The following is a 72,089-nucleotide window of genomic DNA, read 5'->3' on the forward strand; positions in this document are numbered from 1 at the left end:
ATGCTAAAACTATGTCAAGGCATGCTGGGACGTTTAGTACAGTATAAGGGGTTACTATTGTGTTGCAGGATTTGTATAAGGGGTATATGGTGTAGTAAACTTAGGTTACCACATAAAAGGTGCTGACATACTGTCTACCAAGTTTCGGTTTTCAGTATTTTTTTATGACTGGAGTGCCGTCTCACCCCACAAGTATCTTAGGACATCGGCGTCCTGCGGGTGCACCTTTGGAGTGCACCCGCCAATATATCTCCCTGCATTTTTCTTATGCCAGCCCCCTGCATTTTCCAGGTATATATAATTAGTTGAAAGTATTTACACAAATAGAGACACACCCATGAGCAGACCACCCAAACAGAACACTGGTCACGTCCCCCACATTATTAGATGCTGGCCGCAACCCCTATTATTGCGCATAATAGGCCCTTGATAATTTTCAGCTCCAGGCCCATTTAGACCTTAATCTGGCTCTGGTCATCCCGGGTTCAGTATGAAAGGTGCCGACTCGGGATGTCCCTGATTCAAAAGCATGTGTAAACAGGGCCCAACCCAGGAATGTCAATGCATGTCCCTGGAATTTAATTCCCGGATTGGTCTCTGCATTTCATCTATGAAAGGGGTATTACTGTACAATTCAACTAATATCCATAAAGTTAATCTACATATAATAATACATGATTAATATCAAATGTATAATATTGCATGCCATGTTGTTTAATATAATAGCCCTGTCCTTAAAAAGTATTAGGATATTAGTCTTTGTTAAAAGATTATATTTTAAGGCACATATGATCCTGCTGTATAAAGGTCCATAAACACTGGGCGACTATGCCCAGTGTGTATGGACAGTGATGACCGCTATCATCGCTGGGGGGAAAGCCGCTCAATGCATACACTGAGTGGCTTTCCCCCTGTCCATGGAGGGGGGAGGACGGCTTTGCATAGCGCAGTGCTATGCAAAGCCGCTCATCTGCTGGTATAACCTGCAGATGAGCGGTTTCCCTGGCAATGATGCAGCAGCGCTCACCACTCATCGCCGAGGCATACACACTAGGCGGCTTTGAGCTGAAAGCTGCTCAAATCAGATGTTTTGAGCGACTTTCAGCTCAAAGTTGCCCAGTATGTATGGGCCTTAAGTTATATACTCACAGGTCTTTATTAGAGACAAAGGACTTTATTCCTCCACTGCTGCTAAATTTGCTATGACTGCATCTCTCTAAGCATAAGTGCCTCTTGAATAGATCTTTTATTACATAGTAACATAGTTAAGGTTCAAAGAAGACTTGCTTCCATTAAGTTCAACCTTTTACAGGACCTGTTGGAGGGTGTTCACTGTTTGAATTGTTTACTTCTAATTCCACTTTGGGCAAATTATGTTTATCGGTTGTACCCCTGGATGTTTTTATCAAATAAATGTTTGTCCAACCTTAATATAGATGTATTTATTGTGTCTGCTGACACAACTTCTTCTGGAAGAGAGTTCCATACTTTTACTGCCCATGTGTCCTAGTCTCTGACCTCAAAGTAAATAGGTGTCTGTCAGTTTGTTATATTGTTCCCTCATAGACTTGTACATGTTAGGCATGTCTCCCCTTAATCTTTTCGATCATAAAATCTTTCCTAATACCGTGTTTGGTACTTGTTATTTTGGCGGCGCCCGATTTCAGCATCGTTCGATGAACGTATCGCATCGCATGCCATGTACCCGATGGCACGCGATGCGACGCGATTTTGACCCCCTATACGATGAAAAATCATATAAGCACCCTAAAGGGTGCTTTTGAGCACCCTAATGGGTGCTTACAATGTTAAATGCACCCCCACGCCACCCCCCCACTATAAACGTGAACCCGAAGCGTGGCGAGCGCAGCGAGCCTGCGAGGGGCGGCGGTACGCGTCCTACGACCTTTTCATACCCCCACTATCCACGTCGGCGTGGAGTTGAGAATAGATTAGTGTAGCGAGCGCAGCGAGCCACCGAGCCCGAAGCGTGGCGAGGGGACGCGGATACCTTCACAGGTAAACGCGTCCCTTCGCGGGCTTCACAGGTATCCGCGTGCGCTCGCCAAGCTTCGGGCTCGGTGGCTCGCTGCGCTCGCCACACTAATCTATTCTCAACTCCACGCCGACGTGGATAGTGGGGGTATGAAAAGGTCGTAGGACGCGTACCGGGTTCACGTTTATAGTGGGGGGGTGGCGTGGGGGTGTATTTAACATTGTAACATTGTAAGCACCCACTAGGGTGCTTAACATTGTATAAGCACCCATTAGGGTGCTTATACAATGTTTAATCGCATTGCATCACATCGTATGGCATTGTATGCCATGTACAAAGGCATACAATTTGAAAATTGTATGCCATCGTACACTAACCAACGAAATCGCATCGCATACCATCGCATGCGTAATGGTATGCGATGCGATGGGCGCCGTCAAAATACACAAGTACCCCGTGTTTCCCCGATAATTAGACCTCCCCCGAAAATAAGACCTACCCCAGATTTTGGACATTTGTCCAAAATAAGACCTCCCCCGAAAATAAGGCCGATTAAATTTTCAAAGCAATGGATTCCAAATAAATACTAGCCCCCGCTAACCTCCAGGTGATCTTCGGTCACCTCTGAGGTATTTAGAGACCACCGGCTCCTACAGATGCCGCTTTGCTCCCGGTCCCAGGGATGCATTGCGGGAGGCGGCGTGACGCTGCCGCGCACATCACGCGGCTGCAGCAGAGCACAGAGCGCTGGCGTTGCTGAGACAGAGAGGAGAGGTGTGTAAAGGAGGCTGTTACGGTACGTTCCCTCTCTTTAACGGAGGACTGGGGGCATGTTTACAAGGAGCACTGGGGCATGTTTTAAAGGAGGATTGCTGTCAATGTGAACCGTATTAAAATAAGACCTCCCCTGAAAATAAGGCCTATGGTGTTTTTTGTTGGTTGAAAAAAATAAAATAAGACAGTGTCTTATTATCGGGGAAACACGGTATGTGTAATCTGTCCTCATAGTTTAATGACTCCAACCATTTTATTACCTTGGTTGCACTTCTATGGATTTTTTCAGTTCTATAATGTTCTTTTTGTAGTGAGGAGCCCAGAATTGTACTCCATATTCTAGATGAGGTCTAACCCATGCCTTGTACAGTGGCATAATTATTCTGGCGTCCCTAGTTTCCATGCAGGCTAGTGTCTTGTTGGCCTTATTGACTACCCAGTTTATTGTTAATTTGGACTACTAGGTCCAGGATTTAGCCAATTCCACACCATTTAGATTGTAAGTAGCACACTGGTTATGTCTCCCAAATTGTATAACATTACATTTATCAACATGAAACCAATAAAAAAAAATTCAATTGTTCTGATAACCCTGTACAGTTTAGTGTATTCCCCCAAAGATGGTTACTTTGCCAAGTATGCCCTCCTCTATATCATAAATGAATATGTTAGCTTTTCACATACTGGTATACAAAAGTCTTCTTTCTCCACTGCTGCTAGTGCTCCCAATGTATACAACTTAATGGGATACAACTGATCAACCAGAAGATAAATCGCTTACAAGAATATGTCCTGTGGTCTCCACAATACAATATTGCCTTTCTCCAATCTCCAAGGGCTTATAATGTGTTTCTCTGCATAATTGGATTGTCAGCAGCTTCCTTAGTTTAAATCCTTTATTTACTGTTACTTATGTACATATAGTCAAAATCTCATCGGGATCACATGCAGATCGCATGGGTTTTTAACCCTTGTGATCCCAATGCGCGTTTACGTATCGCAAGCATAAAAGTCTTGGCTGCATAGACCATATAGTGCAGATCTGCACTATATAGTCAAAGTTTTATGCAGGTCGCATGCATGCTGTGCGATCCCGATGCAATCTGATCGCGTCGGGATCGCATCGCACGGTACTCGCACCATGTGTATACACCATAACATTTGTTAGCTGAACTTACTATTTGAAATAACCCAATCTAAATCTCAGACTCTTATTACATACCACCCAACTGTCACGGATTCTGTGGGACATTCAGTTTCTTTAGTGACTGCTTCCTGCGGTCCCAGCTGAGGTCTGCATGTCCTGTGTGTGTGTGTTTGTGTGTTGGGGGGGGCAGTTAGGAGTTGCTCTGTTACAAGCTGAGCAGCGGCAAATAGATGCTGTGGGAGACAGAGGGGGCTGTGAGCATTGCCAGCAGCTCACAGAGCACTGGGCATGCTGCCATAGGCTCAGAAGAGTGTCACTCCCAAACATTCACACTCCCATTTGATAAGACTACATCCCGTTTTCAGTGCCAACAAGGCTTTGCAGGAAAGGATTGCAACTAATTCTTCAAATATGTTTGGAGCAGGGCCGGCGCTACCCACTCAGCAGCTCCTGCAAAGCAGGGAGGCGCCATGCTGAAAAGGCGCTGTCTCCCTCCCTGCTCTGCTAAAGCTGCCTCAGCCCTCACTGTCACTGCCTCCTGCACGCCGCCTGCAGCGCCTGTCTGACAGCGGGCGGCAGTATAAAGAGCTGCTCCCATCACCACGCACACACTGTTCTCCTCCTGCGACCTACCCCCTCTTCCTCACGGACACTTGCGCTGAGGCATGTAGCGCTGTCTGTGAATGCCTGGATGACATGTCATGTCCGCATCTGCCCCCTATCCATTGCTCCCGGCACCTGTCAGCTGTCAATCAAATGAGGAACAGGCAGCAGCGCCTCCTCCCCTTCCTTCCCTAGGATCGCATGTTGCATACGCTCCCACAATCGGGCTGCAGCTTGTTGCAATGGCAATGTGAAAGGGCGCAAAATTTATGGTTTGCAGGAGGGCGCCGGACACCCTAGCACCGGCCCTGGTTTGGAGATATGTTATTAGATATGTTTTTATTGCGTATATTTTTTTTGTCCTGCTGAACCTTTCCCGGTATTTGAGAGTGCTTCAGTTGTGTTGTAAAAAGTTTTCTAGGAAAGAGAAGATCGTTATTAGTTCTTAGGGCAGTATTCAATGACAATATTCTCCGTGCATGGCGAGCGGTTTTTTTCGCTCGCCATGCACTCGCCGTGTTTTTGCGGAGATTCTCCATGTTTGGAGACTCTCCGTCACGGCACTTTAGATAGTATTCAATGTGACTGAGACTCACCACCCCTCGCGACAAGTCTCAGCCAATCCAGCGTATGAGGTGATGCTGCAGAGTGCCTGAGGACGGCGGCAGGCAGGGAGATGGAAGTCTCCCTGCCTGCCCCAGAACATATGTGGGGGGGAGGTGGGCTCCCCGGGAGCCAGGCAGCACAGGCTGCCCCCCCGGGGGGTGCCAGCAGGGGACCATGTATTCACTGCTCCGATCATGCATATGTAATGATCGGGTGCAGTGGATATATGAATATCTAATGAGCGGCTCGGCACCTGGCCCGCTGCTGGCTGCTCTGTGTAATAAAAAAATTTAAATTTTTTTTTAATTAAATATATATTCATGTGCTATAAGCACATGAATAAAAATAGCATGCCCTTTCATAGAATAAAATTCCTGATTTTTTTACACCAAAATTAAAACAAAAAAACTTTTATTTTAAAAGTTCAACTTCCACTTGAAAAGATGGAGAATTGCTACACGGAGAGACACGGCGAAAATCACTTAGAAAGACGGCGAGAAGGGCACATTGAATAGGGTTGCTCGCTTTTTGAGAGCAAAAGTCTCCATCCAACGTGAGAAAAGCACAAACTCGCCATAAAACACGGAGAATTTTTCTCATTGAATACTGCCCTTAGAATTGTCCCAAAGTGGTAAGCATGCTTTTGCATTCCATTCATTAAATCGGATACTGAACATTAATTATATCAACAGCACATGATTTAAGGCAGTGCTCAATAGCTTCATTAAAAACTTGCTTAAATATCAGTTTCACTATGATTATACCATATTGTATTCTATTAAAACATTGTAACCTCTGCAGCAATAATTGATTGTATATCTGGTAACATCATTAGGGCTTGACTGTAGACCTTATTCTTATTCACTTGCAAAGGCAAATTCCTTCTCAAATGGACAAAACCATGTGCACTGCAGGTGGGGCAGATGAAACAGGTGCAGAGAGAATATGATTTGGGTGAGTTATTTTGTTTCTGTACAGGGAAAATACTGACTGGGTACTTGTGTATTATAGTGGCGCCCATCGCATCGCATACAATAAGGCATGCGATATCGCGCGATATTGTACAATGTCATACAATTTTAAAATTGTATGACATTGTGTATGGCATACAATGCCATACAATGCGATGCGATGAGATTAAAAATTGTATAAGCACCCTAATGGGTGCTTACAATGTGAAATGCACCCCTACGCCACCCCCCCCCCCCCCCCCCACTATAAACGTGAACCCGAAGCGTGGCGAGCGCAGCGGCGGCACGCGTCCTCCGACCTTTTGTCATACCCCCACTATCCACGTCGGCGTGGAGTTGAAAATAGAAAGTGTGGCGAGCGCAGCGTGCCACCGAGCCCAAAGCGTGGCGAGCGCAGTGAGGGGACGCGGATACCTTCACAGGTATCTGCATCCCCTCGCGGGCTTCACAGGTATCCGCGTCCGCTCGCCACGCTTCGGGCTCCCCACACTTTCTATTCTCAACTCCACGCCGACGTGGATAGTGGGGGTATGTAAAGGTCGGAGGACGCGTACCGCCGCCGAACGCCATGCTTCGGGTTCACGTTTATAGTGTGGGGGGGTGCATTTAACATTGTAAGCACCCATTTGGGTGCTTAAAAGCACCCTTTAGGGTGCTTATACAATGTTTCATCGCATAGGGGGCAAAAATCGCGTCGCATCGCATGCCATCGGGTGCATGGCATGCGATGCGATAAAAACATTGCATCGGGGGCGCCGCTATAATACACAAGTACCCGGACTGCTTTATTTTTACACTGCAATATAGATCTCACTTTGCAGTAAAACCCCAACCCAAATCTAATTCTCTTTGCAGATGTTACAACTGTCCCACCTGCAGTGCACATGGTTTTGTCCATTTGAGAAGGAATTTGCGAGTGAACCAGAATAAGGGCCTATATGTAGAAATGTTGGATGTTTCACTATTTTTTTATTGCTAGCCCTTCAATTTAGCATTAGTCACAAGCTCAAAACACCTATATTTCACTCCCACAAGTGTCATAGGATCGCAGTAACCCCACATAGGGCCTTATTCTGGTTGCTGCGGCCGGGCCGTACGCGTACGTCCCGGGGTTTTTTATGATCTGCGCATGCGTACATTCGCTAATGCGCAGGCGCGAACACTCCACAACGCTTACGGACGGGTCTCTACGTGCGAAAAAACCTGTACGCGAGTGTACGGGCATTGGGGGCGGCATAGGGGCGTGTTGAGGGGAGCGGCCGAAATAATGAGGGAAAATGGGCGTAAACATGGGCGTACACGGGGGTGTGCACCAAAAATGAGCGGTGCTACTACCGCACGATCGACTAAAGCACCGTTCATTTCGGACACAAAACAGGCGGCCGCCAACCGCCATCTCAGACCACCCCTACAGATACCGCATGCCAGCGTGCGCCTGGGTTTGCTAATTTACGCTGATTACTACTCAAACACATACACCTGAATGTAACAACCAATGCTGCAGTCTATTAAGTCAAAACCATGATTTCACTACCTGCAAGCCACACACAGCACTCAAACACATTGGAAGCTTATCTTTCTATACTTCTCTACATTTAAAGGTTTGTTTAATTTAAGGTAAGAATCTTTTTAAGACCTGCTTATATATGCTAAGGTAGGTATTTGCTAAACAGTTATACACATTCACTACGTGCTTTCATAGACTTTACACAGTAGCACACTCAATCTACGCAAGTCGACATGTGTCAACGTGTTCACTCTAATACAAACATAGGTTTTGTATTTATGATACAATAACATAAACCACATCTAACACCTACAAAGGATGTTTCAGCAATGTTTTAAGCCCATGGCCACTATTTTGCACATTAATTAATTCAATCAATTAATTAATTTTCATAATTATAGTTCAAAGGCAAGATTTGCAGGTCCATATATGTGAAGGGTATGCCAGCGTACACGGACGTACGCTCACTCTCACGAGCGGTGACATAAGCTGAGTTTTCTATTGAAAACAATAGGGACCCGTCCGTGCAAGCTGGCGTACGCTCAGATAGCCGCAAGAAGTCGGTGGGAAGACGGACGAGAGACGTCCGTAAACGGTGGCGTACGCGCAATTGTACGCCAGTTGTCGGAGTGTAAGGGCTGGCCCGTCCGTGTACGTTGGCGTACGCTCAATTGTACGCCACTCCCCTTTGACGTTGTTTCTGGCCGTACGTATGCGGCTGAGTTGTGGGTGGACTTAACCCCAACGGCCGCGTGCGGATAGCGTACGTTAATAGCGAACGTACGCACGTTTGGCCGCTACGATCAGAATAACCTCCATAGTTCCCACCCAAAATCCATAATTTCACATAAATACAGATCCAACCAACTTCCATCTGAGCCAAAGTATGATAGATAAACGCAAAAATGTGTAAATCCATATCTGTACATGAGCTTTATGCAAAAACTCACCATGTGTACCTGGTTGCAGAGATTTGTTTGTCTTGTCCATGATGTATTGATTTACATTCTAACTCCTTCCACAGATTCTTGACTAAGTTGAGATCTGGTGACTGAGGAGATTATTTCATTAAGTTGAGTTCACTATCATATTCCTGAAACTATTCTAAAACTTTTCCATAATGCTGACATTTATCAATGCATTCAGGGCAAAAGATAGGAATGTCTTAATCATAATCAGTAGTGTGACTAGAAATTTCTCCCCCTCCCCTCCATCCATCCATCTATTATATATTTTTTAATCTAAATGCTTATTGCCAGGGGTTGGCAACTTGAATAAACCGTAAATCACACAGGCAGGTATTGTTGAGACAAGAACTGCATATTCAGGTATGTAAAGATAACGGTGCAGTGTAAACACTCATGTAGTTCTTGAATTCGGCAATGGCCGCTAAGTGTAATAGACAGGAGAGTGCATTATTTTATTTATTTACAATTTCTTATATATAGCGCAGCGGATTCCGTTGCACCGAAAGAACAAACTGGGTAAAACAGACAGACAGAGGTTGGAGGGCCCTGCTGCAAGCTTACAATCTATAGGGAAATAGGACGGAAACACAAGGACAAGCACCAGTAATAGCATGGCAGTCCCACCATGTTGCAAGTCCAGAAGGGATGCTATATAATAAATGAGTGCCTCTGAGGGTTATGTGGGTGGTACCTAAATTTGATAGGCTTACCTGAAGAGGTGATTTTTAGGGAAACGCTTGAAAGTTTGGAGGCTTGATGAGAATCTAATTGTGCGTGGGAGCTAATTTCATAGGGTGGGTGCAGCCCTATGAAAGTCCTGTTACAGTGTATGGGAGCTAGTAATCCATGCAGAAGAGAGACACAGATCTTGTGCAGAGCGGAGAGAGAGTTGGGAGATATTTTGAGATAAGTGAGGAGATATAGGTTGGTGTGGGTTGGTTAATAGCTTTATATGTGAGTAGAAGAAGTATTTTGTATTGAATACGGTAGAATATGGGCAACCAATGGAGGGACTGGCAGAGTGGATCAGCAGATGATTAACATCTGGCTAGGAAGCATAGGTGCCAATTTTTTTTGCGGGTGGGTGCTCAAGCCAAAAATATAGGGGAGTGCCTTCATGGGAAAGGGACGTGGCCACAAAATAATACTGATTTATATTACGCAGCACAGTTATCTCCAATATTCAAATTATGGCAACCATGCCAAATACATAAATGCCCCCACAGTGCCAAATACATAAATGCCCCCACAGTGCCAAATACATAAATGCTCCCACAGTACCTGTTACAGCGACGAGGGAGGGGGAGTGCAGTTGGACATGGGCGGGTGGGCAGCTGCTGAGTGGGTGGGTGCTCGGGCCCACAAGCACCTATGTTAGGAAGATCAGCCTCGCTGCAGTGTTCAAAATAGATTGCAGTGGCGAGAGTCTGTTCATGGGAAGACCAACGGAGGAGACTATTGCAATAATCAATGCGAGAGATAATGAGTGCATGGATTAGCGTTTTAGCAGTGTCATGTGTAACATAGGGTCATATCTTGGATATGTTTTTTAGATGCATGTAACATGATTTTGAGACAGATTGAATGTGGGTTGCACATCCAGAAATCCAGGAATGAAGACAAAACATCAATGAATTGAGAGTGATAGTAGAACATTGATAACTCCTGAATGATGGCTAGAGCATCAATGAATTCACAGCGATGGTTAGAACATCGATAACTCAGGAACAATGGTAAGAATATTGGTAATTTGAGAGTGATAGTTAGAACATTGATAATTTGAAAATGATTAATAGAACATCGATAACTCGGGAACGATGGTTAGATTAGTAGTTTAGGAACGATGAGATTATTCAGGAATGATGGTGGAACATTGATAGCTCAGGAACAATAGCGGAACCTCGATAGCTAGGCAGGACTGTGCTAAGATGAGTTTCATTCTCTAGGCAGAGGATCACAGGAGCTGGAATACCTGGAAGCAAACACACTGCAGCAGAGACACAACGGTACCAGCAGGAGACAACTGAAGCACTAGCAATTTGGACTGAGTTTCCCAACCTACTTATACACACTGGGAAGCGGGGATAGACTAAGACAGTATTACAGGAAACCCTTTCTCACAGGATTGGCTCAAAGGAGACAGGTGACTGGAGAAAACATGGCAGACTCCATGTTTGGCTCTGGCGGGAAAGTTGATTTGGGAACACCATGCTTGTGGCCAGGAGCAATGGCGGCAGACTGGGAGGCCCATGGGGAACTGAGAACCGCTGTGAGAGGGGAGACATGTTGCACAGACTCAGCGGCACCAGATGGACACAGGGGAGAAAAAAAACAAACACAGCAGCACTCACAAGCTTGGTGAAAACAAAGGTTTATTGGTCACAAAGAAATTCACCAATTTGAGACTTCCGGTTCCGGGTTACATGGAGATGGCAGCGCGGCTCTGAGCTCTGCTACCGCCCCAGCCTGACAGACCTGCTGTAACCCCAACCCTGGCAAAGATACCAACACCGTTACCACAGCCGATGCCACAAGTGTGCCGGAAACCCCCCACTTCACATGTACACAACCTGAGCTTTTCACACAGCCCACCCAGCATACCCCACAGCCCTTGGCCACTCCCCTGACCTATGCTGACATGGTCAGAGCCATACAAGATACAATTAACCCTATACTGGATGCCCATGCTGCAAAGTTACAGCAATCAGTGCAGGACTTTCTGACACAATCCTTCTTAAGGCCCCCATAAACTATGCGATTTGGGCACGAATTCACCCGATTCGGATGAATCAGGCCGTGAAATCGGCCCAAATCGCACTTGCAGACACCCCGTCCAATCCGATGCGTGGTCCCGTGCGCATCGGATCGGGGTCGGGAGGTCGGACGGGCTGCACATAAGATTTGCTAAATCTTATGTGCAGCCCAGCCCCGGAGCCGTGCGGGGGATGACAGCGGGCGGGGGATGCCGGCTATAGAGAGCCGAGCAGGGGGAGGCTGCATAGGGAGCCGGACAGGAGGAGGGTGACAGCGGGAGCAGCGCGCTGGGCAGGGAGGATGACGCTTGCTGCCAGGCAGCGGCGGGAGCCGGGAGGAACACACTAACTTGAAAAAAATAAAAAATGCCCATACAGATTACTAGCAAGCCATTGATTGGCTGAGACCTCTCTCAGCCAATCAGCGATTGGCTGAGAGAGGTCTCAGCCAATCAATGGGTTGCTAGTCATTCTGTATGGGCTTTTTTTTTTTTCAAGTTATCTGTGTTCCTCCTGGCTCCCGCCGCTGCCCGGCAGCCAGCGTCATCCTCCCTGCCCAGCGCGCTGCTCCCGCTGTCACCCTCCTCCTGCCCGGCTCCCTATGCAGCCTCCCCCTGCTCGGCTCTCTATTAGCCGGCATCCCCCGCCCGCTGATGACTACCCGCACGGCTCCCTCCTCCTGCAGCTCCCCAGGGACCGCATATGATAAATCCATGCGATTTATCATATGCACATCAAGTTCCTAATCGTGTGTCCCCCTCCCGGGGAGCTGCAGGGTGAAATCAGGTCCGACTTGTCCTTAGGACAAGTCGGACTAATGTATGGGGGCCATTAGATGGACAAAACCATGTGCACTGCAGGGGGGCAGATGTAAAATTAGATTTGGGTGAGTTATTTTGTTTCTGTGCAGGGTAAATTCTGGCTGCTTTATTTTTACACTGCAATATAGATCTCACTTTGACGTAAAACCCCACCCAAATCTAATTCTCTCTGTACACGTAACATCTGCCCCACCTGCAGAGCACATGGTTTTGTCATCTAAGAAGGATTTTGTCAGAAAGAGTGATCTAGAATAAGACCCTAAGTCACAATTGAAGCAAATGCAATGCTAATGAAGCACACCTGGGTGAAGCATCTCAAGATATTAATTCCCTTAAAGCCACCAATGAAGCATTACAGAAAACCACATTTGCTATGCAGAATAAACTCGCAGATTTTTAAAAATCGCTCGAGAAGGAGCAACCTACGTATTCTGGTACACAACCTGTACACTTTTCTTGTCACCACCATGCCTGAGCTACTTCACATAGATGACGCCTGCACAGGAATTGTGATTGAAAGAGCCCATAGACTAGGCCAGCCTAGGGACAACGCTATAAACTGATCTAGGGCAATTATATTTAAATGCCTCAATTTCCAACATAAAGAGGCAATCTGGGTGGCATTCCGCCAAAATAGATCCCTGCAATGGAACAGTAATAAACTGCTGATCTTCCAAGACTTTTCAGCTGAAGTCACGAGGGCCAGAAAGGAGTTTTCTCCCTGTAGTTCCTTTGTACGGCGCTGCGAAACACTTGTGGCGCCTTATAAATAAAATAATAATAATGTGCACCTGGTTGGTGAAGAACCATACTAAATTTTCCCTACTCTATCTCGCGAAGCTTCATGGGAACCTTTTTTAAAGATTTCAGTAATGTGCAGTGCGCAGAAAGTTACCTGGTCGAATTGGCCCAGGCCACCTTTTCCACTGCGAGTCCAGACTCTACATGAAGTTACTGACCCAACACCCGTAACTACTATTCCTGCAATCCCAACTTTCAGCAGAATAGGAGCTACCACCTACGACCTGTATTACACCACCTCACGGAATGGAGGTTTATCTCTTCCTTTCAATACGGGATATTGACTTTGAGACTGCCACATTGACCCGAGGAGTGACACGCAAAATTGCCCTCCACCACACCAGGTCGCAATATTTGACCTCACCCCTCATAAGTGACTTGCCTACATCCCAATACACCTTGAGATAATTTGAACTACCTTCCCCCAACTCAGTCTACAAGGGGATTCTCTGGTGACTTCTTGCTAAATCCCGCATACCTCGGATGTCTTCCGCCATTATGACCGCAAGGATTCTACAATAACATTCCATCACCACCACCCCCTCCCTTGGAAAATAACCGCTTACAAATCTCCAGGTTCAGATTATCTGATTGTTCATGATTGCATTCTTTCTGACCCCATTTAAGGGCTTCTCCATTTTATTTTATAGGTTAACTACTGAATATTTTATAAGTATGTTATTGGTTGCCATGATATGTGCATTATCTACCCGCCTCAGTGGCGGCAGGCTGACTCAGGGGCAACTGTGGCAAACTAAATTGCACCTCAATGCTATTAATGTATTGCGAATGTCCTCTACGCCATTTAACTACGATATTTGCGTAGATCTAGGTGAAATCAAAAGAATCTTTAAATCGATCAAGGACGGACGTAATGCATTAATGTCTATATCATAGTGGTACTCACAATATATATGTATTCCCCAAAAGTATTGGAATATGGTCGTCCATACTTTATTGTCTAATATTGTATAGACTACCATCACAGACGTAAGCTCAGTGAACCAACAGCAATGCGATTAATTACATAACCCCAAACAAAGGACAAAGAACTGAAAGGTTAACTGGCTTAAACCAGTTCTACCTCATGGCCAGGAAGACACCCTGCGTGGATAGGAAGACACTCCAGGTGGAATGAAGAACCAATGAGAAGACACCTGGTCTCTTACCCAATGACCATCAAGACTGACCCTTCAGAACCTTTGCTTTAAAAGGAGCAACACTGGGATCCAGGACACACAAGTGATCTTACAGAGCACATTCCTGGGATCCTGGGTGGAAGCGTGTGCGATCGTATCTCTCCGTCTGTGACGGTAATTGATATATTTATATGTGTGTTTGTTGCACTGGGTCAGCTGCCACAGTTCCATAGTCACTGCGTTTGTTTAAATCAGGGGTGAGGAAACTTTTTTGTGCAAAGGGCAGTTTGTATGGGGAAAAAATCCTTCGGGAGCCATATGTAAAAATTTCTCTTACAAATTGTCCTGCTGCAGCCATCCCATGCTCCAGCGGCTGCTGCTGAATAGGACTGACAGTGTCCAGCTGCTGTTAAGTGGAATCTCGTGAGAACTACTAACCTTTTGCGAGAATTCCCCTGTACTTGACTCCCAGCAAAGCCGCCGGTGGGCGGGCCACTCAGACTGGCAACGGGGGGCAGAAAATGGCCCCAAGGCCTGAGGTTCCCCACCCCTGGATTAAATCATGTATGTAATAACTATTCATTGTATTGTAGAATTGTTCCTGTTTATTGATTGTTACCCTCTTATCACCTTTGGCCATTAAGGACGCCAATATATTAAGATACATTGTTAGATCCATGATCCCACCATAACTGATTGTTTGTGCGTATCAATTCCTTTATAATCAAGATATAGCGTATGAGACGCTTTAAAAGGTTTTGTTATTCTCAGTGAGGATAAAGTGCAGTACGTATGGTTTAATGGTTAGCATTACTGCCTCACAGCACTGAGGTCATGGGTTCGATTCCCACCATGGCTCTAACTGTGCGGAATTTGTATATTCTCCCCGTACTTGCTTGGTTTTCCTCCGGGTAACCCGGTTTCCTCCCACAATCCAAAAATATACTGGTAGGCAAATTGGCTCCCAACAAAATTAACCCTAGAATATCTGCGTGTACATGTGGTAGGGAATATAGATTGTAAGCTTCACTGGGGCAGGGACTGATGTGAATGTTCAACTATACTCTGTAAAGCGCTGCAGAATATGAATGCGCTATACAAGAAACTGTTAATAAATAAAGTGTAAATGTATATTATTTAAAGGTGGATTGAAAAGGGTAAAACTGAGACAACACAGAGACTGGTTTGTGGTTGCACCTATTCATATGCAAATGTGTTTTTTGTCAACCTTTCACAGTGCCTGTGAAAAGATGCCTTAGACACAGCGCCACTGCTGTAAATTAAATGATGGCATGGTGGTTGCTAGGAGTAACATGAAAAGGTAACAAATGAGGAAGGTTAAGGCAGGCATGTCCAAACTGTGGTCCTCCAGCTGTTGTGAAACCACACATCATAGCATGCATTGCCATAGATTTAGCATCCCCAATAGCAAAAATGTGGCAAGGCATGATGGGAATTGTAGTTTCACAATAGCTGGAGGGCCATAGTTTGGATATGCCTGGGTTAAGGGAACAGCATAATATTATATGGTCCACTGGTTTATTAAGTATTGATCATTAATACAACTTCAGCCCCCAGGTCGATCTGTATGCCCTGACGATATGATCTAAGGCTGGGGCGAGCCTTATGTCTCTGTGCCACTGGTACCCAGCAGCCTGTTATGCTGTTGGGCCACTGGAGGTCTTTTTGTTTGTTGTCGTAAAGGTCTAAGGTTTGGGGCAATAGGGAGCACGGGAATACAGCTCATCACGATTTTACATATCATGATTATTGTACTCACAATTGCCTTGACACCAGAGCACCCACTACTGCTAGACGATCGGCTATACTTCCTCACCCTTTCTCTTCCTCCAAGATGCCTTATCTCCCTTAAATCCAACCACTAGGTCGAAGACGTGGAGGAAAGGCTGTCCCTACCCAATAATCCCACTGATGCTTGCGCTTCTTACTAGACCTAGGTCTCCTGAGAGTGGCACTGTCCATTAGCACCACTAGTAGAACAACTACTACAACTATAGGCCAACTCTGTTGACCCTGAACTAGGCATCCAGTCACTGTCAGAAGACTCACCAGACACTAATGTTCCCTGGTAACTTCTTTTGCCTACGGACCTGCTTCATACGACCTCCTGATTCTTTCGAGACCTCCTTGTCTGCTGAGGCGAGGCAAAGGCATCAGCGCAGACACATCTGGAGCACAAATGGAGGATCTAGATACACAAATTTGAAGTACAGACATTAACCCAGCATCAACTGGTTCCGCTGACCCACAGAGTGACCCCAGAATGCCCTTCCAGTGACAAACCCCTTACAGCGCCTGCGGGCCGCACATCATACCGCGTGACTAAAAGGTGCCAAGGAAACGGCTTCACCTGCCTCCTACTAAATCCAGTCTAAGCACAGAGCCTGAATCATCCTCCTCAGACGCCTAACAACTGTTGATAGTGAATCAGAATGGCACCTCTCTTCTATGTTTTACATTATAGGAGGCATTCTGAGGGGACCCAATGTTTGCTTCTCCATTATCGGGGGCCCTCCACTCCCCGTTCCCTTCCCCAGTGGTTCCAGCCATTGCCACTATACGCCGTGCCTGCCTCTTCTCATGCTTGTGGGTTTTTGGAGTATCCAGCAATATGCTGGTACGCCTAGGTGGCGCTGCTTAGCCAAAAATAATTAACCAGTCAGATGTCTGGATTAAATGGTACACATTTATAAAAAAAAAACATAATTTCATCAATTAAAAAAATGTCATATACAAACATGACATACTACATACAACATATAACAATTGCTATCTTGTGCAAAAGCTGGGTATGGTTTTAAAAAGTCTGTGTAGACAGAGGCTTAAATTGAGAAATGAGGGTTCATTATAGTATAGAGGCTTTTTTCATCATTATAGAGGCTTTTATAGTTACCAGTCCATATGGCCGTGTGCTTTGGATATAATTTTTGCAGGGTTAGCTGTAGGTCACAACTGGACTTCCTCCCTTTATCTGAGCCGAGTTGAATTATTTGTAATCCTTATGGATGGTCTACCTCTTTGCAGAGGGACCGGCTCCAGGTGGTGTCCGTCCAGTTGGTGAATCTGCTTGTATATTGAATTTTAGGGCTGAATAAAGCCCTAAAATTAGGGCTGAATAAAGCCCTAAAATTCAATATACAAGCAGATTCACCAACTGGACGGACACCACCTGGAGCCGGTCCCTCTGCAAAGAGGTAGACCATCCATAAGGATTACAAATAATTCAACTCGGCTCAGATAAAGGGAGGAAGTCCAGTTGTGACCTACAGCTAACCCTGCAAAAATTATATCCAAAGCACACGGCCATATGGACTGGTAACTATAAAAGCCTCTATAATGATGAAAAAAGCCTCTATACTATAATGAACCCTCATTTCTCAATTTAACCCTCTGTCTACACAGACTTTTTAAAACCATACCCAGCTTTTGCACAAGATAGCAATTGTTATATGTTGTATGTAGTATGTCATGTTTGTATATGAATTTTTTTTAATTGATGAAATTATGTTTTTTTTAATAAATGTGTACCATTTAATCCAGACATCTGACTGGTTAATTATTTTTGGCTAAGCAGCGCCACCTAGGCGTACCAGCATATTGCTGGATACTCCAAAAACCCACATTTCTTGATCTTTAAGAGGTACACAATTCCTCTGATTAGGAGGCTGCAGCTTGGCTAAAAATGTTATCATCCTCATATATCTGTAGGAAAATCAGCGCTCTTGTAGTGACCCTAGTGGCCACAAAAGTATTGTCTTCTCATGCTTGTGACAAGCCAGCCAGCACCTCCTGGAGCACACTCACTGGCGCCTTCTGCCATTTCCAAATGTGGCCCAGCCAATCTGTACAAGCCTCTAACAGAAGCATGATTGCACAGCCCCCCTCTAGAGTGACTCGCTCCGCTAGTACTCGAGGGCATCGCCCTGTTATACTCTTATACCCACTGCTTCAAGATACTGGGTGGCAATACCAACACTGCTCGGGGGCCTTTCTATCACCACACTCCCTCCCAGGTAAATAAGGAGGGGGGATAAATGAGAAGGGAATAAAAGAACAGAGGAGAAAGGAAGAATATAACTAGAAAGAAGAAAAGAAATAAAGCAATCAAAATAACAATGATCAATAAGAGCAAATCTACTGCTCACCCAACAACCCACAAGGAAAGCGAGCTCAAATAAACCTAGAAACAATCCTGTAATCCTATTGGCTATCTCCCTAAACTTCAAAAATTATTAACCGTAAAACAAATCAAAGTTCATGGCCAAGAGCAGGCCTGGACAACCTTTGAACCTGTGGCTCTACAGCTTATCCCAGCATGCCTGTCAACAGTTTCAGAACTCCATAATAGCAAAACCATTACAAGGCATGCTGGGACTTGTAGCTTCACAACAGCGTGAGATTGCAAAATATATCATCTCGGACTAGTTAAAAGTTCGTCAAAATGAAGGCTTCTGCAATGTACTTTGTGAGCTGTGACAGTTTTTAGCCTACAAACTACCCACCCCACCACCAGTCCCTATCTGTTCCTAGCTCCAATCTCTCTCTTTACAGCTCCCTCTCCATATCCAGCAGTCACTTTGATATGACCTCTTTTAGCACACAAATGAGTAATTTGGTCTGTTGAGTGGTCTCTAGTGGTCAGTGGCAGTACTTCAACTCAGAGGTGCAGAGTAGTTAGCCCTGTAATAGCAGGTTTCTATGCGGGCTGGCCTGTCAGCAGTGACCCTATCCTGTTCTCGGCCGGCTCCACTGGCAATCCGCAGGCAAGATTCAATGTCCCGCCTGCCGAACACCAAAAAGGAGGCGTGGGCGCGAGATACGGCCATGGATCATCGAACTGCGGCCTTGAGCTCCGCAATCCATTGTCGTTCTCAGCAGAATGGACCAGAGTGCTTCTAAAGTCCGCCCCGTTCTGCCGAGATCCCTGATCAATACTGTCAGGAAAGATAGCCAATAAGAAATTGATACAATATATAAGTAATACAGTCGATAAAGCAGCCATTAAGTACATATCTGTGTAATATTTTATTCACTCATTTTCTGACTTTAACATCACCCACTCTATAAACTATTTCTAACTTACACTATGGGTGAGATTTAATAGAATGAGAGATTCAGAAAGTGAGAGATTTTGTGAGAAATCTCCAGTTTTTTAAAAGCGGCAATCATTTACACAGCAAAATCAAACTGATTTTGCCGTTTAAATGATTGCCGTTTTTAAAAAAAACCTGGAGATTTCTCACAAAATCTCTCATTTTCTGAATCTCTCATCCTATTAAATCTCACCCAACATCTTTGGAGATTACTTTAATCCTCTTTTTTTACAATAATTGGAATAAAACTTATGTTTTAATATTTGTCATTATTTGTGCAAGAACCCTAGTGGAAACTCACATCAGAATCCAGAGTGCACTTATTTAATCGAGACATAAGGAATCCGAGGTGATAGAAAAATAATGTATATAAATTACTACATCAAACACCCCAATACCCCAACAAATCCCCCCTTTTCTTTTTTTGCAAACTATTCTCAAGAAAGATGATTGAAACAAAAATGAAAGAATACACATAAGACAAGTTATTAGAAATGTTTTACTTTTTTTTTTAAAAAACAGCTTATAAAACAGTTTCAAAAGCCCCAGAATTCAAAAAATAACTGGAACTGTGATTTATACATAACACTGCAAATAAAGACATGGTAATAGCTTATATTTGTTGTAAGGGCAATTTACTGTAACATTCTTATACCCCTTTCACACTGCACCACAAACCCGGGCTATTGCTGGGTCAATCTGGGTCAAGGTGCAGTGCGAAAACACCAAACCGTATATCCCAGGTTGACCAACCTGGCAATTCAACCCGGGATATAAAAAGGTTAAGCTCGGGTTACCCAGTGCATAAGTGAGCAACCCGGGTCAAATGTGAGATCACGAGTCCGACCCTGCAATGTGATCTAAAAGTAATCAACTGTTATTATTCAGCAAAGAGCTGAAAACTCTTCTTACACTTTGCAAACCACACTTTAGTGAACACTGAGTTATGTAGCAATATATATATGGCCTTTAAAAGTTTATTTAGCTGGCTATTAAAAAAAAACAAAAGCAACAAACCATAGTTAAATTAGTTAATGCTATACAAAAGTCTAGACATGTACAGTATAATCAGTGTAATGCGTAGAACAGTATTGCGTCCTTCAATGTACTGAAAGATTAAGTGAAAGTATAGACAAACTTAACACTTCATACTGTAATTGTACACTTGTTATTAATTCATATGCTTCTGTAATGACTAAAATATATGCTATATTATAAAAATGTTAGCATCAAATGTTTTTCTTTATTCCATCTAAGAATTTTCTAGGTTCCAACTTCATTAAATATCTGTTTTCAAATTAAATGTGTTGGCTCTGAGCAGCATACAGTAGATTTAGTTGGTAGCCAGTTTAACAGCTCAGAAATGACTGTATTTCTAGGACCCTGGTGTACTCAATAGTTTAATCTGCCTCACTCCAGAAAGCAGACCCATTTCTGAGCTAAAACAGGGCTGCAGTGTCCAAAAACACTCAGGTTTCACTCAACGGAATGGGATCATTGTATAGACAGCAACTACGCCTACAAGCATTAGGTAGACACCACTAGGTCGACATGACTGAAGGTTGACATGCGGGAAGGTCAACATGACTGAATCGACATGAGTTAGGTCGACAGGGTTATTAGGTGGACACAAGCATTATGTTGACATGGGGAAGGTCGACAGTCAAATGATCGACATAGGGTTTTTCACAATTTTTTCGTCCCGAATGTGGACACAGACATGGGCACTGAAACATAGCGCTGCGTGCGCTCGCCATCTTACTACGCTCGGCACACTATTTTATTCTCCCACCACACCAGGCATTCCCAACCACGGTCCTCAAGGCACACCAACAGTGCAGGTTTTCTAGATATCCAGGCTTGAGCACAGGTGACTTAATTAGTATCTCAGGGATTCTGATTAAACCATCTGTGCTGAAGCCTGGATATCACTAAAACCTGTACTGTTGGTGTGCCTTGAGGATCGTGGTTGGGAATGCCTGTCTTAGAACAAGGGTCCGTTGAAATTTAGTGTGCTGACTTCAAAAAGGTTTAGTAACAATGCTACAGAGTGTACTTTACATATACAGGTGTTCAGCAATATATTTGTTCAGCATACACATTTTTGAAAGCAGAACACCCTTTTCTAGGAGATTAACATTTTTGTCAAACATAATCCATTTCTGTATAAATAAAATAACCTAGCACACAAATTAGATATTGCTAGATTCTCTGAAAATTACCAGTTCAACTTGTACCCCTTTCACATAGGGCCTTGGATCCGGTGACGTATGGACCAGGGTCAAGTTGCAGTTTAAAAGCACCACAATGGATATCCCAGGTCGACCAACCCGGCAATTCAACCCGGGTTATAAGAAGGGTTAAACATGGGTCACCCTCTGTTTAATGGGCGACCCGAGTTTAGTGTGAAAGCGCCAGATTGGGTCAGGGCATAGTCGGATCAGGTCCATCTCGGCTTATGGACGTGAAAAGGGTAATAGTTGTTTGAAGTTTCTCAATTTATATTGCCTATAAACATGGAAATCCTGCAGAAACCCGGAAAACCCCAGCAAATTTAGAATCAACAGGTGACAAACCGATATATTCTCCATTATTATATTTTAAGTTATCTTAAAGTGCTCTCTACCCTGAATTATTGTCTGCTCTCACTTCCACCTATGCTTCTGTTCATAATACCTCTTGCTCATTCTACACCCCATTTATTTTACCTTACACCAGGCATTCTCAATCTCAGTATTCAAGGCCCACTAATAGTCCAGATTTTATTAATATCCAGGCTTGAGTACAAGTGACTTAATTTGTAACTCAAGTTTTTTTTTTTTTTATTTAACTATCCAAAGAAATGCATGCATATTACTAAAACCTACCGTAAGTGTGCATTGAGTATCAAGGTTAGGAAACCCTGATACTCATGGGCCAGATGTACTAAGCTTGAAAAGTGATACAATGTAGAGTGATAAACAGCCAGCCAATCAGCTGCTAACTGCCATGTCACAGGCTGTGTTTGAAAATGACAGGTAGGAGCTGATTGGTAGGCGGTTTATCACTCTTTATCACTTTTCAAGGCTTGGAACATCTTACCTTATGTCTTTTGTAGCATTGTGGAATCTGAGACAAATTGGGATACAGCAGTACTAGATAAACAGGAGGAGAAAGCCAATAAACTGTAGTTGACCAAGACAAAAACAAAAATCAGCACAGCAGTGTTCTCTGCTCTCAAAATAATAAAGTTTTGTTACAAATAAATAGCTACATAGTGAGGTTGAAGTGTCCAATGGCCAGACTGATCTCTGCAAATGCTACACTTGGGTGAGATGTATCACACCTTGGAGAGAGATAAAGTACAGAGAGCTAAAGACTCAGTCAATCAGCTTCTGATGACAGTTAGGAGTGGATTGGTAAGTACTGTATCTCTCTCCGGTGCTTGATACACCTCCCCCATAATATGAATGGAAATATAACCTTGCTGTTGTGAGCTAAAGTAGTGGAGGTGTCAGACTCAGTGACATCAACAAATCTATGGGTGTACCCATCATACACATTGCACCCTGCTGTAACAACAATAGTTTAGAACTCATCAACTATCCTTGGCCTATACTAACTATTATTTACCTTCTTAGTAAATAATATTGGTGTAGGCCAGGACTCACGAGTAATAAATGACTGTAGGTAGGTAGGTACAGCAGGGTACAGTATATAATTGGTGCACCCACAGATTTGCCGGATGTCCGTGAGGCTGACCATTCCGCTATTCTAGCTCACAGCAGTGAGGTCACATTCCTTTAATACAGTATATTTGCAAAGTTGTTGGCACACAACACATAGCAAATGCCATCTTTCCAGCTGAGAACTCGGACTGATGACACCGCACATTACTCTTCTGCATATGTGTCATCTTTCAGAATACATAGCTGGGAAGATGACAACAATGCAACCACCCCAGATCCCTGCAAGTTAAGGTTTGGGGAGGGGGCATACTGTACAGAGGACCCTCATCTCTTAAAACGCCTTTGAGCTGTTGCAAAGATCAGCAGCATTGTGCATTTGTTACTGGAGAATATGAGACTGGGCAGTTATACACTGAATTTAATCACCTGCTTTCATATACTCTATACAGTAACCCATAAGTAAGCAGTCAATTACTTCTTGGTAGAATTGGGCACTCTACATTTGGTTGGAGAAGTTACAATTATTCCTCTTAATATTTTAAGGAGTCTTTTTGTTGAATAATGATTCAAAAGTCTCATGCTGGGTATACACCAGGACGACAAGGGTCCGATCCCATCAATCTAAATCCAATTCAGACCGATTGGATGTAGATTGTGTGGTGATTGGGCCCTTTTCTGTCCTGATATGGACCGATACCAATCCGATGCGCAATCCCGCGGGTTGGTCGGTCGTTATTCAGATCCTACCTGCAGCAGGTAGGATCTGAATAACGACCATACTCCCGGGTGCGGGTCGCCATCGGATCGGACCCGCTCACGGTGCACATCGTGAGCGGGTCGTGCCCCCCGCGTCATCGTGAGGGTCGTGCCCCCCGCATCATCGTGAGGGTCGGAAGAAACACTGACAACCCGCTCACATCGTGCGCGGGTCATCCTGGTGTGTTCCTCGCATCAGGGTCATTATTGCAGTGTAGTTGTAGGTGACAGCAGGGTTTTGAAATAAAAGGGTGTACTGCGACATTTGAATAACCCGCATTATGCCATTATAATTACCCTGCTGTCACCTACAACTACACTGCAATAATGACCCTATGCTGATGTCATTCACTACACTGCAATAATTGAGTTATTTATTTACAGTTTATTTACAGTTTCTTATATAGCGCAGCAGATTCCATTGCACTCTCATAAAGCCATCACACAGTACATTGTGATATATTCTATGGCAGAACAATCAATGGTTTTAGTGTGCGCATGTGCATAAGTATACAAGGCTTCGCCCATGTCCACCACTTTCAGGTGTCCACAGTTGTGCACAAGCAGCCAGATAAATGGGCATCAGAAAGCTTTATCTGCTGGCTGGCAAACATCAAATACTCGCAGTTCGATGGGAAAGTACTTCCATCGAATCCAGGATTATCAATGGATGCTAACCATCGGCTACCGATGCCCATCCCAAATGTGCAGTGCAATGGAGCAGAGTTTTTGTAGAATGCATGATGAGTTTCCAGATGTTGAAGTTGTAACAAAAGCCATAAAATGACATTTTTGGTTATTATAATGCATGTGTATAGCATACATATATATTTAAAAAGTGTCAAGGTCCACTTAGTCTCACTGTGGTATAAATATTCTTCAACCTGGTATCATATGCGTTTCAATCCATCTTGATCAATTAAATATTTCAGTGACTGTTGCACCCTCGCTCTTCAGATCTCTGAAACAAAAATAAATATTTGAAAGATCAGTGAAAATATTTAAATGTTCTGGTTTAGCTGCCCCTCCATAGGCACTGCATTACCAGGTATTTCATTTTCTCCCTATTCTCCATCAAATGTAATAACATGGTCATCAAATTAAAAATAAAAAATCATGTAAAAGATTATTGATCTAAACCAGGGGTTCTTAAACTCTATTAGGACCCCACACAGTTCACGATTTCCAGGTCACTCGGCAGGTGCATTCATTACTCATTGACACATTTTAAAAGATCCACAGGTGGAGCCAATTATTTCACTTGTGATTCAGTGAAGACCTGCAAAACATGCACTGTGTGGTGTCCTGAGGACCGAGTTTGAGAACCTGTGATCTAAACAAAAACTGAGCACTCTATAAGCACAGGCCTGTGAGCTGGCTATAAGGTGCAGCATGATAACGGGCTTGGGATCATTTATGCTGCTTTCAGACCGCATAACTGGCTTTGACCCTGTATTTGGAAACGTTTCCAAAAACGGGTCTGCCAGATAAAACCCCTTTCACACCGCAGCACTTAAACGGTATATTACCGTTTAAGTGCCGATTTTTTGACACTGGCAGACCCGTTTTTGGAAACTTTCCAAATACAGGGTCAAAGCCAGTGCAGCCTTCAGCCCTCCCCTCCGTGCAGCTCCCCCCCCCCCCCTGCGTGTCGACCGAGAGCATGTCGACGCCCCCCGCGCATGTCGACGCCCCCCGCGCATGTCGACGCCCCCCGCGCATGTCGACGCCCCCCCACCCCACCCCGCGTGTCGGCGCCCCCCCCCCCGTGTCGACTTACCCCGTGCCGGTACCTCCGTTGTGGACTGCAGCTCAGTATGCTCGGAAAGCACTTATGAAAAAAGTGTCTTCCAGAAAATGGCTGCCCCATAGGAAACCCTGTTTAAAAAAACTGTCTTCCGTATGGGGGGCAGCCATTTTCTGAAAGACACTTTTTTCATAAGTGCTTTCCGAGCATACTGAGCTGCAGTGCCGGGAACCACAACGGAGATACCGGCACGGGGTAAGTCGACACGGGGGGGGGGGGGGGGGGGCGCCGACACGCGCGGGGGGGTCGACACGCGGGGGGGCCGTCGACACGCGCGGGGGGCGTCGACACGCGCGCGGGGGGTGTCGACACGCGCGGGGGGGCTCCAGTGCTGTGAATACTTAATGAGCGCTCATTAAGTATTCACTGTGCTGAATTTAGGACCCAGCTCATTGGCTGGGTCCTAAATACCGTTTCTGAGCCGATTTTTGCGCTAAAATACCGGTTCAGAAACGGGTAGGACCCTGCATTTTAACCGGTTAGAAAAAACGGCATTTTCTAACCGGTTAAGTGGGACTGGACCTTTCAGACCGCACACATTACCGTTTTAAAACGGTAAAAAAACGGCAATTTACCGTTTTAAAAGTGCGGTCTGAAAGGGGCATTACTGCCTTCAACACACCAGACCAAGGAGGGAATGGTTTAGCTTAAGTAGGGGCCTAATTCGGACAAATTGGTTTTAAAAATGGGCAATCCAAGTGCACTCCAGGTGGGGCAAATGTAATATGTGCAGAGAGAGTTAGATTTCAGTGACTTATTTTGTTTCTGTACAGGATTATTACCACCTGCTTTTTTTTTACACTGCAATTTAGATTTGGGTGGGGTGTATTACCTGGTATCTAACTGAATCATTGTCTAACGACCCTCCTTTTTAGCGCTAGATTTAAAGATAAGATGTGATTGTGATGTAATACCTTAAACCGTCATGCAAGCTGACCAATTGTTTTGTAAATTACTTTTAACATTGTTGTAACCCGATCTGTCAAGTATAACAATATTCAAATAACATTTATTTTGTACGCACATGTCTTTTACCTGTCAATAAAAGATATATTGAAAAAAAAAAAAAAAAAAATCTAAATTGCAGTGTAAAAATAAAGCAGTCTGTAATTATTATGCAAAGAAACAAAATAAGTCACCGAAATCATAAGCTGTGTACACACGGGGCGATAGGGGCTGAAATAGCTGGAAATATGGTCCATATTGCCAATGATGGGAATGTGCCCCGACGATAAATTGCTGGGTGCGCGCTCCTGTTTTCAGCCCCGTTCTTATCGCTGGTCGCAGTAGCTTGCTCAGCAATATATCTCCCCCGTGTGTACGGGGCTTAACACTCTCTGCACATGTTACATTTGCCCCACCTGCAGTGCAAGTGGTTTTGCCCTGCGATCCGGTCTGATTAGGTGCTTAGGGGTAAATTTACTAAGATGGAGTTCTATTTCAGATGGGATGTTGCTATGGGCAACCAATCAGAATCTACTTATTAATTTAGCACCTTCTAGAAGATAATAGATATAATCTGCTTGGTTGCCCATAGCAACATCAATCTGAAATAGAATTTCCATTTTAGTAAAATTCCCGCTTAAGGTGCCCATAAATGGTGCGTTTTTCAGTTGTGATGCGCACTACCACGCACATCCCATCGCACAGCTCGAAAAGTATGTGCTGCAGATACTTTTGGAACTGGGTTCGGATTGCATCACACGCAAATCGCATGCGATGCAATGTAAGCTAGTCCAAAACGCATCCAATTATTGTACCATGTATGGGCACCGTTAGCCCGGACTTGTGATATAGAGTTGAAATTCATCCACTCAGCCGAGGCCATGCTTAAATTTGGAAGCCCAGAGTTGTACAAAGTTATAGTTTTCCCACTGTGTGAGTTATCTGCTGCCGGGCTCCTGCTCCCAAGGGGGCTCCTGTCCGCCCTTGCAAATTTAGAATCAGTTAATTGAAAGCCGTCGATATTACTTCTGTGGCTGACTCCTCCTAGCATGACAAGATGTCACACTTTATTCTAAACATAATTTTCCAAGTGACACACCCTGTATTAAAATCCCTGACCTGTTCCACTAGAAGAAGATACCTTACTGATTGAGCCATCTGCTCCCACATAGGAGCATCTGAAATCTAGCTATATAAAGTTACTACAATGGGATGCAGTTACAATCCCGGCGGTCGGGATCCCGGCGTTCAGAATCCCGACGCCGTAATCCCGACCGCCGAAATGCTGACACATTCTCCCTCCGTGGGTGTCCACGACACCCCTGGAGGGAGAATAAATTAGTGTGCCGAGCGTAGCGAGGCACCGGGCCCGCTGCGTGGCGAGCCCGCAAGGGGGGGCGATCCACGTCCCCCCCTTGTCGGCATTTCGGCTGTCGGGATTCCGGCGTCGGGATTCTGAACGCCGGGATCCCGACCGCCGGGATTCAATACTGAATCCACTACAATACATAACTCTGCCCAATAGTAATTGTTTTGTAATACATATTCAGAGTTTGCAGACTTGCATTGAATCAGCAAAACGCTCTACCAGTAAGGTGTCTGCCTCCAGTGAGGGAGGTCACATGTTCCAATCCTGGGTATAAAAAAAAAAGAAATTCAACTAAGAATATTCTCAGGCACCTTTTGGTAGGAGCTAGATTTCTGGAGGTAAGCAGCTGCTAATAATAGGGGATAGTCAGCCGCCACAAAAGTAACCAAAAACAGCAATAAGAAATAGCAGCTTTAACTGTTAATAATAACTGAGTGAATGTTTAAAAAGGAATTTTAGTGAAAAAATGAATAGTCACAATAACATATTAAAACATACACACAAATAAACAATGAATACAATTATTGATAATATAGTGCAAAACCTACAGGACTGTAGACTTGATCAACCAAATGATGGATTAGGAAGATGCAGATTGGGTTTGTTTGTGAAGGTACAGTAAGTGCACATTACCATAATTTTGTTTCTCACCGCTGGAGGAGTAAAAAGAAACAATGTCCCATTGGTTCAGGTGATGGTATCCTCACTAGTGTTGACAGCACCTCAACACCCCAGAGTGGTGGGCATTGCTGATGTATTGTGTAAAAAATAGAATAAACACTATTGGGCTTTGTTGTGGAACTAGAAGTCCCAAGCTTGCCCCACATGCAGGGACTTAGAGAACCACAAGTCCCAGCATGCGGGGCATTAAAGGGCTCGCTGGTATTTGTAGTTCTTCAACAAAACAAATAATGAAAAAAATAAAAACACACACACACAAGAGTAATAAAACTTTAATACAGAATACAATGGTACTTGTTTCCTAGCACGGTGCCCGTCGGGGTTGATCGCATGCCTTAAGTTAAGGTACTTAAGGCATGCGATCGACGTGATCTTCTGTCAATTACCAGCTTTAATTGCTGGGAAAGAGAACATCGCGTTGATCATTATAATGGCATGCGATGCGATCGATGCGATAAATGAGATTTTACATAGGGAACAATGGTAAATGGGCCTATATGGCCAATTTCTCATTGTATATGCCCCCTCATGGGTATTCAGTATGCTTAATGCCCCCCCATTGTTAACGGCACCCCACTATTGACGCCAACCCGAAGCGTGGCAAGCGCAGCGAGCCCGCGAGGGGCGGCGGTACGCGTCCTCCGACCTTTTCATACCCCCACTATCCACGTCAGCGTGGAGTTGATTTTATAAAGTGTGGCGAGCGCAGCGAGCCACCGAGCCCGAAGCGTGGCGAGCCCCGTGAGGGGACGCGTATATCTGTGAAGTTATGCGCGTCCCCTCGCGGGGCTCGCCAAGCTTCGGCCTCGGTGGCTCGCCACACTTTATAAAATCAACTCCACGCCGACGTGGATAGTGGGGGTATGAAAAGGTCGGAGGACGCGAGCTGCTGCGCTCGACACAATTCGGGTTGGCGTCAACCCGTCTAACAATAGAGAGCCATTTCACCCATGAGGGGGGGGGGGGGGGTTGCAATGAAAATGGGGTGTTTTGGGGCTTTTTACATTGAAATCAATGTAAAATTGGGTCTCAGGGACCATTTTACATTGATTCCAATGCAAAAATCGCGTCGATCGCATGCGATGAACGCGATTTCGCCGATTCTGTGGGTGCTCAAGGGCTTGAGCACCCATGGAAAATCATGAGCACCCACTGGCGGCCGCCCCCTGAGTCCCGCTGGCCGCTGCAGCACTGCTCAGTGCTGAATCTTTAATTGATAAAAGAAATCATACCTGCCGCGGCAGCCCTACTACAGGACACTTCTGCCCTGTGCCATCCACGCCCCGTGCACGATTACGCGTCCTGCGTGACGCTGACCTGCCTGGCGCCTTCGCCGACCTCCTCCCCCTCCCTGCTCCCTCTCCTCCACGCGCGTGATGCGTCAGTCACACAGCGCGCCTGGCCTGCCACCTGCTGCAGCCTGCGGGGACTCAAGGTCTGGAGGGAGTGAGCCCAGTCTGAAGGCGGCCGTGGCAGCATACCCAGTCCCGACCCCGTCCCGTTCCCAGTCAGACACATTGGGTAAGTGTTAACATGCAGCAAGTGGAACTCCTCAGACTCCTCATTTATTCCAACAGCGTGTCGATGTTTAATATGCGTGTGAAGGCATATTAAAGTTTAATTTATAGATACTTGGGGGGGGGGGGGGTAACTCTTTGAATCTTTTGCTGTACAACCTTTTTCTATCTTTATTACAGTGATAAGAAAGGAGAAGCCTGAAAACTGACAAAATAAAATTGTAACCCTAATGCGATTGTGTTTAGAACCTCCTCAGGCTCTTCATAAACTGTGTCTGGGAGTCTGTCAGATAAAGTTGGAGACAACTGTGCTGTGTAATATAAATTGGTATTATTTTGTGGTCACGCCCCTTCCCCATGAAGCCACTCCCCTATAGTTTTGGCTTGAGCACCCACCAGCAAAAACATAAATTGGCACCTATGATCATACTATACGTACCTATGCACTTACACCACAATCTAGGTTGCATATGGTAAAGTAGTAATATTAAGCAGTTACTAGTACATATAGTGCGGACAATACCAAAGCAAGCATTCAAGTGCCGTCCCCAAAGTGCTGCCCCTAGGTACATGCCTAATTGGAAATTCACCACTGATATACAGATGCGTCCTGACACACTGTGGTTTCCATTGCCCCAAATAGCCTGACTTTGCCACAATGAGTGTCTTTCTCATTTAAAATGTGCATCTTATACACATAATAAAATAGCTGGGAGCGACAAAACTACTTTGCTAGATTGTACCGAATCTGTATATGAAATGCTGCTATGTAGCGCCTGTAGCTTTTCTCATGACAAATTCCATTGTGCTTCATCTACAAACTTTGTATATGTTTAAAACGAATTCCTATGCAGTTAAAGTTACAGCCCGGTGTCTCTGGTACACTTGAACAGTACTTCTGTTATACAAGGGAAAAAATAAATATTATAATAATAATAATAATAATAATAATAATAATAATACACAAATTTTAATGAAAAAGAGGTTATGCTACAACTCTCAGAGGGGGACATTAACTAAGATGTCCACATGGGATGTTGCTATGGGCAAACAATCAGATACTCTCTATTATCTTCTAGAAGGTGCTAAAAAACAGTAGATTCTGATTGCCAATTAGCAAAATCTCATGTGAAATAGAACTCCCATTTTAGTAAATTTCCCTCAGAGCATCCGAATTAGGGAAGCCAATCCCGGGGCATTTTTTCAATCCCGGGATTCGGGATTGAAAAATGCTCGATCCCGGGATTCCCGGGATTGGCTTTCCTAATAAAAAAACGTCCTGGCCGGGTTGATGGGTGGGAGCCGGGATGCCGGGTGGGCAGCTTCATCCGGCCGGCGGCAGGGTGGGAGCCGGGATACCGGGTGGGCAGCTTCCTACTTCGGGAGCCGGGTTGCTGGGTCGGCTGGCTGGCTGGCTAGGTGGGCGGGCGACTTCATAATGCGGAGTTGCTTGCTTGCTGGGTGGGCTGGCTAGGTGGACGGGCGGCTTCATCTCTGCCTGCCTGCCTGCGCAGCGTGACCTCTCATCACGCTGAGAGGTTACGCTGCGCAGGGTTGCTCTGTCGGGTATGGGAGTATCCGGGCAGCGGCTGAGCGAGTGCTCAGCCGCTGCCCGGCATTAGACTGCGCATGCGCAGTCTAATCCCGAAAATCCCGGGATTGGAAACTCCAATCCCGGGATTGAAATCCCGGCGTTTTGGGGGCCAAATCCCGGGATCCCGCCGATCCCGATCCCGGGATTGGCCACCCTAATCCGAATCGAAATGGGCACCTTGTGCCATATGGTGTATAGACACTAGGGGCGGGATGTATTGCCACCGGAGTTCGACGGCCATACAGGCATGGTTTTGCCTTGTAAGGGATTGCCTCTTTAAAAAAAAATATCCGAGTTCGGCCGGCAGCCCACCCGGCCATCGAACTTGGGTGGCATTACATCCTGCTCTAGGTATATGAGGATACTTCTGTAAAGCAAGAGATATTTAAGGTTAAACAGGTCATTCGAAAATTATTTTATCGAAGTTGGACCAACCTTTTACTTTGAATTGCATGCCTCATCTTTCTGGATTGTCATATTTTGAAGGGGAACTCCTCAATAAATTTACGGAGTGCAGGTTGGATAGAGAGACTAGACAGTCCTTCCCTCCCATATTCAGTCACAATGCATCTACGGCAGAGGTGCTGCAAACTGAGTACACGTGTCCTACGCAATGGTTTTAAAAGTACTAATTTAATACCATTTTGACAACACAGGGGATTGTGTCTGCTCCTATCCACCACCTGCTCCAGAAGTTTCACCGGGCAATCTGAGAAGAGTTCTCTCATCCAGAACCGTCCTTTAATAAACAGCACCCGCACACTGATCGGGCCAGATTCCATCTTGATGCTGACACTAAACAGGTGGTTCCCTTGAGAGCTGTCACGCACAAGGAAAGTGCCAGTTGTCTCTTTCTGCAGCATGGAGTGGGCCTGAACTGTTGGAAGCGGTCCCCAATAGAAACCACTGGCCTGAAGTGTAACCACAGACTGCTCGACAAGTTGTCTCTCGCTGTCCCGGAAAAGACGATAACGAGATTTGGGCACAAGAAGAGGTGTATCAGGGTAGATAATTTGCTCTGACTCTTGCTGGGGGCAAGTCCCCCCTCCAACCATTTCAAAGACTCCATGCGTGAAAGAACATCTTCAACTTCCAGAAATACTGTGTCACCATCCTATGAACAGAAGCCCCAAACAGCATTAGTGATATGTTATGTAAAGTCTATATACACATTAGAAAGATGGGATACGATAAGATATATTATGTCAAACACCCTTTCACTATACAATGGGGTTTATTCTGGTCCGTTCGCACGGGGACTGATGTTTGGCGTATGTGCAACCACATATCTGCACATGTGCATATTCTGGGTGCGTACAGCCATGGTGAAGACTATTCCCCGGGTGCACACACCCAAAATAGTGGGCGGGGGGTGGTGGCGCATAGTCGCACCCATGGGAACGCCCAGTGTTTCATGGGCGTTCCCATGGAAATCGCCCCATGACGTGGGCGGGCAGCTGACATCACTGAATGTCAGCTACCTGTCCACTTCCTTCCGAATGCCCACGCACATCCAAGGTTACCTCAGAGTAACCTTAGAAGTGAGTACGCCTTCCACATCATTCGATGGTCACAGACCATCGAATGATGTGGGTGTTTCCCCACAGCCTGCGAATGGATGTTTATGTAAAACATCCATTCGCAGCCCATGCGAGCATGAGCGGGAAAGAAAGGGGGGGGGGCGGGCGACCGAAATTTGGGTGGGGTGTGTTGAAACTGAAATCTAAATTGCAGGGTAAAAATAATGCAGCCAGTATTTACCCTGCATAGAAACAAAATAACTCACACAAATCTAACTCTCTCTATACATGTCACATCTGCCCCATCTGCAGCGCACATGGTTTTGACCATTTTGAGAACAAATTTGTACTGCGATCAGATCTGAATAAGGGCCAGTGTCTCATAAGCTCCGGAATGTATCTCATTCTAGAGCAGGGCAGGGCAACACCGGCCCTCCAGATGTTAGTGAACTACACATCCCAGGATGCTTTGCATTAGTTTCAGCATGGCCACATAGCAAAACTAATGCAAAGCATCCTGGGATGTGTAGTTCACTAACATCTGGAGGGCCGGTGTTGCCCAGCCCTGTTCTAGAGCATAGTACATATGGAAATACATCTAAAACTCAAAAACTGGATTTCTTTCAGCTTTTGTAGATCCCACTCCGTATGAGAAAGTAAACTGATGCAGCTGTACCCACCTGGATGGTATACCCACCATATCCATCTGGGACAGTGGATCACTGTAAACATCTATCATATCCACATATCCAAATTGGATTAGGGGCCACCTGGCTACCTACCTGTCACTACAGTCCTTGTCCAAAATCTCACCTCAACATCAAGTGATAATATGCTCTATAGAATTTGACTTTTTTTATGACATTTGGAATTCCATGCTGCTTTTTAACATTCATTTTATTGATCTACTTTTATAATAATAAATTGTTATATTTGAAGAAACCGTTCTTATATTATTCCTCAGTCGGCGCTGGTACACACCTTCTTTTTCCTGCTATTGCATATTATTAGGGGCTGACAACCCCTGTACCAGCAGCCTGTTAGTGGCGCACCCCCCCAAACCATCCTTTTTTCTTCAAGGTAAGAGGGAGGTCTCTTAAGCACTGGGGCCAACCTTGTTCAAATTGACCAACCAGGAAGCAGAGGAAAGATCAATGCAGCAATGGACCCTGTAGTTCCCAGGGGCCCTGTTGTAATAGACCTGCTTCATCACTGGTAGCTCTAGCCTGCTTTTTTGTTATGTTAATGCTAAACTTTACATTTGGGAAGAGATTTTTCTAACTAAATGGTGTTTAAAAATAGCAAGACCATATTTCACTTTGGCAGGGGTGGGAGAATGACCTACTGCTACTACAAGTTATTGGAGCTATACTTATAAAATGGATAAGAAACTAGAATTCAGGGAAACCTGACCATAAGAATATTCCTGGAAACTGTATGGTTCCTGTAATAAACATTGCTTTGAAAGGTTTATTGACAGAAGAAAAGTGTTTATTGTGGCTCTTATGGATGTGGACTCTGTTGGTTGTTAAAGCTAAAATCAATGGTTGAGTGTCTTTAACTCACTGTAAAAAATGTTCCACTAGGATTTTTTATGGGTATTGCTTAAATAATATGTTTAATTTAGGCCTACTTTTATCAGGGCTTCTAAGCCAGCGGATTGGGACATACAAAATGGCATCCATGCATATTGTGATGATTCCCCATAATGCAACTTTGCATACTGTATTATACTGAACATTCTTCATATCATTTAAAAGGATTAGAAATCTTTGCTTTAAAACACAAATGTTATTATGCATCAGGATATTTACAGCAAGCAGAGCTGTATGCAAGCTCTTGAAATAATAATAAGAGTATTAAAAGAAAGCCAACAAAGGGCCCGATTCAGATCTGATCGTCATTGTGCAAAGAAGGAATACCAGCCCGATGTAAATTTAATGAATGGTTACCATGACCAAATGCCTGTCAGTCACACTCCGGCCACTTGGCTTTACGATCCATACACATTTTCTGTTGCTATTCTTACCCGCGGATGCGCGATACGTATGTATGCATGGTCATTCAGTAATCGCTCAATTTGCTGATCAACAATCAACTCTGTATCAATACCAAAAAAACGTATATTTAAAATTACTAATGTAACATAAAAATGGTCAGGAGCTGGACATGCCTAGGCACTAAGCAACTGTGTCTATGAACATGTTAGAGGTTACTGTATACGAATACACCATTCACAGTGAATGGTCTGAAAATGTTGTCTTTTGGGGTGTGGATCGTATTGTTGACAGTCATTAGGTCGACAGGCAGCAAGGTCAACAGGGTTCTAGGTCGACAGGTCAGGAGGACGACATGGGTTTTTTCAGTTTTTTTACTTTAATATCGACACAGTTGGAAGTCAACCGAAGTCAATCGTGCTTCGGGCAGGGTGCCTCACTGCACTCGGCACACTATTTTGTTCTCCCACCACGCACTAGTGTATGGTAGGGCATGAAATACCGCCTGCCGGCACATGTCGGCTCAAAAAAACTGTGAAAAATCCCATGTCGACCTAACGCATTTATCGACCTAAAACCATGTCAACATTGTCCCATGTCGACCTTGACACCTGTCGACCTATAACCCAGTCGACCCAACGGTGTCGACCTAAGTCGGGTCGACAATATGACCGTATCCAGTCTTTTATCCCACATTTAAATGCCGGGTCATTTCGCTGGTTCCAGTCTGCCCACATGCGAACGCCCTGCATTTCCTGGGTGTATTCACAAAAACACTGGGTGTGCCCAGGAAAACGTTGGGCATCCACTTTCGAATGGGGGCGGCCACCTGTCTTCTGGGGGGGGGGGGGGGGGGGAAGGTGGGGTGGTTGACAGTTCTGAGAGGAGGGTGCCGCTAATCTTAGTTAGCAAAGACTGACTTAGATTGGTGAGCACTGCAGAAATCATTTGATACTCGGCGACCATCTAATGATTTCAGGCACACACGCAAGCCTGCGAATGGGTGTTTATGCAAAACACCCATTCGCAGTGCTGCAGGGAAATTTGCCAAGTTGCGGGGTTCGGCCGTTCATACGGGCAGCGTTACATGGCTCGCAAAGCAGCAAACTAACTATATTTCTTTTCTTCTGTTTTCAGGACTTTATGACAATACCCAATGAATAATTGTGAAGCGCCCTGTGACCTCTCAGCTTTCTGTGGGTAAAGGTAATCTCTGATAACCGCAAGCTACTGGTATCGGTTTAGGGCAGGTTGCTGGATATCATTAATATGGAAGTGTAATGAATAAAAGTCTTGGGCAAGCTAGTTTAAACATGTTTTCCTTTGCGCATAATGTGCTATATTCCAGCCATCTGGATGCATGTTATTTAGGCTTCATTCTGCAGACATATTCGATGCACATTAAAAATGGGCCTGATTCAGACTTGTTCGCTAAGCTACGTATATTCACTGCTTAGTGAGCAGTTAAGCGCTGCCCCGCCGAACGCTCCCCCCACCGCATACACATCCACTCGCATGGTTTCTAAAGGGGGAGTGATATCAGTCGATGATCGCTCACCATCACATCATCTCCTCCGGCTCCGACCTTAGGCTGACAGGTACCCCCACCTCCCCTCAGCAGCTGCAGACACCCCCCTCCTCCCAGCACCCGGGGACAGGGGCATCGGCGCACATCATCCCCTCCGGCTGACAGGTACCCCCACCTCTCCTCAGCAGCCGCAGACACCCCCCTTCTCCCAGCACCTGGAGACAGCTTCCCCAGTGCTGCACGCTGTGGGTGCCTGCACCTGCAGCGGGACCATTTACACCGGCCTTTACACGGGTCCTATCCGGGTTCTACCCAGGTCAGGACCTGGGTAGAGGACCCGTGTAAATGGACACGGATATACTCCATTTACACCGCCGATGATCCGGATTAAGGGGTATTAGTTTTACTGAGAATCTATCTTTTTATAGCTAAGTTGAGGAGCATGGGCAATACTATAAACATAGAACCATAGAATTTGATGGCAGATAAACTTGGCCCATCTAGTCTGCCCCTTTTTTAAACATGTTACCTCAAACCATATTTGATCCTTATTTTTTTGTAAGGATATCAATATGCCTATCCCAAGCATGTTTAAATTGTACTACTGTATTTGCCTCTACCACCTCTGATGGGAGGCTATTCCACTTATCTACTACTCTTTCTGTGAAGTAATTATTCCTCAAATTTCCCCTGAATCTTCCTCCCTCTGGTTTCAGTGCATGTCCTCTTGTTCTGCTGCTCCATTTCCTGTGAAGAATGTCTCCCACCTGTACCTTGTTAAAGCCCATGATATATTTGAAAGTTTCTATCATGTCCCCCCTTTCCCTTCTCTGCTCCAAAGTATACATATTCAGATCTTTTAGTCTTTCCTGGTACCTTTTGTGATGTAGGCCATGCAACATTTTAGTTGCCCTTCTTCATACAGTCTCTAATGAATTTATATCCTTCTGGAGATATGGCCTCATTGCTTGTGGCAGTTGAGATTGTGAAAGGATGGGACATTTGGCCTGCATATTTAACTTATACCCCTTTAACTTATATCGGTGTAAACGGGGCAATGAAAAAAACACAGATTTAATTTCCGGGGAATCCTACCCAGGTCCTGACCAGGGTGGAACACGGGGAGGTCCTGGATAGTGGGTCATTGTAAACATGTAACCCGGGTTGAGGTGACCCTGGACCCGTTCACTGCAATGGAAAAGCGGCACTGGGAGATACTCTCATCTCCCAGGACCCTCCCCCGGTGACATCAAACCAAACCACCCCACCCCCCCTCCACGGGTTGGGAGGCTAGTCTAAAAGATGTCACAAGCCAGGTCGCATCTGGCTTGGAGCCAGGTCTAAAATCCCAGATGAGACCCGGCTTGTCAGTATAAAAGAGGTATCAATTTGATCCCCCTGTTATTGAGAGCTTGAACCACCTCTCTTTGAAAGAACACCAAACAGATTCTCGGTCCACAATCTCAAAGTATACTTACCTCACCTCTAGTGGGATTCCATCATCGGTATTCTGCTAGAACCCTACCCCCAATCATCGGTAATATATATCACAATTGTTTAGAAATTGCTTTAATAATAATTCACCCTTTGTTTAAAGCTTCCACTGTGATGTTATCAATGCTTATTGCTTTTCTAGTCTTTAGCTTTTAAATTGTTCTTCTAATTTCATTTGCATTTTCGTCCGTTATGTCACTACAATTCAGTAATTCAGAGTCTTAGTTTTCAGGGTGGCTGCAGTCTAGGTGATTAAAGTGTTACTGCCATCTTTCTAGTGTGCCGCTTATTGATTTATTATGTTGGCAAATTAGATCTTTGCCATTTTTGGTGGAGGTTCTAGATTTTCCTTTTCTACTGCGTAATAAACTTTCCCCACATTCACACATGGTGATGACCTAGGTTATTCCCAGGTCATTACCATTCACACTGGAGCCAGGTCTACTGGCTTACGGTAGACCTGGAGATCATGTCCTTTGCAAGTGCTACTGTCCCAGCCAATTAATTTCTTTTAGGTATGGCCTGGGTCATACATTGCACACACACACACACACACAAGCCACGGCACTTACCTATTTTGCAAGTCCTGGAAATAGCCCTGGTCAGTAGCAGGGTCAGACATTTTGAGCTAGAAAAGGACCTGGATCGATGCACATGGACTGCAAAAAAAAAAATTATAATAATAATAATTTTGACCTATGTCCAAAAGGGGTATCTGTGCCTTTTAAGTTAATAACTATTTAAAGCAAGAAAAAAAAAACGCAGCATTCTCACCTGTGTTACGGACAAGAGGTTCAATATGTATCAGTTCCGTCAAATGTTCATCTACAAGTGAAAGTAGAAAAACAAATTAACAAATTACATAATTTTGACAATATTTATTAGAAAATAATGTTGCTGACAGGTTCACAGGAAAGCTTTTAGATCATATCCAGTCTGGAATTTGACAAGCCACAGCCCAATACATTTTGATAACAGGAATTAATCTGAATATGTTAATTTGGCCTAGAATACCCTCTGCTGCTCTACTCGACAAATCCAGTGGCAGAATACAAATATCTGGCCACATACTGTACATGTGACCACACACTTCAACAAATGCATCAGCTTCCAAATTGTGGCAGTGTGTCCCTGTAACCTTCACATGGACCACACATTACCTTAATCTCATTTAAAAAAATGTCAACAATACATTCATTTTAATTATTACCACTCCAATAATGCAGTATATCAGCATATAATGTAAAGACAATAAAGTATTACAAATCATATCAAACAAATCTATAATTTGATGAAACATAGGCCCTTATTCATATCCGTGCAGTTGCATGGAGGACAGATGTTGTGTTTCTGCGCATGTGCTGACGCAGGGTGCGTGCACCCACGGCGAACATTTGGTCCGCCGGGTGCATGCAACCTACATGGCGAGCATGGGTGCCGGGCAGCCCCATCACCATATCACCATATGGAAACGCCCAGCGTTTCATGAGCGTTCCCATGAGAATGAGGCCGTGACGTGGGTGCGGGGGGCAGGCAGCTGACATCAATGGATGTCAGCTGACCACCCATATCCATCCCAGCATGCACGCATATGGAGGTGACTTGTAAATCACTTTTATGTGCGTGCACCTTCCACAAGGTCGGGTTTGGCGGACTTGCAAGGGTCAACCAGAATAACCTCCATAAAACTGAGAGAAAGGGTCAATTAGACATTCAGAAGGAAATAGCTGGGGATTCAAGCAAGAAAGACCACATGAGACCCTAAGTTGTCTGATGTCCATGACTGCCTACATAGCTCTCCATGACATTGAAAAAAGCTATTTGTTCTACATTTAACAGCATACAAAAAAAAAACCTTGATAAGGAAAAATACCCTACAATGCCTTTGTAAGACTAAAGTATTCTTTTATAACAGATCAGTCCTCCTATGCATGATCTGCATCTTACCACCTGCTTAACCCAGCTCACACCTCACAAATGAAAACCAATAACTGTAGATGTGTGCGTATCAAGAAACTCACGGACACCTGTGCAGTTCAATCAGGTGCGTCTTTATTCCAGCTCCGGCTAACACTGACTGTCGGCCAGCCGTGTGACCGGAAGTGATGTCATAACCTGGGTAATACAAAGACCAAGATGCATCAGATGCATCTACATCCCCCCTTTTAACTGAGAGGACACAACATGCATGGATATAACAGTTTCAAAAAATAGTAAAGACAAAGATGAAGGAAAGACTAAATTGCTAAGTCTTGGAACTTGGGATTGGGCTTGGACACCCGCTCGGACCTGGTGATGGTGTGCTGTGAGCCCATGGGATTGTCCTGGACAGTTTGGGAGGGCTCTGCCACTGGTAAGGTCTCTGGGATTGGATTGTCCAAATGATGTGAATCATCACTAGCATTGGTTGCAGCAGTGGCAGTAACTGATGGACCCGGCTGTGCAGAGTCCGCTCGTACAAGGCATCGTCAGACTGCACCACATAACTGTTAGGACGCTCTGCTGGACGCTGCACCACTGCTGTTCTGTCAAAGCCTTGCTCAGTCTGTATGCGTACAGGTTGGCCTGGAGAAAGTGGTGGCAGGCGATGTGCAGATCTGTCGTAGGAGGCCTTGGAGCCTGCTCTGCGTCTGTTGATGCAATCACTCACTTGGGATTCCACTCTGGTCCGCAGGAGCTGTTTTGCCATGGGGAGCACCATGCAGGTGCGCGGTGCCAACAAACACTGTGCAGGGAAGGGTAACCCGTCTCTGGGTGTATTTCTCAAATTGATTAGGGCTAGGTATATGTCTGAGCCATCTCATGCACACTTTTCCATCAAGTGCTTTGCTGAGTGAACTGCCCGCTCCGCCAACCCGTTGGATTGTGGATAGTGAGGACTACTGGTGATATGTTCAAAGTCCCAAGTATTGGTAAACTCTGCGAACTCTCTACTTTTGAATTGCATGGCATTATCAGTGATGAGCTATTGCGGAGTGCCATGTGCTGCAAAGTGCCTTTTAAGTTTTGATATTACCATCAGGCTTGTGGTGGTGGTGGTGGTGGTGGTGGTGGTGGTGGTGAGGTAGTTGATTTCGAACCAGCCTGAGTAAGAGTCCACAAGCACCATGTACTCCTTTCCCCTCCATTCAAACAGGTTAGCTGCCAGGATGGACCAAGGAAGGTCCGGGATGTCGTGGAGCAGCATGGGCTCCCGTGGCTGATGTGGGTGCAGGGCATTGCAGGGGGCACAAAGAGACACGGACCGTTCAATGTCACCATACATAGAGGGCCAGAATGCAGTTTCTCGGGCCCTGTGCTTGGCGGCTTCCAGGCCTGCATGGCCCTGGTGCAACTGCTGGGTGTATGAGGACTGTAGAGCGGCTGGGATCACAAAGCGGTGACCTTGCATAATGACACCATCAACTATGGTGAGTTCATCCCTCATGCAAAAGAAGGGACGTAAACAGTGGGGCAAGTCTCTGGATGAGGGTGGCCAGCCATTGAGGATGACATCAGCGAGACGCTGGGAGAGCTCATCTGTGATGGTGGCTGCACGCAGCTCCTCCATCCGTTTGGTGGGCAGGACTTCTACAGTCATGACCTCAAACTCGTCCTCAGGGCTGCCCAAGTCAGTGGAAGGCAGGAATGCCCTGGACAATGCGTCAGCAACATACATTTCTTTACCTGGCTTGTAAATAATGTCCAAATTGTACCTTTGGAGCTTAAGCATCATGCTCTGTATGCGGGAAAAGGCAGAGTGTATAGGCTCCTTCATGATGGTGATTAGAGGTTGATGATCCATTTCAATCATGACAGGACGGCCATAGATGAAGTCATGAAAACGTTTGCAAGCAAAGACAAGTGCCAACAGTTCTTTTTTGATTTGTGCATATCTTGTTTCCGTGTCAGTGAGGGCCCTGGATGCAAATGCCACCGGCTTGCGGTGTTGGAGGCAAACAGCCCCGAGGCCATTTGTGAAGCATCAGCAGCAAGGACAACAGGATCATGCACGTTGAAGGGCTGCAAAACTGGCGGGTGTGTGAGCATAGTCTTTAGTTGGTTGACAGCAGCTGTGTGTGTGTCCAACCAACACCATTCAGAGTCCTGGTGCAGTAGCTGCCGCAAAGGTGCAGTGGTATTGCTGTACTGTGGAAGAAACTTGGATAGGTAGTTGGTCATCCACAGGAAGCGCTGGAGTGCCAATTTGTCTGTTGGGAGGGGCATCTGCAGTACGACAGAGACCTTGTTTGGGTCTGGCAGGACGCCCTTATCGGTATGGATGTGGCCCACATATGCCACCTCTGTGACTCTGAACCTGCACTTGTCAGGGTTGAGCTTGAGGGCGCGAGCCCGTTGGAGTACCTGGTGGAGGCGTTGATCATGCTCCTCTCTGGTGTGGCCCCAGACGAGGCTGTCATCAGCGATGAAGTCACAGGGATAGCCAGCGAACAGTTGCTCCATGCATCGCTGGAAAACTTTGCTGCCCGTGGTGATGCCATAGGGCAGGCTTTCCCAACCATGGTCCTCAAGGCACACCAACAGTGCAGGTTTTGTAGATATCCAGGCTTGAGCACAGGTGACTTAATTAGTATCTGAGGGATTCTGATTAAACCATCTGTGCTGAAGCCTGGATATCACTAAAACCTGCACTGTTGGTGTGCCTTGAGGACCGTGGTTCGGAAAGCCTGCCTTAGGGCATGCGGAGGAAGACGTAGCGCCCAATGGGGGTCATGAAGGCAGCAAACAAAGAAGAGGCTCTGTCCAGAGGGATCTGCCAAAACCCACACTTGGCATCCAGGGTGCTAAAGATGGTTGCACCTGGCATGTCAGCAATCACCTGCTCGATGGTGCGGGGCGGGTGGTAGGGGCGTAAAAGTGCCTTGATTAGGTGTACTGGGTCAATGCATAAGCGTATGGTCCCATCTTTTTTAGCAGCTGCTACCATTGCAGACACCCATTGTGTTGCTTCTTCAATTGGTGCAATGACACCTAGCTGCGTCATTCTGTGTAGCTCTTGAATGATTTTGTCATTCATTGCAATGGGGACTCTGCAGGGAGCACAAACAGTGGGGGCAATAGAGTCATATAGCCTCATATGATATGTGATGGGTAGCTTTCCTAGTGTGCTGTTATGAAATAAGTCTTGGAAATCTTTCATTTCTGGGGCAGTCATTTGAATAGCGTGTACATCAGGCCCCAGTGTCAACAGGCCCAGTTTCATGCTGTCCAGGAGGCCAAGCAATGATTTAACTTGTTGGTCCACGATGTGGAAAAGCAATTCAGCACGGTTGAACTGTATTTTTTGTGGTGACAAGTGTGGTGATGACCTGGCCTCCATATGCTATTAAGTTGATTTTGTCCTGTGGGTTGATCTGTGCCCCAGGGTCTAGATCGTGTAGTTGTCTGCGTGACATGACGTTGCACTTGGCCCCTTAGTCTATCTTGATTGTGGCCACTCTGTTGGTGTGTTTGGTCTTGAGCTTTATAAATATTTCAACCCTCTCATCTGTGTGATCGACACTGTCACAGACTGTTGTGCGGGGTGTGCTGTGCACCAGGTCTGTGTCTACCTGGCTGACCTGCCTGGGTGTGCGGCTGTATCGGGGTTCTGACTGCTGCTTTGGGGTTGTCTGGTCTTTGGAGCGACAGCACCTGGCGAAGTGGTTCTATTTGCCACATGCATTGCAGCGTTAATCATATGCGGGGCAGTTCTGCTTGCCTGGGGGGTGCTGTGCAGTTCCCACATGAGGGTGAGCAGGGTGCGGTGGCCGCCATTACGCATACTTCAGCGTCCCTCTTTAACTCCCTTGTGCCCTTTTCTGCCTGCTCATGGAGCATGCATATGCTTATGGCGGTTTCTAGTGTGAGTCCCTTCTCCCTTAGTAGCTGTGCACGTACCTTGCCATGTCTAATGCCACACACAATTCTGTAACGGATGAGGTCATCAGTGAGTGTCCCAAAGTTGCACCTTTTTGCCAGTAGTTTTAGTGTGGAGGTGTATGATTGCACTGTATCGTTGCTCTTTTGACTTGTGCTGTTGAAGATATGCCTGTCCATAATGACGTTCTTTACCGGCAATCAGGGATTCAGTATTGAATCCCGGCGGTCGGGATCCCGGTGTTCAGAATCCCGACGCCGGAATCCCGACAGCCGAAATGCCGACAAGGGGGGGGACGTGGATCGCCCCCCTTGCGGGCTCGCTGCGCTCGCCACGCAGCGGGCCCGGTGCCTCGCTACGCTCGGCACACTAATTTATTCTCCCTCCAGGGGTGTCGTGGATTTCGGCGGTCGGGATTCCGGCGTCGGGATTCTGAACGCCGGGATTGTAACTGCATCCCGCATACAGATCTCCTCAAACTTAGCCAGTAGGACTTGAGGATCTTCTCTGCTCTCTGTATCCGCGTAGATGAATGCCTCTGATTTGTCCACAGTGTCTGTTCCTGCGAGGTTCAGCAGCGTGTATGCCTGTACCTTCTTTGACTTGTCTGATAAGCCCACAATGCAGTACACATGCCACTCTCTTTTGAAGCGGAGCCAGTTGTCAGCGATGTGTTCGTCGAAAACCAACGGGTCAATCTTCCTCAGCCCGTGTGCCATGGTTATCTCACTTCTGACACCATGTAGATGTGTGCGTATCAAGAAACTCACGGACACCTGTGCAGCTTCAATCAGGTGCGTCTTTATTCCAGCTCTGGCTAACACTGACTGCCCTGCCAGCCGTGTGACCGGAAGTGATGTCATAACATGGGTACTACAAAGACCAAGATGCATCTACAATAACACTGGCCCCTCGTGCAAGAAATGTGAGAATTAATTGTGAATGCATTACTGGATTTTCAGCTAGGTTGTGAGACTTTTTCTACAAAATAGAAAAAAAAGCGAGGGAACCATCTTGGACCACAAAAAAAAACAAAAATTCTATCGAAATATAACGTGGCCTTATAGAAGGCTGTTAGTAGTCATACGCACAGTACTGCAGGTTATAACATGTCAATTCTTACAAGGAGGTGTAATTATGGAACTGCTCTGCCATTTCCTACGAAATAGTAATCTTCCAAAACATAATAGTACTTTTCCAAATAACTGAAGTTCATAAGAAAATCTTGTATTATACAGTATGTATAATCATAAGTCATTGTGGAACACCCAAACACCTAGATTACCCTAAGCTTATAATGCAGTGAAACTTTTGAAAATGCTGTTTTCGTTGGTTTGGACATGTACTGCATATGCTCCAACCCCCGAAATCTATTTTGGTGAAAAGATGCAAAGATGGTTTTGCCCTATATAAAAGTCTATGGGCTTCTATCGCTGGGCGTTCCCCAATGGCACGGGTGCGGGCAGCTGACATCAGCTGCCCGCCCAGTACCCACAGATCGGAGACAGCACAGAGGTGTCTCAGATCTGCGAGCGCTGGAGAAATCATTCGATGGTCGCCGACCATTAAATGATTTCTCCCCCACACCCAAGGCTGCGAGCAGCGTTTGGTGGACTCACAAGGCTGCAAAATTCGCAGCCTTCCGAGTCAACCTGAATAAGGGCTATTATGGAGAAAAGAAAAATAAATACTGTTCAGATCACCTTAGTGCAAATGAAAACGCACATATTTTAGTTGCAGAACATCTTAACTAAACAGCAATAACTACAGATGGAGCCGCCTCTCATTTGAGCTGCTCCTGGCGATCCTATCGCCTATAAGTATACAACCTTTGATTGCCCCTTTTTATATTGAATACTATATATGTTTATGTTTTAATAATTTAAAAACTGTCTAAATTTTTATACCTATGCATTAAGTATAGCTTTTATACTAATTAATAAATACTGTGGAATGTTAGCACCCAATTGATCAGTTTCTAGCGCTTCACCTTTTTGTTTTACTTGTACCCTCTTAGGGGTTTTGACATCCCCCAGTAGGAGCAGCTTGGCACACCACCCCAGTAGGCGCCCGTTTTTTTCCCTTTAGCTGCAAGGCTAAAAGATACACTCTTATCATGGCTCGCTTAGCTTTACCATTCTCAATAGAAGTCCACGTGGCTAAAGTTCAGTGAAAGAAAAAAAATTCACGTCAACCTTTTCATGTGTTGGCCATTGCAATGTCAATCTATTGCTTGTGTCAACCTTTTGTCAGTCGACCTAGTGCATGTCGACCAATGGTAGTTAACCAATTGACTGTCAACCGAATGAGGGGAACATTAACTTACACGCCTACCCCAGTGTTGGGCAGAAGGCAGCCCTAGGGCCACATACAGCCTTCCCAGCCTTTATACGAGGTCCCGAAATCATTTTGTCAAATGTGTTATAGTTAGCCTGCAACTCTTGTTTAAAATGTTTGTTGATGTTATTACAGTTATGTGCCTCTGTCTTTGATTAATGCAGTAGTTCCCAAACTGTGCGCCTAGGCTCCCTGGGGTGCCTCGGAACACTTGCAGGGGGGCCTCGGGTTGGTCATCCAGGACCAATTCAAATTATTTATGATCAATTATTTCTGAGCAAAACCAGTGCTGGTGGCTGCCAATCATAAAATGTGTACAAACAGAAACATATCCTGCCCTTTACCACATAACTGTACCTTAGAAGCACATATAAACACAATCTACTTAATTCGCCAATCTACTTAATTCGATATATCCATTTTGGGGCCTAGCGGTGCCTTGGAAAATTTCTGATACTCTAGGGTGCAGTGATTAGAAAAAGATTGGGAACCCCTGGATTAATGTATTACTTTGACATTTTACTGAGTGGTAAGGGTAATGTGTGGCTTTTTTGGAGGTTAGTGAGTATATCAGGTTGTCAATCATTGGTCTACTCACATCTTACTACAAGAGAACAATCTACAAATTCAGTGTATACATTTTTACGGTACTTGTGTAGTTTCACTGCGCCAGCATGGCGCCGTGCTACTTCCGGGTTCTACGCTCGCCACAAACTATGTAAAATAAAGTAACTTAACTTCATGCCAACATGGATAGTTCATACCTCCCCTATCCATGTTGGCATGGAGTTGATTTTAAATAGCGTGGCGAGCGTAGCGAGCCACCGAGCCCGCAGCGTGGGTGAGCGAAGCGAGCCCCGCAAGGGGACTCAGACGCTTTCCAATGTTAACAAACTTTTTTCTTCTATTTTTAATAAAATCCAGGTTTGCAGTATGTAAGCCTGGATTCTAGTGGCAGATCTGCTACAAAATAAAATAAAATGACAAAGTAAAATCCAATATTTTATAATACTTATAAACAGGGCTTGTCAGTACAATATACAGACTCTTAATTGTGAAAGTTACTCGGTCACTTTAATGGTGTGTACACACTTGTACAATCTGCATGAGAGCCAGATGAGATTTTGACTACATAGTCAAAATCTCATCTGGATCTAATGCAGAAAGTCTTGGCTGCATAGACTATATAGTGCAGATCTGCACTATATAGTCTAAAACGTATGCAGATAGTCTAAACTGTATACATAGTCTACATCTCATCTGGATCTCATGCAGATTGTACAAGTGTGTACACAGCATAATAGTGTGTACACACGGTGCGATATGGCTTCCGATGGTGCCGATATAGTGAACATCGGAAGCAATATCGCATGCTGATTGTGTGCATTTTTAGGGCTTGCGAGCCCGATGCGCTGCCGATGTGCGCTCCCATGTGAGTGAACATCGGCAGTCAAATAGAGAGGGCAGCCAAGGCTATATAGTGCAGGTCTGCACTATACAGTCTAATTGGGGCAGCACGGATGGTGTAATGTTTAGCATTACTGCCTCACAGCGCTGAGGTCATGGGTTCAATCCCCAACATGGCTCTAACTGTGCGGAGTTTGTATATTCTCCCCGTGCTTGCGTGGGTTTACTCCGGGTACTCCGGTTTCCTCCCACAATCCAAAAATATACAGACAGGTTAATTGGCTTCCAACAAAATTAACCTTAGGATGTCTGTGTGTGCGTGTACATGTGATAGGGAATATAGATTGTAAACTCCACTGGGCAGGGACTGATGTGAATGTTCAAATATTCTCTGTAAAGCGATGCGGAATATGTGTGCGCTATATAAGAAACTGTTAATAAATAATTAAAAAATTTGCCTTTTACATACGCAGATAGCCCCGGCGGCCAGAGGGGCTTCTCTTGGGGCTGCAAGGCTGATGTGCAGTGACCCGGGGCGGTTGGGTGTGGGTGTAAGTTATCCGACGTATAGAAGGGGGGTCACATACTGCTGTGTGGCCTCTGCTGTATGCATGGGGGGGCGATGGGGGGCAGCTGTCTCTGTTTTCCTGGGGAACTGGGGCATGCCATCACTACACACTGTGCCGCGGCCCCGGGTGCGCTAATGGCACTCAGCTCCCGCTGTGAGTCGTGGATATCATGCAGCATGAGCAGCAGCATCCTGCCATCTGTGCCCCTGCCCAGCACCGGCGGCACTGCGTGTGTGCTCTGCCTCTCCTGCATGCACTCTAGTACTGCCATGTGTTATACTTTCTGCTGTGTACAGCGCCGCGTGTGTGACAGTGCAGTGGCCGGCGCGTGTGTGACCATGGACAGCACATCTGTATGATTATTAAAGTAGGATGGGGCAACATGAGGATGGTGACTAATCGCCTTTCTCGTTGCAGGTATCCAGCATCTCGACCGTGTGTACACACCATAAGTTAGGCCTAATGGGCAAGTACTTACTCTAGTGTTTCTATGTTACTTTTATGGACAATAAAATGCATTTGTAATTTATATAGTTGTTAAAATGTATACTGTAGATGAATTGTATGTTATTTGTACAATATACATTAACAATTTATGGGATTCAACTTTAAAATTAACTACAACTAATCAAGAATTGTATATTCCGTTATTATTTTTAGATATACTCTGCAAATTGTAGTAATCTGAAATATGAATGGGTTTTCCAACATTACTAAATGTGTAGTGTTTACATAAACTCTACTCCTAATAGCAATGTGTATACAGATTAGGGTTTACATTAACTGTACTCCTAATAGCAGTGGGTACACAGATTTTTAACATACATGTACTGATACTGTACATACAATAACATGATTACAATACTAGAATTGTAACTATACATATTAGTTCCAGATGCATTTGTTTTGTTATTTTTATCCATAATCGGAGGAGCATGCTCCTGCGACCATGAAGGGCGGGCAGCGGGAGTGCGTTCCCGGCAATTTCTCCCACAGCACATGAAATCACTGGCAATATGGTTGCTCAGCGACCATATTGCCAGCTATATAGGTGTGTACACACGGGGGAGACATATTGCTCAGCAATATATTGCTCAGTTTCTCCTTTTCATCAGTGACCAGAGATGGTTGCTGATGAAAGGGAACCTCTGCCGGCGGTGCCGCAGAGAAAGAGGCTGAAAACGAAAGCGCGCACCCAGCGATTTGTTACCGGGGCACACTCCCATCACTGGCAATATGGTCGCCAGTGACCACATTTCCAGCCCCTATCGCCCCCGTGTACACAGTTTATGTGCTGAAATCGCCCCCCGTGTACACATCTTCAGAATGATCAACCTGAGCAAGGTCCACTGTATAGCGGCCACACAACACACACATTCCTATAGTCATCATATGCAACAGCCCATTGTACATAGCACGTCATGGGCACAAGAAGCACTTACCCAGCACTAGGAACAAAGGGGGATTTGTTGAACTTAGGTAAAATAGTAAAGTAAATATACTATACAGTAGCTGAGCTGTAAGAAGCATAAACAAAAAGGGCAGAATGTGATCTGCAGAGGTCAGTACAGAAACCCACTTACCGGTCAGCTCAACATTTCCAACAGCAGCCCTCTTAATGTCGGAGTTCTTCTGGCCACTTCCAAAAGAGTAACTTGTAAATCCTAAATCAGCTGGGTCTTCCCCATAGGCAGGATCAGCTGCTCCCTTCTCTGGTGACAAGACCTTCTCCAATATGCCATGAAGCAGCGATTATAAGTGACTCCGAGAAGACTGTTGTTGCGGGATCAGGCGGCCGCAGCACCAGAGCTGCCCGCAGAGAGTTAGGGGCCAGATGGAAGCAGCCAGGGAAGAGGAATAATTCTCGCTGTGCATGGAGAAGCCCGCAGCAGTCATTTCTCTTTAGCCATTGCTTATAATTGCCTGAAGCAATGAGTCTCCCTTGCAGACCCCTAAAATCCGGCTACATTTTGTTACTGGTTTCAGAAGTGAAGAACTTAATCCCTGTAGGATGCTTATTGCTTCGAAAAGCAGCAGGCGGACAGGCCCTCCCTACGGCTCTGATTGGCCGGCGACTGAATTTTATAGATGATTGGCAGGTAAGGTTTAGCGTCCCTGTTACACAGTAAGTAATTGACAGGCGAGTTAGGGGAGGGGGAGGGGCGGGCTTGACAGAAAAGAATGCAGCGTAAATCCCTGCTACGTAGAAGTAGGCGGGAGAGAGCGAAGGCAGAGTTTATACAGGACTGGCCTTTGGGAAGTTTTAAGGGGTACATTTACTATCATTCCGTAGAGATGGGCAAAGTGACTCACTAAAGGGAGTGGCGAATCGCTTAGTGGGAAGAGAAGTTCTTTTAAACGAAACACTTTAATGAAAAAGAATGGTTATTTATGTTCTGAGTGTACTAAAGTGTAGTATCCATACCTCCCAACATCACCTTCTCCAGGAGGGACACAATGCTCTGTTTCTGGAGTTCCCTTTTAATGTATAATTACCATCACCTGTGGGAAGCTAGGTAATTGATAAGAAAGATGCTTCACCACAGATGATGGTAATTTATACAATAAGAAGGAAGTCCAGGGACATAGCATCAGTGGCGTAGCTTTGTTTGGGGCGCCCCCCCCCCCCTCTCCCCGTCCGCCCGGCCGTTTGTGCCCCCCTGTGCCTCCTCCCCCCATTGCCGCATGCTTACCTGTCTGCGCGTCCCGGCTCACCTCCTGGCTTCAATTAATTCTATGCAGACGGACCACGATAAAATGGCCGCCCCCATACCGCAGACAGTTTCAGAGAACAGTCTGCTTTATGGGGCGGCCATTTTATCGTGGTCCGTCTCCATAGCATTGATTGAAGCCAGGAGGGGAGCCGGGACGCGCGGACAGGTAAGCCTGCGGGGGATGGGGGGCGGGGGGATTACTATAGCACCGCAACCCCCCCGGCGCCCCCATATGCACAGCGCCCCCCCCCCCGCGACTGCGGGGGCTGCGGTGCTATAGTTACGCCACTGCATAGCATTGTGTCCCTCCTGGAGAGGGTCATGTTGGGAGGTATGGTATCTGTTCGTTTTATTTACATTTCAACTGATTCTAGTAATGTAAAGTGAATTTTGTACATTAATCTCACAGGTGGTTATTTTCACTTATTATTCTTTTTATCCTGACACTTTAAAAAAAGCAATGCAATACTCTCCGAAGTTAAGGCCCACAAACACTGGGAGATTTTGAGCTCAAAGCCGATAAAAACACCAAGTTTGAGCATCTTTTAGGTAAAAGCCGCCCAGTGTGTATGAGCGGTGATGCACACTCCCGCATCATCGCCTGGAAAGCCGCTCATCTGCTGGTATTAACAGCAGATGAGCGGCTTTGAGGACGGCTTTGCATAGCGCTGCGCTATGCAAAGCTGTCCACCCCCCTGCTGACAGTGCCGGGCAGGGGGAAAGCCTCTCAGTGTGTATGAACTGAGAGGCTTTCCCCCCAGCGATGACAGTGGTCATCGCTGTACATACACGCTGGGCATAATCGCCAAGTGTGGTACATCTCAGTTGGCAGTGCTGAGCTCAGATATAATGTGGTGTGGACTCTGCAGAGCTGGATGAACTACACTGCCCTGATGACTCTTGAGTCCTTGCAATTAGTTCAGTTCTGTGAGTTCAGTAGTTCACAGATTCATACAGATCACTGACTCTACAGCCCTAATTAGTCAGTCAGTACAGTGCCTCTAAGCTACCATGTGTGGCACTGCTGTGCTCAGGCAAATGCATTGTATGAAAAAGAAACTGAACATATTAACAATAGGACTTCAAGAAGAACTGACGAATGACCATTCACCTTTTAGTGAGCAACAGCTCACTTTCTCTTTTAAAAGAACCATTCAAAAGAATTGGTTCAGGTAATTTGCTATACACAAAATCGGCCGAGTTCACTCAAATAGGAATGAAAATCACAGTAGAACACACATGTACGAGTCAGACCATCGGACAAGCTTGGTAGTACTTTACATAGGCACCGCTACAAGATGGAAATTTACCAACATTTGTCAAACTGCACTTCTCAAATAGAGGAGGTTTTGTCTGGCGAGTGCAGCTACTTGCATAGATCAGTCCGATGGTCCTAAATCCTTAGGTCGACAGTATCTAGTTTGACAGTCAAAAGGTCGATCACTAGATCACTATTGGTCAACAGACAAAAGGCAAACATGCATTAGGTTGACACAGACAAAAGATTGACACATGCAAAAGGTCAACATGGGAAAAGGTCTACATAAGTTGATTTTTTTGTGTCTATGTCAGCAAATGTCAACATGGACACTGTATAAGTGTACTGCATCCCCTCGCATGGCTATCTATGCTCACCATGCTTCACAGCACTCAATACCATATTATACTCTCCCTCTAATGCCCCCTGGGATGGTAAAGTATAAACAAGTCAGTCTAAAAAAAGTTGAATTAAAAACACATGTAGATCTTTTTCCATGTCGTTCATTTACATGTTGACATTTTGCTTGTGTTCACCTTTTTGACCAAGTCGACCTAATACATCTCAACCCTTTTCATGTGTCAACCTTTTGCCTGTCAACCAATAGTGGTTGACTTTTTGACCTATCGACGTAGACACTGCCTACCTAATGGACGCACACCCAGTTAGATCATACTTGCCTACCTGACCCTCTCCATGAGGGAGAAAATGCTCTGTTCCTGGCCGTCCCTGGTAATGTAGGATTGCCATCACCTGTCATGAAACACCTTACTAGGCAAGTATGAGTAGATCTGTCAGTGTCAAACGCAGGATTTTCAGAAGGGGGTTTCCAGAGGGGCGGAGCAAAGCACGGAGATGGACACTTAGGTGACCCAGTATATGCCGGGTCAGTTAAAGTATTATAGATAGACCAAATGTATATAAATAATAATAATAATAATAATAATAAAAAAAAATATATATATATATATAGATGGGTAATTAGAGCCAAGCACACCAATTTGAAAAAAGATTTTGCTTTATAAGAAAAACGTGAAAAATATCCATGGGCAGTACATACAGTCCAATAAAGAAGATCAAGTCATCCAAATACTTATCAGCATGCAAGCCGGTTAACAGGAGACAGGATACAAGACATCATAGTACTGCTCACAATGGGACAAAGTCAGGTCTGCTCTACATACATACATACAGGGGCGTCAACAGCAGTGTATGATCCCTGGGCATAGCAATGTATTGGGGCCCCTACTGATCCTCCAGCGGTAGGGGTGGGGGAAGCTTTGATGTCCCCCGGGTGGTAAGGGGTATTATACCAACCGCTCAGCATGTAGGGCCTGGATCAGTAATTTCCACTAATTACCCCTTTACTGCACAGATGGTGGGAGATGAGGTGGGAGAAGGGGGCATTGGGATGAACGAAGCTGTCCTGATACATAACTTCCAGGGTGGTAGAGGATGTTTAATATGCAGAGGAGGGGTGTATAGTGGAGTGGGCTCATTATTCATAATTTTCTGGTGGGAGGACAGCTTGCTTGACTGCAGATATCTCCAGTTCCCAGAAATAGATTTCTTAGATTTTAATGGAATTAAAAACTAGAGAATCCCACCTACCAAATGGTACTGGGGACTTGGGGATCAGAGTTCAGGAGGCAGAGCAATCTGCCCACGAGTATATAATACTACATACCAGGTGTGTGGAGCTGGAGCAGTAACCAGCTGCTGGAAGGCTGATATCTCTGGTTCTGGGAAAAGTAGAGACAAGCTACTAGTGTCCCTCAAAGGGGAAGAGTCCCAGCTTTTGGAATATACCCTCAGAAAAACTCTAAGTTAGACAGAACCTGAAATATCTGACTGGGAATAACAATTAACAGGCTTGGATGTGGACCACTGCTTTGAAGTCAGATATCTCCGGTTCCCAAGGGCCGATTTTTACAATTCTTATACCCATTGAAAGAGGGGGCCCTCAGCTTTCATCTGAGGGCACTTAGATTTAGGTTTCTGGGTACTCAGAAACCCCCCCCTGCGTGCGCTACTGTCTGTGCAGTTTTTGTGTGTGTAAAAGTTAAAGTTTCCCATTCCCAAACATAACCAGCCCCTGGCTCTCTGAGCCAGTGCTGGTTCTAAAATTACAGGGGAAAAAGGAATCAGCTTAAAGAATCAACACAAGACTGCTGGACTGGTTCTGGTTCCAAATATATGGGGGAAAACCAGCACTGGATCCAGGGCTGGCGCCGGTAGCAGGTAGGCGCTGGACCTGAGAGGCGCTCCCTACTACACGCTGGGTGACAGCTGTAGGGGGCACCTGTTTCATTAATTGTCCCCAGATGCTTTAAGAGACAAGTAGAGAGAGTCCACCGCCGCTCTACCTCTTTCACATGAGAGCGGCACGGGCACCTTCCCTTGCTGCCCGCTCACTTACTTTTTCTCCTCACCCGGCGGCTCCTCACTCAGGCATGCAGCACAGTTCAGCCTACAGAGCGCTGAACCTAGGACACAGTGGGGGAGCGCCGATCAGCAACAGCGTGTAGCTCCCCCTCTGTGTCCTAGGCTCGGCACTCTGCAGGCTGCACTGTGCAGTGTGCCTGACTGAGGTGAGGAGCCGCCGAGTGAGGAGAAACAATGGGCGGTATTCAATGACCAGATTTTACATTCGCCAGCCATTCACCGGTTTTTTTACGTCGATTCGCCAAGCGTAGGGATTCGTCGGGAGTCGCCGGGACTAGCTGTGTCACCCTATTCAACGTGGCTGAGAATCGCCGCCCCCAACGGCGATTCTCAGCCAATCCGGCATTTCCCTAAACAGCTTCAGTACTGTAAGAAATTGCAGTGAAATGCCAGAAAAATGCAAATTACCCTGAAAAAACGATTCCAATACAGCAGACTGCAAAAGCTGTGTAATCTCCTCAAAGGCCAAACGAAGGAGTGAGGTGGGGAGGAGAATCATGGGTAAGTGAGGTGCACCATGGGTAAGAACAGTGCTTTGTGGGAGAAAAAAAAAATACCAGAAAAAATTAAATATATATTTGTATAGCACTTCTACGACCATCACATCACACAAGGGCAGCAAATAATAATACATTACACTTGCAGAGTTAAATTGAACACTTAAAACCACTTATTTCACAGGTTCCTATAAAAGTTCACCATAAAAAGATGACGAGGGACACTCGGTGAGGAACGGCGATATGAAACAAGAAATAAGAATCGCCAACTTCTCATTGAATACACTTTTGGCGATTCATGGTGATTCCCGTCGACTACCGGCGAATCCCCATGAAAATTCCTATAGACAAAAACCGGCGATTTGTAGAGAATAACATTTGGCGATTGGTGCTTCATTCACCGGTCGTCATCGGCGAATAGAGGTCGTTGAATAGGGTGATTCGCTTTTTCAGCTCCAAAAATCGCCGGCACACACGAAAAAAACACAGAATCGCCATAAAACTTGGCGATTCTGCCTCATTGAATACCGCCCAGTGAGTGTGCGGGCAGCAAGGAAAGGTGCCCGTGCCACTGTCACTGTATGTGAAAGAGGTAGAGCGGCGGTGGACTCTGTGTGCATTGTGCAGGAGGTTGATGCAGTGTCACTGGCACTGCTTGTGGAAGAGGTAGAGCAGCTGTGGACTCAGCCGGGCATGCAAGAAGGGTGGAGATCTGTGGCAAGGCATCACTGCTGGACCCCTGGTAGGTCTCTGTCCCTGCATCCCCCCTAGTCCCTGTGTCCCCCCAGTCCTTGTCCCTGCGCCTCCCCTCCTGTTCCCTGCATCCTACCCTGGTCCTGCATCCCCCTGGTTATTGTGTCCCCCTAGTCTTTGTTCCTGTGCCCCCCCCAGTCCTTCATCTTCCCCTGGTCCCTGACCCTGAATCATCCCCGGTCACTGTCCCTGCGTCATCCCCCGGTCCCTATCCATGCATCATTCAGCCCCCCCTCCCCGGGTCCCTGCGTCCCCTCCGGTCCCTGTGTCCCCCCTGTCCCTGCATCCCCCTGGTCCCTGTCCCTTCATCCACCCTGTCCCTGCGTCTCCCCTGCCCTGATCTCTACCTCCCCACGGCCCCTGTGTCCCCAAATTATATGTAAAGTAGATCTATGTAGCATAACATACATGTTATCTCAATCTGGGTGGCATGATGTGAATTTTGGATCAATCTGGGTGGCAAAATGTGAATTTGGAATCAATCTGGGTGGAATAATGTGAATTTTGGCTCAATCTGGGTTGCATGATGTGCATTTTGTCTCAATGTGGGTGGCATGACGTGAATTTTGGCACTTTCATTTTGGCATAAAGGTGCCCATACACAGAGCAATCCTGTTTTGCGAGTTGATAAGCGGCCCCCCACATCGCAAAGCACAAAAAGTATGCTGCACAATGTGAAGTTATCAGACTCACTGTAAGACTGTAATTATTATATTTTATTAGGTGTAGTGATTAATGTACTTTTTAGTCCGTCTGTACCCTCTTCCTCTCCGTAGATATTTCTATCCCCCAAATCTGTGTGTATTTCCAGAACCATGGAGGTTATTCTGATCGGAGCGGCCAAACGTGCGTACGTTCACTATTAACGTACGCTCTCCGTACGCGGCCGTTGGGGTTAAGTCCACCCACAAATCAGCCGCATACGTACGGCCACAAACAACGTCGAAGGGGAGTGGCGTACAATTGAGCGTACGCCAACGTACACGGACGGACCAGCCCTTACACTCCGACAACTGGCGTACAACAGAGCGTACGCCACCGTTTACGGACGTCTCTCGTCCGTCTTCCCACCGACTTCTTGCGGCTATCTGAGCGTACGCCAGCTTGCACGGACGGGTCCCTATTGTTTTCAATAGAAAACTCAGCTTATGTCACCGCTCGTGAGAGTGAGCGTACGTCCGTGCACGCTGGCATACCCTTCACATATATGGACCTGCAAATCTTGCCTTTCAACTACAATTCTGACAATTAATTAATTATTCTAATTGTTATTCAATTATTGTTTTCTATTAACTCAATTGTCTACCTTAATAAAGACCCTAATAAAACAACATTTTAACCTTCATTACATGTATATTTGTTATGTTCTAATGTGGCATTTTAATCACTATCTATGTGTCCCCACATTGCTTTTACTTGTAAATAAATTTATGTTGGTGTTTGTGTGTATGTACTAAATTATGTCCCTAATTAGTTTGATCTGATTTTTTTACCATGTATACCTACCCTGATGTTATGTGTGATGTTTTAATCGAACATTCATGCATTTTCACTATGTGTTATTTAACTCAAAAACAAACACATTCACACAGCAATCGTTACCCCTCACCTCAAATTACAAATATAACTTACATTACACATCTGTATGTACCTACCCTTACAAACCCTATAACATATTTATGATTAAAAACACAGCCAACTTCTAACTCAACAAAAACTTTTATTTAGTACAAACATAATAAGGGGGGGGGGGGGGGGAATAAAAATAAATTAAATGAGGGCCTACAAACGTAAAAAAAGAATATTCAAATAAAATAACGTCAGGAATATCTCCCGCAAAATGTTGTCCACCTCCTCCTGGTGCTGTTCACTGTCTGTAGTGAAGGGATAAAAAAATATATATATATAATATACACAAATGTTTGTTGTATTTGTACATAATAAGAAGTTGTGAGTTATGTGTGAAGGCCACATACATTTTTTAACTACATTGAAGATGGGTCTGATGTAAACACAGTACTAAAAACTACACACATACTGTACATAGTAAATAACATTAATTAAATTACTCCTTCTTGGATGAATGTTTTCTGTATCCCAATTGGTAGTTTTGTTTTGGGGGACTCACCTCTAACCTCACAATTAGGCTGTGCTATTTAAGGGTTATGACATTGTTGCGGCTTAAGCACTCCTTAATATTTTAAATTTAGGACATTGCTGTACAAATTATAGGCCTAAAGCTATGTTTGTAAAGCATGCATCCGCATGGCCTCACACACTATGAACAAAACAATCTATAAATTAATGTTGCACATCATGCTGGGAAGTGGAGTTACCCAACACCTGGACCCACATAACTACAACACCACTAATGTCGGATATCTCATTGGATGTACTGTTATGTCAATTATTCAAGGGGTGAGCCATGGCCACACTCCAAAAAACCACCAAGGGGACCCTTGTTCCTGGAGAAGGACAGGCCACACCTCATGGTCGCCCTGCAGTGATATGTTGCAACTAATGTTGATGTTGGATACACATATGTGGTTGTTGTGATTGTTTATGTGTAGAAATGTGTAGGTAAACATTAGACACATTATTTACTTACGGCTAGTTGAGCCATCCTGCTCGCCGCTGGTTGGGTGTGCGGTGGTTGGGGGGGTCAGGAGCAAGGGGGATGGGATAGGACTTGGGATACTGGTAGTGGGTTGGAGTGGGGATTGGAGAGGTTTGGGGGTGGGTGGTGGAGAGGTGTAGGGGGGTTGGAAATGGGGTGGGGAGGGGGTGGGGGTTGGGGAGGGGTTGGGGAGGGGGTGGGGGTTGGGGAGGGGGTTGGGGAGGGGGTGGGGGTAGGGGTGTGGGTGGGGGTTGGGGAGGGGGTGGGGGTAGGGGAGTGGCTGGTGGAAGGGGATGTGGAAATTTGGTGCTCCCCAGCTTCCTCCTCCTCTTCCTCCTCCTCTTCCTCCTCCTCGTCTGGCTGCTCCTGGGCTGCCTGCTCCTGGGCTGCCTGCTCCCGGGCTGCCTGCTCCCGGGCTGCCTCCTCCCGGGCTTCTATGCCTGCCATTGCCCGTGCTGAAATGTTCATGTTGATGGCATAGAAATCGAAGGTTGGGTTTCATAAAAATGGGGGAAAGAAAAATTCACATTAGTCATGCTCATAACCTTACAAATTATCATTGCTGTTATATTTCAGACATTTATCATGCGAACTAATTGATATGCTACACCCAAAAACTGAGCAACTACTTAAACCCCCCCCCCCTATACACCCCCTATACACCCCATATACACCCCCTATACACCCCCTATACACCCATATACACCCCCTATACACCCATATACACCCCCTATACACCCCCTATACACCCCCTATACACCCCCTATACACCCATATACACCCCCTATACACCCCATATACACCCCCTATACACCCCCTATACACCCACATACTCATGAACATATTTATAAAAATTACAGAAATCATTGAAAAAAAAAACGCAGACATACTAGTAAATAAAAACTTACATCGGGCAATATGGCGGCGAAGTGTGGAAAGCATCACTGGCTGCCGCCGGCGCAGGTCAGACCAGCGCCGCTCAACTTGTGCCAGGCTTCTGCGTACGCCGGTCCGGGCGTAGATTAGCCGGCGGGCAGCATTATATGCCCGCCGCTTGTCCATGTTGGACACATATGGGCCCCTGGGCCCCAGGCGCCGGTCCATGACCTCAACCAAGGCCAACAGCTCCTGGGTAGAAAACGCCCTAGCCCTGGTTGAAGTCATATTGGCAATGGCGCAGTTATTAATTGCAGGTACATATATCACTTTTGGTGCTTGCTGATTGGTGTAAAAAAATTGTTTGTTTAGTATTAACTTTATTAATCCTTCTTACATTAACAAACTGGATGCGAATAGAAACTTACGCGGACCGTTCTGATATACACACACCATAACCAACAGCATGCTTTCAATGTATAGAGAGACGTACTGTATATACAGTGTGCGGAAAATAATACACGCAACCGTCTACTAATAAATACGCTGATAAAAGGGCACAATACACCGATTTCCATGGAGAGACGTACTGTATATACAGTGTGCGGAAAATAATACACGCAACCGTCTACTAATAAATACGCTGATAAAAAAGGCACAATGCAACATGTTGGCGTATGACAATTTCATACTCATTACATATGTAAGGAAAGCATTATAACGTGATGTTTTGAAATGTGACTCAGAAAGCATACACGAACTCCAACAGATACCAGCTGACAACACTCATCATTGGAATGACAGGTGCACACATTTCACGATGTAGTACACAATGCTCCACAACCTGTGTATGTGCATATACAGGTGATTGATCAGGTGCGTTGAGACCTGCGTAATTTAAGTGGGAATTATCGGCGTAAATTAGCAACTACAATGCGGGGAAAAATATACGCCCCCTTGTTCATGGCGGGAGATTACCATATAAATATTCAGTCAGATGCAGGCCAGAATTGCTGCAAACATGTCTAGCTCAGAGGATTCCGCAGCTGAGGACGCTCTACAGAGAGCTACAGCAGAATCCCTGCTTGAAGCTTTGCAGAAGAGGGAACAGGAGCGGAGAAGGAGGGCCCAAGAGAGAAGTAGCCTGCAAGACCAAGTGGGCCCCTCACTAACAGGCCCTGTTCAAACTGCACCAGCTCCACAAGGGCCAAGCAACCAGCCAGAACAAGAGGTTGCATCTCTCCAAACAGGTGTGACCCAGCAGGTGCATGGTGAAAGAACTGGGGCCACCAGAAAACGAGCTGCAACATCTAGGGTGAGGACTAAGCAGGATACCACCACCAAAAAGAGAAACCCTGCATTTGTAGAGGCAGAATTGCGAATTTTAGTGCCCAGGGCACGCGAATGGATAGAATTGGCAACCAGGAAGCCGGGTGCCAGTGCAAGGAGAAACCTTTGGGACAAGATCACAGAGGAAGTGAACCAGGTGTCACCAGTGGTCAGAGATTGGCTAGCGGTGAAGAAAAGGCAAGTGTGTTTGTCCCCCTGATAATGTCATATGTGTGTACATATGTCACATGTATGTTTTGAGAATAATAGAAAGGTGTGTTTGTAGATAGTGCTACACTTCAATGTCACATGTGAACACAACCATGTCTAATAACCCACATTTATATATGAAACATGCACCATTGGTGTGATGTGAGGTTATGGGCACAGTTCTGCTCATGTGAAGTATGTGAAGTATGTGATGGGACAAGAGAAAGTGTGTTTTTGAAAGAGTTGTAACATGTTCCATATGATGCTACTGAAACAAGAATGACCAAACTGTGCACATGTAGCTGGTGAGAAACTACACATCCCAGTATGCCATCCCATAGTTAAATTACTCCATAATAACCACACTGTCAAGCTATGGTGGAATGTGTAGTTTCACAACAGGTGGAGGTGCATAATTTGGCCATGGATGATGTCATTTCTGCATAGTGATCTATGTATGTGCATTTAGTGGCCTAATGAATGAGATGAGACACTGAAATGCCTCCTAATGGAGACATTAATGTGTGTGTGGGACACATATGGCTAAAAAACATAAGATCACCCACACTAGGAAATGTCACGTAGCACAGTGGTGCACATATCTCATGGTGATATTTGTATTTTTAAACTTGTAGGTGGACAGACTTCAAAACGACACTGAAGAGGAAGATGACTGACCGGTACAACCACAGCATGTCCACCGGGAGGGGGCCTATGCCAGATAATTTGGAGTATACCCCCCTGGAGCAGGACGCCTTGGATGTCATTGATGTGGCCGAGGTCAGGGGGATATCCAATATGGATAGTGAGCTCCCGGCGGAGGTCTTTGCTGCTGCTTTTGATGGTAAGTCACAGTAATGCATTGTATTTTGAAAGATATTTTTTTGTGCGTATGTGATGGTGACATTGTTTTCAATTATTATCCTAGAAGAAGCAGAAACCCAGGATGAACCGGCAGCATCTTCCTCTGCAGAGCCACAGGTGGAGCAAGTGGTCCAGCCTCCACCAAGACGACACCCCCAGCCACAGGAGACATGGGATGCCAGCGTGATGGTGATGCTGGAGAGGATCGAGAAGCAAGGGGTGGATGCTGCGGTCCGTCAGCAGCAGGTTGGGGAATTTCTGGCGGATTGGAAGGCCACAAACAGGCAGCAGTGTGAGGCCTTCAACCGCATGAATGACACTCTGGCGGCTGGCATGCAAAGCATTGGCCAACACCTCAGCCGCCAGAATGAAATTCTTGCGGAGCTGCTGACCACCGCCAGGTCCCTAAGGGACAATCCCCCATCTGCTGGCCCACCCCAAGCTGCTCCCCAACCTTCCACCTCTGCTGACCCTCCTGTGTCCACTAGGGGAAGACGCCGCAAGCCATCTGAGCCAAAGGCCCCTGTCCCCAAGGCCCCATCTAAAAAGGGGAAAAAAGGGCCCAAATAATGAGACCTGGTTCACTTCCTCTGTGGTTGGACCCCAAATGTTTAAATTGCACTGGACATCCACTTCCTGAGTTGGCCATCGATCCATTTTCGTGCCATGGGCATTAAAGTTCTTATTTTGACCTCTACAAATGCAGGATACATTTTTGGTGGTGTGTATCTTGCTTAGTATTCACCCTGTTTGTTGCAGTACGTATTCTGGTGTCCCCATTTCTTTCATCATTGCATTTGCAGGGTAACACATGTTTGGAGATATGCAACCTCTTGTTCTGGCTCTTTTTTTATTTTTGTGTCTATTTTATTTGTTTATTTGATTTATGACATTAAAGTGTCAAATAAGCTGTGATGCTGAACAGCAAATAAATTTATTTTACCAATTAAAACAAAATTGTTGTATGTGTAATTTCTTGTGTGAAACAAATACTACATTTATGTGTACTTACTGACCAGGGTATTTTTGAACATTTGTTGAAGTGTGGTAGAAGTTTCCCATGTGTAACCCTCTCCATGGCCATTCCCATGTTCCTATCCAACTTTTCCCTGCTAATTAGTTTGTGTCAGCACATGTGCAGAGCAACTTAATAGGTGAGAAAGCAGTTTGTGTGCAGGTGAGGTAGCTCCTACAGTAGTAGGTAAAAGCAGGTCCAGAACAATGCTTTCCTCATGGAGTGGGTGAGGCAGACAAACAAGGGTCAAAAGGTACATTTGTGTAGGAATGCATATGTGTCCTCCCTAAAAAAAGATGTGTGAATCGGCCAAACATGAGAAAATTGCTTGTGAACAAACATGTATAACTTTTTAAATATATATGATTTTACAGTGTCATAAGCAGATGTAGGAATCCTTTGTTAGAGAGATGTGAGTGCAATAATGTGATTGGTGGCATCTTACATCCAGAGTGTAGTAAAATCCAATTCATAGCAGATCAGATAGTGGTACAGTTCTGTATTTTGGGTACTATACAAAGATTGTGTGCAAAATAATGTGCATGGGCTTAAAACATTGCTGAAACATACTTTGTAGGTGTTAGATGTGGTTTATGTTATTGTATCATAAAAACAAAACCTATGTTTGTATTAGAGTGAACACGTTGACACATGTCGACTTGTGTAGATTGAGTGTGCTACTGTGTAAAGTCTATGAAAGCACGTAGTGAATGTGTATAACTGTTTAACAAATACCTACCTTAGCATATATAAGCAGGTCTTACCTTAAATTAAACAAACCTTTAAATGTAGAGAAGTATAGAAAGATAAGCTTCCAATGTGTTTGAGTGCTGTGTGTGGCTTGCAGGTAGTGAAATCATGGTTTTGACTTAATAGACTGCAGCATTGCTTATTACATTCAGGTGTATGTGTTTGAGTAGTAATCAGCGTAAATTAGCAAACCCAGGCGCACGCTGGCATGCGGTATCTGTAGGGGTGGTCTGAGGTGGCGGTTGGCGGCCGCCTGTTTTGTGTCCGAAATGAACGGTGCTTTAGGCGATCGTGTGGTAGTAGCACCGTTCATTTTTGGTGCACACCCCCGTGTACGCCCATATTTACGCCCATTTTCCCTCATTATTTCGGCCGCTCCCCTCAACACGCCCCTATGCCGCCCCCAATGCCCGTACTCTCGTGTACAGGTTTTTTCGCACGGAGAGACCCGTCCGTAAGCGTTGTGGAGTGTTCGCGCCTGCGCATTGGCGATTGTACGCATGCGCAGATCATGAAAAACCCCGGAACGTACGCGTACGGCCCGGCCGCACCAACCAGAATAAGGCCCCATATCAGAGGATGTTGCCCAAATATGGTTGGATAGGAAATACCCAGGAAAGAACAGTGTATGATTTCACCAAAATGTTATGTCCAATTACCATACTATTGTTCCTGCTATTTACAGGAGGGTGATAGCTGAGGGACAATCTTCACAGGGGGTGATCAGCACATAACGCAATCAGCTGGTTATTGTTCCTTGTATTGACACTCCCTTGTACAAAATCCTTGCTGTCCCTGGCCATCCCTGGCCACCAGACCACACGAGACAGAAGAGCAAGTGTCTTATATACTCCTGGATGACCAGCAATCTTGGAGTCATGACATTCTACCAAGACTCTACGTCTAAGAGATGGAGGGACGAACAACCTGTTCTCTGGTGTTTGGGCTGGAGCCTGTCCCTGAGCTTGACGGAGAAGACCCTCCAATGTTTGACTCACTCCAGCATGAATACAGGATGTGGGAATGATGGGCCCCAATTTAACTCTACTCTCCTGTTGAGGGAGGAAACATCTAGAAAGAGCGTCTGCCCTGATGTTTTTAGATCCAGGTCTATATGAGATATTGAAATTAAACCGCATAAAGAAGAGAGCCCACCGGGCTTGGCGAGAGTTCAGTCTCTTGGCTGACAATGTATTGCAGGTTTTTATGGTCAGTCAAGACAAGAATCTGATGGGCCGCTCCTTCCAGCCACTGTCGCCACTCGTCAAAGGCCCACTTAATGGCGAGTAATTCTCTGTTGCCTACGTCATAATTGGACTCTGCCTGAGAAAATTTTCGGGACATATAGGCATAAGGGTGGAACTGTAGTGTTTCGGGATCTCTCTGAGAGAGAACGGCCCCGGCCCCTACTTCAGAGGCGTCGACCTCTACCACAAATGGTAGATCGGGATTGGGGTGCTTAAGAACTGGAGCTGAAATGAAGGCCTGCTTCAAAGTCTCAAAGGCCTGTTCTACCTGAGGACTCCATTCTAATGGATCCACCCCTTTCTTGGTCAGAGCCATCAAGGGTGCCTCAATGGAATAAAACGCCTATAATAATTAGCGAACCCAAGGAACCGCTGGACCGCTTTTAAATTAGTGGGCCGAACCCAATCCACAATGGCTTGTAATTTCTTGGGGTCCATTTGGAACCCTCGGGAGGAAATTATATATCCTAGAAACGAAACCTGGGTCACCTCAAATTCGCATTTTTCTAGCTTCGCGAATAACTGGTTTTCCCGCAATTTCTGCAAAACCTGGCGCACTTGTGCCCTATGCGAGTCCAAGTCTCGGGAAAAAATTAGGATATCGTCCAAATAGACAACTACAAATTTACCCAAGAATTCCCGAAGGATGTCATTGATAAAATCTTGACAAACGGCTGGGGCATTGGAGAGGTCGAACGGCATTACCAGGTACTCGTAGTGCCCCGTCTGAGTACTGAATGTCGTTTTCCATTCGTCCCCGGTTATAAGCCCCCCTAAGATCTATTTTGGAAAAAATGGTAGCGGATCGAAGTTGGTCAAATAGAACTGTAATCAAAGGAAGGGGATAGGTGTTCTTTACCGTAATCTTGTTGAGGACACGGAAATCTATGCAAGGCCTCAAAGAACCGTCTTTTTTTGCCACAAAAAAGAAACCGGCACTGAGAGGTGATTTAGAGGGTCGAATAAAACCCTTAGAAAGACTCTCTTGGATGTACTCATCCATAGCCTTAGTCTCCGGGACAGATAAGGCATAAAGCCTGCACTTGGGTAGTGGCGCGTTGGGAACCAACTGGATGGCACAGTCGTATGGCCGGTGAGGAGGCAAACTGTCGGCCTTGCCTTTTGAGAAAACATCTAAAAAATCTTGGTAGGGGACGGGGACCCCTGCTAAAGAGGTGGAATTTACCGGGAGTGAGATCTGAAGGCACTGTTGCTGACAAGTGGGACTCCAATGGGCAATTTCTCCCAGGTGCCAATCAATGATGGGATTGTGTTTTTTCAACCATGGGAAACCCAAAACGATGGGCACCGAAGGACAGGAGGTTATCAGGAAGGTAATCTCCTCCTGGTGAAAAAGACCAATGGTCAACTGCACGGGAGGAGTCTGAAATAAGATGGCCCCATTGGAGAGCACTCCACCATCTAAACCCCGTAGGGTGATAGGAACAGGAAGCCGGAGTTGGGGAATCCCCAAACTCTGGGCGATGGCAGAGTCTAGGAAGTTACCGAGCTGCCCCAAGTTGCATTGGTTCCTCGCTTTCCTCAGGGGTCACCGGGACATAGGGAACCACCCGGGTGAGAAAGCCCCATTCAGACCTCCGCTCACGGAGGCGACGGTCAATTTTAATTGCTAATTCCATTAATTTATCCAGAGTTTTAGGCGCTGGGTATTGAATGAGGCAATCCTTAATTTCGTCGGCCAGACCACAACGAAATTGGCTGCGTAACGCTGGATCGTTCCATCAGCAGTCATTTGCCCATCGGCGGAACTCTGTACAATAAGCCTCAGCTGGGTCTTTCCCTTGTTTAAGGGCCCTGAGATGAGTCTCTGCTGAGGCTTCACGATCGGGGTCATCATATAACAACCCAAGAGAACTAAAGAAACTGTCTAGCGAGGTCAAAGCTGGGCTGTCAGAAGGCAGTCCAAAGGCCCAGGTCTGGGGGTCACCCTGCAGTAAAGATATTACTAGACCGATACGCTGGGCCTCGGACGTGAAAGAGCGCGGTTTGAGCTTAAAATACAGTTTGCAGCTCTCCCTGAAATTAAAGAAGGTTTTGCGATCCCCAGAGAACCGATCTGGTAGGTTCATTTTGGGGTCTGAACCTCCTGACTCTGGGGGCCGCATCCTTTGCTCTTGCGAAGCTACCTTTAAAGATAATTCCCGCACCATCTGAGTAAGCCCCTGGAGCTGATCAGAAAAAGTCTGGGGAGTGGTACTCATAATACAAGGTCACCCAACAAATAACAGAAAGAGATCTAAGACCAAATATAGCCTGTCTTTTTTCTGGCCGGTTATAATGTTACGGTGCCTACTATGGCACAAGGAGCAACGGTTGGCGGATGTAGACAGGTGGTCAGGCGTGAGCCCGTAGCCGGGACCGCCGGTTAGGAAGGACACAGCGGATGCTACTCTAACTCTGTTGAGTCCCTGAGGCAGATGGTAAACCCCTGCAGAGCTAGGCTTCACCTGTGGCCGCCGCGTCCGAAGGAGCGAGTTAGGCCCGCTCCGACCCCGATGCAGCCAGGTCAAATGAATTGACAAGGGGTAAACGATTGCCAAAGGGTACACAAGAGGACTGCTAACTACCGGGCCTAGCTGGGAGTAGACCCCTGACTACCGGCACCAGGCCAAACCGGGATGCGACCAAGTCGCAGACACAAGTAAATGGGAAGAGGAGTCCCCAGCAGGCTACGCCCCAGGTACGGCGACTCCTCAAAACCAGGATAGAAATAGAGGACACTCCCTGCTAGAAAGATACTAAGATGCCTAGCAACGTCCCGACGCTCCGAGTCAGAAGGAGGCTTGGGACGCTGCCGGGCAACGTCCCCGGCCGCGTCACTGAGTGCAGCATCCGCCGTCCGTCCGGGTGCACTACAACCCGGGCGGCGGCGTGCAACACCTGGAGCAGAGGAGCTCAGGGATGGAGGTTCTTCAGTGTATCGGCAGGCTGGGAAGCCGGATCTGTTATTTATTGTCAGAAAAATGCAGTATATCTGGGAGTACTGGGAAGAAGCTCAGCAGATGATCAGCGGGTGGAGAGTATCCAGCATACAGGACAAGTTGTGTTACCTAGGGGATGCATTCCTGCACTGTAAAGGTGAGGCCACCTCGTGGGATCTGCTGGGAGAGCCAGAGTTTGTAGAATTTACAGAGGAAGTGATTGCTACAGTGACCCAAATGCTACAATCTGGGCAGACAACCGAGGGGTCTGCCACAGAATTATTTGTTACCACGAGACAAGAGTCATTGTCAGGGGGGCCCCTACCTGCCCTTGAAGAAATGAGTATGGAGGAGCTGATAGCAGAATGTCAGCTGCGAGGTATACCCGTCCAATCCTGCAGGCGCAGGGAAATCATCCAGCAGATCCTTCAAGATCAGGGGGATCCTACAAAAGCATTTACTGATTATCGGGCATGGATCCTCAATTTCGGTGCACAGCTGAGTGTGTGGGAACAATTGGAGTGTCTGGAGGAGTGATTTATTGTGGCAGAGGAAGAGGCGACTGACCACGGGCTCCTGGACACCCCAGCATGGCGAGACCAGTGTTGCAGGGTGGCTGATGAAAGGCACCACCTGCAACAGCTTCTCCCACAGCCTAGGGAAGAAGCTGGTCAGTGTTCTATACAGGGGGAGGTTATCCCCAAAGTGTAGGAAGTGGGGACTCTGATCCAGGCACCCCAGGAGGAGCTGCACTACAGCTTCCCTTTTGCTGAGGTGGAAGATGGAGAATTATTATCCTGCTGCCAGGGGATCTATGAAGACTGCATCCAAGAAGAGATCACCGTGGTTAGAGGAGTATTCGCCAACATCCAGGCCACAAGCATACCAGTCACAGATGACGTCTTGTTTCAGGCTGCCCAGCATATTCAGCTGGGGAAGGAGGTTATCCAGGAGGAGGAGGTGTGCGCAGAAGTAGCTGCAGGTGAGCAACTGGCTTTTAAGGGGACAGAGCTGACAAAGCCTGTCCTGCAGCCACCAGCGGAATTGTTCCTGATGGAGGGTCCCTCCTCAGCCCTGGGCATTGAGACCAAATGCTGTACTGAAATTTGCCATGCCCCTAGTTTGGGTTTGAGGGAGGAAGGATGTGACAGAGTGGTGGAAGTGCCAGGGCCAGAGTCCCTATATTGGCCTGCTGTTTGGCAGCTGTTCCTTGTGCAAGAGGGGGAGGTGGAAAGTGCTCCCTGCCCCATTATGCCAGAGGCAAAAGTATTAGTACACCCTATAGGTGTGCCCAATGTAAAAGGTTACAATGTTGCAGAGGGGGGTACCCAGCATCTGAAGAAGAGGAATTGCTAAATCCCTTGTTAGTTCAAATGTATAACTTAGATTGTGATATTGCCCTTGCTGGTTCTGCAAACCAGCCGCCATTTACAAGATGGGTTTGGTATGATGTCACTCTGTGGGACTCAGGTGGTACATCCAAACCCCAGATTCTCTGCTCTGCATCCCACTACTCCAGGTTGTTATTGGTTCCTGAACAACTTGGTACAGGTACTAAAATAGTAGGGGAAGGAATGTGAAGTTATCAGACTCACTGTAAGACTGTAATTATTATATTTTATTAGGTGTAGTGATTAATGTACTTTTTAGTCCGTCTGTACCCTCTTCCTCTCTGTAGATATTTCTATCCCCCAAATCTGTGTGTATTTCCAGAACCATATCAGAGGATGTTGCCCAAATATGGTTGGACAGGAAATACCCAGGAAAGAACAGTGTATGATTTCACCAAAATGTTATGTCCAATTACCATACTATTGTTCCTGCTATTTACAGGAGGGTGATAGCTGAGGGACAATCTTCACAGGGGGTGATCAGCACATAACGCAATCAGCTAGTTATTGTTCCTTGTATTGACACTCCCTTGCATATCTCTGGTCACTAGCAGACTTACTGGAACCGGACCCAGCAGAGGGGGCAGCAGCAGATGGACAGCTGAAGCTGGGAGGGGGGATATACCTGACTCTTGAATCCACCAATCGAGACCCAGTGCAAGCCCACTTTTGGTATGTGCACCGTGGGAATTTAGAAGGTTTTAAAATGACTTGTACACATGCCGGCTCCTCATGTTAGTCGCAATCCTGGCTCAGGGGTCATACTCTCCACTGGATCTTGTGGAACACATCGTTTGCCCGGGGGGGGGGCATCCTACTAAGCTCTGGTGTGTAGCGTCCGGTGCTGTGTGGATTTACACAGGTTTCTGCTATCACTGCTGTGTGGAATAAGTGATAGTTTTGTGATTTGGAACTGTGATGCTACAAGGACTTGAACTGCTACCTGGATGTTTCTATGCTACTTGTGTGTGCTGTGATAAAAATAAACCATATTTTGGTTTCATCTGCTCGGTGTCTGAGTGATTGAGGAACCGGTAACCTCACACACGTACTTTTTGAACTAGATCGCACCGCATCACATCTATTTCAAAACAACGCTGCTTTAGCACATCGCATATGTTTTTAACTAGATGCAACACGCTCTAGTTCAAAATGCACGGAGCACATCGCTCCATGTGTGGGTACCTTAACATCAATTTTTGCTCCATCTGGTGGTATAATGTGATTTTTGGCTAAATCCTTTCGAATTTTGGCTCATTGTGTGTCGCATAATGTTTAAGAGGCAATTATTATGGGATCTACTATTGTGTTGCATATTGTGTATTAGAGGTATATGGTGTGGCACACTACACTCAAGAACTTTTATGCAACAGGGTAGACACACCAGGAGGGGTAAAACAAATGATTGAAGATCTAGGTAGATTAGAGGAATGGTCAAGAGCATGGCAACTACAAATTAATGCCAAAAAATGCAAAATCATGCACTTGGGTCTCAGAAATCCAAAGACTAAATATAGTATAAATGGCACTATAATGGAAACTACTGAGGAAGAGAGGGATCTAGGTGTCACTATTTCAGGGGACTTAAAAGCAGTTAGGCAATGTAACAAAGCAATGAAGAAGGCAAGTCAGATGCTTGGTTGCATAGGGAGAGGTATCAGCAGTAGAAAGAAAGACATAATAATGCCACTGTATAGGTCATTGGTACAACCTCACCTAGAGTATTGTGTTCAGTTCTGGAGGCCAAATCTCCAGAAGGATATAAATACATTAGAGACTGTACAAAGAAGGGAAACTAAAATGGTGCATGGCCTACATCACAAAACATACCAGGAAAGACTAAAAGATCTTAATATGTATACTTTAGAGCAGAGAAGGGAAAGGAGGGACATGATAGAAACTTTCAAATATATCAAGGGTTTTAACAAGGTACAGGTGGGAGACATTCTTCACAGGAAGAGGAGCAACAGAACACAAGGACATGCACTGAAACTAGAGTGAGAAAGATTCAGGGGAAATGTGAGGAAGAATTATTTCACAGAAAGAGTAGTAGATAAGTGGAATAGCCTCCCATCAGAGGTGGTAGACGCAAATACAGTAGTACAATTTAAACATGCTTGGGATAAATATATTGATATCCTTACAAAAAAATAAGGATCAAATATGGTTTGAGGTAACATGTTTAAAAAAGGGGCAGACTAGATGGGCCAAGTGGTTCTTATCTGCCGTCAAATTCTATGTTTCTATGTTTCTATAAGAACACGCCCCTTTAAAGTGGCCACACCATTTTTCTGGAGTGCGCCTTTACCATGCAACATCCTTCACTTTTCCATACCCCCACTTTCAAATTTCCACTTCAACCACTGATGGACATTGTGTGTAACTTGCACTACTCTGGTCATTATGTGTAAGCCACATTACTGTGGGCATTATATGTAAAAGTAACTATTACTGTTGGTATTATATATAAGGGGAACTATTGTGTTGCGTAATGTGTATAAAAGACACTAGTGTGTGGTGTAATGTAAATAAGTAACACTACATACAGTGTAATATAAATAAGATTATGCTACTGTGTGCTGTAATATAAATAAGATTATGCTACTGTGTGCTGTAATTTGAAAAAATACCCTTTTAAATTGTGCATACCTCAAGCATGTAACATATGTGTCACAATCCTGCCAGAACTCAGTGTGTTTGTCCTGTCTTACCTGCCTGTCAGTCTTGTTTCTCAGCCTGCTGCAGCAAGATCTGAGTATTTGCTTGTAATGAGCACCTGGGTGATTCTGATTCAGCCATTAACTCTGTGGTTACCACTTGAAAGGATTTATACAAGTTCCCTGTTGGCCTCATCCAGAGACTGTTCCAGGTGTGGCCATTCGCAATCAACCGGATGGCCAATCAGTGCTGCTCTGAGGGGTTATCCTCCCAG

At 45.7% G+C, this 72,089-nt stretch overlaps 1 long non-coding RNA gene across 1 annotated transcript; it reads right to left on the reverse strand.

Annotated features, from left to right (window-relative positions):
* Positions 1–32,589: 32,589 nt before the first annotated feature.
* LOC146026175 (uncharacterized) lies at positions 32,590–50,354 on the reverse strand. The gene is made up of 4 exons (XR_014454375.1): positions 49,833–50,354; positions 38,851–38,901; positions 38,649–38,735; positions 32,590–32,651 (listed from the first exon to the last, which is right to left on the reverse strand). It is a non-coding gene; the product is annotated as an uncharacterized LOC146026175 (long non-coding RNA).
* Between the last annotated feature and the right edge of the window lie 21,735 nt (positions 50,355–72,089).

The sequence above is a fragment of the Crinia signifera genome, chromosome 8, assembly GCF_055691185.1.
Source record: "Crinia signifera chromosome 8, ASM5569118v1, whole genome shotgun sequence".
Classification (NCBI taxonomy): Eukaryota; Metazoa; Chordata; class Amphibia; order Anura; family Myobatrachidae; genus Crinia; species Crinia signifera.